General features: G+C 37.1%; 1 long non-coding RNA gene across 1 annotated transcript; it reads left to right on the plus strand.

Moving 5' to 3' along the window:
- Positions 1-32,652: 32,652 nt before the first annotated feature.
- Positions 32,653-39,258, plus strand: LOC106005122. The gene is made up of 3 exons (XR_001178288.2): positions 32,653-32,858; positions 33,652-33,765; positions 38,357-39,258. It is a non-coding gene; the product is annotated as an uncharacterized LOC106005122 (long non-coding RNA).
- The last annotated feature ends 32,831 nt before the right edge of the window (positions 39,259-72,089 follow it).

Here is a 72,089-nt window from a genome sequence, read left to right on the forward strand (position 1 = left end):
AGTTATGTTCATTTGTTGTCTTTTATAGGCTCTTGATAAATATCATAACATCTGAATTTATATTTATATGAAGATATTTATCTATAGCAATATGACATCATGGATAATATTTGGTCAAAAAAAACTGTATTTGAGGGGATCCTGCACAATCTCTGTAAGATGATCAGAGCTTCATGTATTACTATATAGTCCACACTGTCTTGGCAGAATGTTCTGCGGTGAGAGTTCAAACCCCTCACTCTCAACCCCTAAGTGAATGTAGATAACCTAGATTCGTTAATAAACCTCTGGGAATTGTTGAGAAGTTTGAAAGGAAATTCGTGTTTGTTACTCTGAATTATCATTTGTATTTTTCCAATATTTTCTTATTGGGCTTTTGTGGGGTTATAAATGTGAGTTATAAATGCAAGGAAAAGCACTAGAGTAGCATTCATAAAAAGAGGAGCTCTTTCTCTTTCTGTCTGCATAATTTTGAGGACCCATCTGCCCCTCTGTGAGCCTTAGATAGCATCTCAAATAAATTATTTTCTGTTTCTACTAAGGACTTGTGGTATGGGGGACAGATGCAACTAAGTGGCAAGATTGCAGCATCGTGAGTCAGGATCTAAGCTTGCCGTTTCCTCTGGGATTTTGGGCAAGACTTTCATCCTTTCTGAATATCAGGATTTTGTTTGTTTGTTTCAATTGCATAAGGAGGGGATCTTTGTAATCATTCTAGAATACTTGGTGTTCTTATATTTTAACTAATGTAAGCATCTGTGCTGGGTAGAGGAATGGTGCCCCAGAGATATATCTGTCTTAATCCCCGGAATCTGCAACTATGTACTTTTTAGGGCATAGGTAACTTTACAGGTGTATTAAAGACTTTGAGATGGGGATATTATCTGTGTTTATCCAAATCAACTCAATCTAATCACATAGGTCCTTAAAATCAGAGCACCTTTCCCAGCTGAGTCAGAATGAAAAGGGGTGCTTATAGAAGAAAGACACAGACAAAGGACATGGATTCTCTCCTAGAGGCTCCAGAAAAGAATACCACTCTGCTGACATCTTGGTTTTTGCCCAGCGAAACCTGGGTTAGACTTCCCATCTACAGATATGTAAAATAATAAATTTATGTTTTATGCCACCTATTTTCCCATAATTTGAAAAGGCAGCTATAGAAAATGAACATAGCATATGTATCACTCATGTTATTAGCATCTATTTAGCTCCAATATGTACTAGGTGCTGTAGAGGACCTGGTGAAGGTTCAGACATGCCCAAGGATCTTTAGTTAAGCAGAAGACATGCATATTATGCAAAACTGTGATTCAAGGGTAGGGGGAAATCCAAGTGTGAAAAGATAGCAAATGAAAGCTCCTTGGAAATTTGGAGAAAGGGGAAGAGATCCCTGTCTGGGGGAGGGCAGAAGAAGAGATGATTAGAAAAACTTCCACTGAAGTCATACTTTTAGAACTCAACCTTTAAGAATACATAGAATTTGAACATGCAAAGATGGGGCTACATTTGAAGTCACAGGAATAGCACATGCAAAGATTCTGAGGCCAAAAATCACGGCCTGGGTGTAAGAAATGGTGAATAAGTACCATTTGGCTTAGTTTGAGCCTGAGAAATTGAATGTTAAGCGGCCATTTTACATTATAATGACTATAAGGCAGAATGAGAAATGTTTCCTATTATGCAATGTAAAAAAGCCAAATGTAAAATTATATCTGAGCTGCACTTCAGCTTTGTAAATTATGTCTGCACATGAGCAAAGGCTGGAAAGAAATACCAACCACACCAACATTTATTAATAGGTGATATTAGGGTAAAAATGTTCCAGTTAATTTTTCTTCTTTTTTAATTATTATTATGATTATTATGTGAGCAATACTTAGAAATGCATGCAAGTAGTTTGTGGAGGGTTATATTTTGCAAATGTAAGGGTTTGGGATGCATATACATAGCTTAAAATAGAAATAACTTCCACATTAAACTTGGTGGTCATTGTGCCATCTTTAATTTCTAGGAACTCTGCAAAACAAAGACAGTCAACAGGTCTCTTTTCCCTTCTCATAATTATTAGCATTTGAAAGGAGGCATGAAATATATATGCAAGGTGTTCTTACCCACAGAAAAAGACTTATCTAAGAGGCAACCATCTGATAGGAAGGACTGATTTTGCAGCAGGACATTGTGATGACAAAGCTTAGCTATCTGCAGAATAAGTAAAATATGGGTTATTATTTAAATTAAAGGGATGAAATGCAAAGATTAAATAACATTTCATACAAGCCAACTTGTATTCAAGGGACTCACTTATTAGGCAGTCTTGTGATAGAAAGTAAAATATATCCATCTCTCTGAAAAGCAATTTATTGCCCACCTCACTGTCTTGCCAACCTCAGCATTCTCTCAAGGTAGCTGGAAGCAGAATTAGTTACAATAATACCTATAGGTGTATCCACCTCTATCTTATTGCCAAGATGAACTAGATCTGTTTGCCTAAAAAAAAGGAGATGTTATTAGTTGGCATGATTTATTCTAAAGCTACGTACTCATTTGGAGTTTTTATTAAATTAGCTTTTCTAATCATCAAAATGTGTGTGTGTGTTTGTGTATTAATATCTACTGATATTAATTCATTCACAGATGCCACAAACATTAATTAGAGTGCCTTACTTGACTAAAACATTAAATCCTACATCAGAATGAGAAAGATACTCAAAATCATTTATCAAACCAACTTATTTTATGGACTGGGAAACTGGGGACCAGAAAGGGCAATGTTTTCATGAAATTTCATAGGAAAAGTTAGTGGTAATGCAAGACTAGCAATAAGTCTTCCAATTCCTTGTTTCATAGGATTTCTAAGTAACATACCACATTCCCTTTGGAAACATAAGATTGGGTTAAAGGAAAACGATTATAAGCATGTTCTAGAATGTTCAAATGGGAAACTAAGTTTGACTTTGGCGAGGGAAGAAATTAGGTTTACCTCCCTTTTAGGTGGGTGGTAATTAGCATCTTGCCAGATGGTGGAAACAGGGGGCACTGTTGGAGAGTGATATTTGGCTGGTGGCGTCTTCCTTTTTCTTATGGTGCTTAGAACAAACCATAGCACGTGGAAGTTACTCACTCATGTTTACTGAAATGATGGAGTCAATTAATAGTTAATACTGATATCATCTATTGCCTTTCTGAGGACACTGAGCCTGGCCAGAGGCTCTGATGGGCTATGACACCATGGGAGGTCCTTATCCTTCCAGAAATTGATATCTAGTTGGAAGAAGAGAATTTATAAATCAGCAACAGATACTGATGAGAAGAATTCATTTAATTGCAAGCTTATCTAGGATAGTTACTAAGAAAAGGGATCAGAGACCAGAATGATGGTAATGACCAAGAGTCATGATTTCAAAGAAAATGGGAGAGCTGAGCTGGATTTTAAAGACAAGAAGGCCTGGGGGGTGGGTGGGTGGGTGTTGAATCAAAGAAGATAATGAATCTCTTGGAGTTTTTTATACCATTTACTTCTGGAGTTCTTTTTACATTATTGCCTGTTTTCTTGTTTCCTTTCGGGCCCCTTAAATGTTGGTGTTAATAGGATCTCATTTCTAGAGGTTCTATAAATTCCCTTATTTCTTTAGTTTGATTTAGGTTAACTGTCATTTGTAACAGAACAATTGCTAACTCATCCATTGAGTTTGTCTTTCTCTCTCTCTCTCTTTTCTTTTCTTTTTTTTTTTTTTGTAACTTTAAACATGGTTTTCCACTGTTAAGATTTTACAATTACCTAAAAGGTGATCCCCAAATCTATTTCTTGAGTCTGTACTTTATTCCTAGACATTTGGCTCTGTCTAGAGACATTTTTGGTGAGCAGGAGAGGGGGATGCTATGGCATCTAGTGGGTTGAGGACAGAGATGCTGCTAAGCTTCCCTCAAGACACAGGATACCCCCTTATCTACCACTTCCAACACAGAATGAGGCAGTCCAAGCCATCACTAGTGATGAGGTAGGAAAACACTGTCGTAGAGCCTTTGACTGCTCCAGCTACATCATACTACACCTTGGAGATCATCAACTCACCCGTTATGTTCTATAGTTGAGAAGCTGGAAACTTGAGAGACCTGAAGTAGCTAAGCTGAAGTCACATGGGAAATTTATGCCAGGGCCAGAACAAAATCCCACATCATGAAATTCCCATTTCAGTACTGCTTTACTTGTAGAAAAAGACCCAGAACCTGGCCATGGTGTGCTGGAGTGGTCTTATACTGATTTATGAGAGTCAATTTTTAAATATTCAGAAAGTGTTCCCCTCATCAATCACAATGACTTCCTGTGCAAGCATCAAATACTGATACTATCAGGAAAATGTAGTAAAAATTTAAAATTGCATTGCTATAAATGAGTTTTCTTTTTCTATCAGTTTTTTCTATTACAGATTCAATTTTGAGTCTGCATTCTTCTCTGAAACAACTGTTAAGTTGGGTTGAAACAATTCCTCGTTTTTATTAGTTTGTTTTTTCCTTCATCATTTGTGCTTTCTCCAGTAAATAAAACATTCCTGTACCACTAATTTTTATATAATTAATCTGTTTCTAAAAATGGCCAATTTTTTCTTGATTTGATCTCTGTGGTATTTTGGCAATGCAGCATGAGTTTGATGATGTCACATCTGTGAGATTTCATGAAGTGGCAATCAGTGTAGGAAGTGAAGAATGTACTTTTTTATGCTGTTTTATCTAAATAGACATATGCTCCTATTCTTTATGCCATAAATAATTTGCTGGCATCCGTGACATTCAGATATTACCCTAAAGCCTTTTTTTTGGGTGAAGTATAATGAAGCCAAAGGAATAAGCCAACTATATGTACCCTCTTTCTGGTCAAATATAAATTTTCTGCTTAAAAGACAATTTTTCAGGAGAGACCCCGAATTGCTAAGGAAATGTTGAAAAACAAAAATAAAGCTGGGGGCACCACGTTATCGGATTTCAAGCTTTATTACAAAGCTGTGATCACCAAGACAGCATGGTACTGGCATAAAAACAGACACATAGACCAGTGGAACAGAGTAGAGAGCCCAGATATGGACCCTCAACTCTATGGTCAATTAATCTTCGACAAAACAGGAAAAAATATACAGTGGAAAAAAGTCTCTTCAATAAACGGTGCTGAGAAAACTGGACAGCTATAAGTAGAAGAATGAAACTCAACCATTCTCTTACACCGTACACAAAAATAAACTCAAAATGGATAAAAGACCTCAACATGAGACAGGAATCCATCAGAATCCTAGAGGAGAACATAGGCAGTAATCTCTTCGATATCAGCCACAGCAACTTCTTTCAAGATATGTCTCCAAAGGCAAAGGAAACAAAAGCGAAAATAAACTTTTGGGAGTTCATCAAAATCAAAAGCTTCTGCACAGCAAAGGAAACAGTCAAAAAAACAAAGAGGCAACCCATGGAATGGGAGAAGATATTTGCAAATGACAGTACAGACAAAAGGTTGATATCCAGGATCTATAATGAACTCCTCAAACTCAACACACACGAAACAGGCAAACATATCAAAAAATGGGAAGAAGGTATAAACAGACACTTCTCCCATCAAGACATACAAATGGCTATCAGACACATGAAAAAATGTTCATCATCATTAGCCATCAGGGAGATTCAAATTAAAACCACATTGAGATATCACCTTACACCAGTTAGAATGGCCGAAATTAACAAAACTGGAAACAACATGTGTTGGAGGGGATGTGGAGAAAGGGGAACCCTCTTACACTGTTGGTGGGAATGCAAGTTGGTGCAGCCTCTTTGGAGAACAGTGTGGAGATTCCTCAAGAAATTAAAAATAGAACTTCCCTATGACCCTGCAATTGCACTCCTGCCCTGCAATTGCACTCCTGGGTATTTACCCCAAAGATACAGATGTCGTGAAAAGAAGGGCCATCTGTACCCCAATGTTTACAGTAGCAATGGCCACGGTCGACAAAGTATGGAAAGAACCAAGATGCCCTTCAACAGACGAATGGATAAGGAAGATGTGGCCCATATATACTATGGAGTATTATGCCTCCATCAGAAAGGATGAATACCCAACTTTTGTAGAAACATGGACGGACTGGAAGAGATTATGCTGAGTGAAATAAGTCAAGCAGAGAGAGTCAATTATCATATGGTTTCACTTATTTGTGGAGCATAACAAATATCATGGAGGACAAGGGGTGTTGGAGAGGAGAAGGGAGTTGGGGTAAATTGGAAGGGGAGGTGAATCATAAGAGACTATGGACTCTGAAAAACAATCTGAGGGGTTTGAAGTGGCGGGGCTGTGGGAGGTTGGGGTACCAGGTGGTGGGTATTTTTGAGGGCACGGATTGCATGGAGCACTGGGTGTGGTGAAAAAATAATGAATACTGTTTTTCTGAAAATAAATAAATTTAAAAAATTAAAAAAAATAAAAGACAGATTTTCCATTATCAAAAGATGAATGAAATGGGGGCGCCTGGGTGGCTCAGTGCGTTAAGCCACTGCCTTCGGCTTGGGTCGTGATCTCAGGGTCCTGGGATCGAGCCCCGCATCGGGCTCTCTGCTCGGTGGGGAGCCTGCTTCCTCCTCTCTCTCTGCCTGCCTCTCTGCCTACTTGTGATCTCTCTCTGTCAAATAAATAAATAAAATCTTTAAAAAAAAAAAAGATGAATGAAATGGCATTGGATTTCATTTTGTTCCTTCTTTTTTAAAAGTAGGAAATACTGTAACAATATGCAGTGGGCCATTTTCCTTGATTATGAATTTGACACTCACAAAAGTTAAAATGAATTAATTTTACTAAAACTATCGGTTTCTTCTTAATTTCCTTTGTCGTGTAGCCCATGACAGAACCATACTTATGCATCCTAGAAGGCCAGAGCTGAGTCACCTTTTAGGTGTTATAATTGAATTTTTTGATTAAGTATTTGGAAAAACAAACTCAAAGCTAGCAAACGACTTGACCAAAATAGTATAGGAAGGGTCATGCTGCTCTTCCCACTCAGTCCCTGGACTTTTTCGGACTTATGGTATTCGCTTTTTTGATAACAGCAACATAAAACTAAAAAGCATTCTCATCCACCTTGCATACCCCATATGCCTTCCTTTTTTTTTTTTTTTTTTACCTGTTTATACTGAAGAGCCACCTGTCTCACCTTTTCTTTTCAGCAAACTTCATGTGAAAATTTGATCACACTCCTCTCTGTTTAGATTTAAATGACTTAAGATATAAGTGACTGGTAACAGATAAAGGAATACACCTTCTAAGCAGCATTTGGATTTTCACAGATATTTGAGAGACCTTTAGATTTTACTAATAAACTTTTTATTTTAGAAGGGTTTTAGATTTACAGATACATTATGAAGATAATAGAGAGTTCTCATACCTCCACGCCCACTCCCTTCTATAGTTAGCCCCTTCCATTGGTATAGTGCATTTATCAAAATTAATAAATCAATACCAATATGTTATTATAAACTGAAGTCTATTATTTATTTTTATTTCCTTAGTTTTTACCTAATCCCCCCCCTTTTTTTTCTGTTCCAAAATTCCATGCTGGATAATATGCTACACTTCTGTGGCATGTCTTCTTAGATTCTTATTGGTTAAGAGTTTCTCAAACTTTGTTTTTGAGGGCTATTATAGTTTTGAGGATTAGTAGTCAGGTACTTTCTAAAACATCTCTTAATTGCTGTTTGTCATGTTGTTTTTCTCAAGATTAGACTGAAGTAATGGGTTTGGGGAGGAAGAATGCAGAGGTAAAGTGTCATCCTCATCACATCATAGCAAGGATATATATTCTTAATTTGACATCACCATTGACATTAAACTTGAGCACTTGCTAAAGTAGTTTTTATCAGGTTCCTCCACTGTATTGTTACCCTTTGTTTCCACACAGTACCCTTTGCAAGGAAATCACTATGTGCAATGCACATTTAAGTAATAGGCACATGCCTCATCTCCCTTAAGATAGAGTATCAGCATAAGTCTGCACACAGATTTCTTCATTCACTCATTCATTATTCATTTATTGTGTCATATAGACTCATGGGGTATAATTGAACTTCACTAATTTTGTTGTTCAGATTATCCCAGAATTGGCCACTGGGAGTTCTGTTGGCTTCTGGGTACATTTGACATTCTCCCATTATTGTGTATTTTGAGCATTTCCTTATTTTCTAGCAAAAGTAGTTGCTCCAAGTTCATCTTATGTATCCCCCTTCCCAGTCCTAGAATCAATGATTTCTTGAAGGAACCCTGGTATCTTTTATTGGAAAATGGCATTTAAAACCTTTTAAATTTGTCATTTAAATAATATTTAAGACCATTTAAATTATTTAAAATTTTGTATTTATTTACTTATTTATGTATTCATTTATTTATTTACTTTAAAGTAGATTCTGTGCCCAACATGAGGCTTGAATTCATGACCTTAAGATCAAGAGTCACATGCTCTGTTGACTGAGCCAGCCAGACACCCATTAGACTTGATATTAAAACCAAGGTCTGTGCACTAATTGTGTTTATTGCTACGAGGCCATCATTGATTCTAGGTTCTCTTACCTGACAAAGAAAGGAAATATGTATGTGTGTGCTAACCAATATACATCTTTATAAATATTACTGTGTATAACCAGCTGTGTCTATATAAAGCTAAACATGAGTTCATAGCATTGTCTCCAACTCTATTCTACTGTCAATGGATCATTCTAGCCTCCTACTCCTGATTATCTATAACTTCCCACTCTAAGAGTAAGACACTTGGCTCTCACCATCCATTATCCATATACTTAATTGTTAAATTGCAGTATATATGTGCGATGGTTTCAGAACTGCTAATCCAACCCATGTAAGAAATGACTTTTGGAATAGAGTACAGTGCTTATGGACAGTTCCTTCTGACTTTTTCTTACAGAGCACACTCATTTCCAGAGTTACTCAGGTCAGCACCTTTCCTCCAGCCCCATCAGTGAGGTTATTTCATTAATTTGTAGCCCAGTTAGATTTTAGTCAGAGTCTGCACTCTGTCTTGTTATTCTTCAACCTCATAAATGCTTTTCTTGAAATTTCACACATTGATTCACACTTTCTAAATTTCCTTTGGTTTTGACAAATGCATAATGCCATGTATCCACCATTACAATATCCTACAGAATATTTTCATTACCTTAAAAAATTGCTTCTGCTTTACCTACTCAATCTTCTTCATCTTGCCACTCTACAAAACCCTGTCAACCACTGATCTTTTACAAACATCTTCTAGTTTTATTTTTTTTTTTCCAGAATGTCATGTAGTTAGAATCATAAAAAATGTAGACTTTTCAGACTGGCTTCTCCCACTTAGAAATAGACATTTTAAATTCATCTGTGTTTTTGCATGGCTTGATAGGTCATTTTTTTAATCACTGTATAGTATTCCATTGCATGGATGTACCACAGTTTGTTTATTCTTTTGCCTTTTGAAGGACATCTTAGTTGCTTCCAGCTCTTGGCAATTACGAATAATGCTGCTATAAACATTTGTGTGCAGGTCTTTGTATGAGCATAAGTTTTTAAATCAGTTGGGTAAATGCTTCAGAGTGAAATTGCTGAATAATATCTTAAGACTATATTTAGCTCTGTAGGAACCTGACAAACTGTCTTACAAAGTGGCTGTACCCTTTTGCATTCCTATCAGCAATGAATGAGAGTTCCTATTACTTTGTCAGCAATTGGCATTGTCATTTTTTAGGTGTTAGCTATTTTAATAGGATGTAGTTGTATCTCTTAGTTGTTTTAATTTGCATTTCCCTGAGGAGGAATTATTTATGCAGCTCTTTATATGTATAATTTCCATGTGTATATCCTCTTTGGTGAGGTATCTGCTGAAGTTTTTGCCCAGTTTTTTAATTGGGTTGTTTGTTACTGTTGAGTTTTAAGAGTTCTTTGCATGTTTTGGATAATAGCCCTTTATCAAATGTGTCTATTACAAATATTTTCTCCCAGTCAGTGACTAGTTTTCTCATTATCTTGACATTGTCTTTCACAGAGCAGGAGATTTTGTTTTAATGAAGTTCTAATTTATCAATTGTTTTCTTCATGGATCATGCCGTTGGTGCTCTATCTAAAAACTCATTGCCATAACCAAGGTCAAATAACTGTTTCCTCTATTATCTTCTAGAAGTTCCGTAGTTTTGCATTTTTACTAAGTCTATGATCCATTTTGTGCTAATTTTTGTGAAGGGTATAATATCTAGATTTATTTTTTTACATGTGATTGTCCAGTTGTTCTGGCACCTTTGTCAAAGAAAGTCTGTGCTTCATTGGTGCCTTTGGTGCCTCTGTCAAAGATCAGTCAACTGTATTTATGGGGGTCTATTTCTGGGCTCTCTATTCTCTTCCCTCATTTTCTATTCTTTTGCCAGTACTACATTGTCTTGATTACGGTAGCTTTATAGTAAGCCTTAAAATCCAGGATGGAGAGCCTGGGTGGCTCAGTGGGTTAAGCCTCTGTCTTTAGCTCAGGTCATGATCTCAGGGTCCTGGAATCGAGGCCTGCATCAGACTCTCTGCTCAGCAGGGAGTCTGCTTTTCCCCTCTCTCTCTGCCTGCCTCTTGCCTACTTGTTATCTCTTTCTCTGTCAAATAAATAAATAGAGTCTTAAAAAAAAAAAAATCCAGGAGTGTCAGTCCTCCAGCTTTGTTCTCTAATATTGTGCTAGCTCTCCGGGTCTTTTGCTTCTTCAGAGTCAGTTTGTTGATATCTAGAACTCCATTAATCTGTGAGGATTAGTTCACATATTAGTATGAGGATTTATTTAAAACTGGCCAGGAGTTGAGCTGTGTTTAATGTTTGTTTTTGTTGTAGGTACCAGAGGTTTTAAATGCCTCATGTGTCCTTGTGTTTGTCTCTCCTCCTTACTTTGTGGTTTCCCCGTGCACTCTTCTAAAGGGACAGCTTGTGTTTCATAGGTTTTTCTGTTGTGACCACTATTATTACACAGAGCCTTGTTGGTGTGGCAGTAAGGTATGGTGGTGGGGGAGTGTCCTATAATGATCCAATTTAGATACACTTTTTTAGTTGGCCTATGCACTTGGTTATGACCTCTATAGGTGATTTTTCAGTTGGGCTTTTCTTTTCCTCCAACTTCAACTCCTTTCCTTGGCTGCAGAGTTTACAATCTATTCCTTTGAAGCCTGTCATTACTGACTGATTTCTGCCCCCCCTTGGATTGGGTAGGAATTCTAGAGAGGATTTGAGTGGAGAGAAAGTCCATTTCCCCAGCTTGGATATGGTTTCAGAACTGTGCTTAGGCAAAATAAATTCTCCTGACATGTAGGACTTTGTTACAGAGATAACTATGGGTATGGTTCCTAATGGTTCTTCTCCCTTTCCCTTACCAAGACCCAATATTTTCTGGAATCCTCACTGTTAGAATTTTCTGGCTTTCCTGGAGGAAAAGCCCAAGACAGCATGGAGCTCCCATAGGACTGCATTCCTCAGATTTCCTCACTGTCATGTTGGTTCACAGTCAGCTTCCAGTCGTTTATCAACATGACCATTTAGGGCTTTCTACCAGCTTAGGGTCCAGTGGCTTTGGTTCCAAGTAATCAGAATTGGTTGCTATTACTTTATGGATTTGCCATCTCTCCAGATTTTAGGGGTAGCAATTTGCTCTATAACGTCAGTTATCTGGTAAATTTCAAGAGAAGTCTTTTTTTTTTTTTTTTTTCAGTTTGTCCAGCTTTTTTCTTATTGACAGCTTCTAAAGGCTTAGCATGTCAAAGCTGATCCCAGATGATCTCTCTAGTATATTTTTGGAACTCTTGGTCATCAACTAATAGAGTTGCTATTTGAGAGTGAGCAGGGCTTTAGGGTATGCCAATGATTAATGTTACTGATCCATTCGTGTTTAAATTATTCTCAGAGGGAAAACAATGTCTCTAAGTCCTCATTTCCACAAGTTAGAATGAGAGTTGCAATTTTCTACCATTAAGGGGGCTCTTGTCTTACATATTAAATCCTCAGATTCAGAATTCTCCTCTGAAGACTCAAAGTCATATGATAATTCATTGTTTCTCTCTAATGTTTGGTTCTGCCCAGAATTTTCAGGTATAAACAGGCCCTATACTGGTCCTTCACCATCAGGCTTTTTACTGGCCAGGAACAACATCCAGTCCAGCTTCAAGGGACAGGTTTCTATTGCTTTGGAGTCAGACAATGGTATTATATCCCACTGAGCTGGAGGAAGCCTGAACAATATTCCAGTCCATATTCCTTTGGGAGACTCAAGAACCCTGTCCTTCAAGGATACCACTTGGAAAAGAATCAGCTGCTTTTCCAATCTGGCTCTTATAAATGTTTTATGGCTTTACTACCATGACCGTTACAAGCTATTATTTCTTGAGCTCATGCCATGTATAAAGCAGCATTATATGCTTTACTTACATTAACTCATTTATTCTGCATATCAACCCTCTAAGTTAGATGGATATTTAGTTTATTCATGGGCTGGTTATCATTTTGAGAGAATAACTGGCTCACCTTTCTACTGATTGTATTTACGTGACCTGGGATTTAGACTCAGGTCTGTGTCACTACCAGGCTTGGGTTCTTTCTCTTTAGTAAGTCATATGTGTTTTTCTTGTAGGCTTAAATTTGCATGTTTGATTATTTCCTAACTTCAACCAGACCATTTCTTTTCGTGATCTTGCATTCACATTTCACAACTCGGAGGGTTTGTTTGGTGGAAATATCATCCTTTATAACTAAATAAATAGAATGTCCTTCTGCTGGGTATTGCATAATGATACTGAAATAAAGTGTCAAGAGATATGAGTTGTGATTTAGATCTTCTAATTACCTGTGTGACCTTGAGAAAGTCACTTTTTTGTATTACCCACCACTTGCCAGATATTGTTCTAAGTGCTTTATATATTTTAGCTAATTTCCTTCTGTCTCAACAACCCTGTAAGACATATAGTGTTCCTAATGCAATTTTACAGTTGAGAAAACTGAGGTACAGAGAAGTTAAACAACTTGCCCAAGGCACATCACTTGGTGGCATTGCCAGGATGTCACCCTGGCTAGGATGGTTCCAGGATCCAAATTTCTAACCATTGTGTAATGCTGTCTTATTTATGGACCAATTCATTATTTCCACAAAACTTTATTAAAAACCTACTGCACTGATGTTGTGTTAAATGCTGGGAACATAGCAAAAAAATGAGTCTTGGTCTGCCCTAATGGAGCTGATGGTCTTCTAGACCCTTGCTACTGGAAATGCTGATAACCACCAGCAGCCCAGCTGCACTTGGGAACTTTTCAGAAATGCATACGCTTGGGCCCCACCTCAGACCTACTGAATCTCGTGCTCATTAAAATTGAAAAAACACTGAGGTAGAATCTTTGGACACTCTATAGTAGGCTGTGGCCTTCTGTGTCTTCTTCTGGGCTTTGGTTTCTTCACTTATAAAAGGAGGATGGGCCTGGGCTCTCATATTCCTTCATGACACCCTCCAGGTCATAGGACAGACTGCTGCAAAGAGACAGTGACCTGGGAGAGGGATGCCAGTTGAGTATCACTCTGTGTGTGTGGGCTTCTACCTGGGCGATGGAGTGGGTGCCTTTTGCAATAGAGATCAAATATTGATCCTGGGTTTCCATCTTTCTCCTTGTTTCTGTAGGCGGATGAGGAGATTAGATTGTGTCCCAGCAAGCTGGGTATGGCCTCCAGACCCATTTATATGGCTTTCCTATTTATTTAGAGAGCAGGAAGCCTCGCCCAGCTCCTGCTGTATGAGGCAGTGACATGAGAATTTAGAATGGCTGTTTCATTAATTTTGGAGGGAATTTATTGCCGACAAAAGACTGCATTATTGATGGTGGGAGGACAGCACCGCCTGGTCTCCAGCGAGCTGCGGGAAAGCCGCCCCCTCTCCCTCCCGCAGCCTCCCCGGCGCTGCAGCCGGCGAGGGAAGCCCTGCGCGGGAGGAGGGAGTCCTGCTGGCGCCCAGCCCACCGGGCTGCGAGGGCACAGCCTCCCTCGGGCTGCACTGCTGCTGTCGCTGAACGGGAAGGACAGTTAGAGGTCGCCCAGCTTCATCCCCACCCTGCACAGCCCGGGGGACGACACCCAGAGAGGGCAAGCTGATTGCCCCACATACCAAGTCAGAACTCAGGTAGAAATCAGGTACAGCTGCATAGCTTTGTCTCTTTGCATTATTTTGTGGAATTAAAACTGCTTCCTAAATGACAGGGACAGGATGTGCGTGGGCAGCTTCCTATGTATTCTTTGCACAGTGCTTAACTTTGTTTCTAAAAGAATGACAATAACATTATATTTTTACATACTTCAAATCATGTAAAATGGGATTTATCTCTCACCCATCTCTTTGAAATTTGAGGAATGGAAAGGGCCTCCTGGACATTTTAAGAATATCTTGGCACTTGTGATAGTCCATGCTCTGGGGTAGATACTTGGTACCTCATCATCTTTGATAAGGACCCTGCCCACATATGTGTGGGGTGGACCTTACAGTCTTCCTTTACAGAGGCTCAGTAAGATTGGGGAGCTTCCTCAAGAGCTTAAAGATGGGAGGTTTGGGAGGGAGAGACTTCAACCAGCTGTATTTTTGTTTGTTTGTTTCTTTCTTTCTTTTTTAAGATTTTATTTATTGGGAGAAAGAGAGAGGGTAAGAGCATGAAGAAGCAGGGGGATGGGCAGCAGAAGGAAAGGGAGAAGCAGACTCCCCACTGAGCAAGGAGCCTGATGGGGGACTGGGTCCCAGGACCTTGGGATCATGACCTGAGCTGAAGGCAGATGCTGAACCAAATGAGGGACTGACAGGTGCCCCCAACTGTATCTTTTTAACAGACTCATGAGCCTTTGGCAGTTCACCTTCAAGGATGGCAGAATGAGGTGTTGTAATAGGTGTCCATGCTGAGTTCTTGAAGGTGGGATGGTGGGTCTCTGTTGGGAACAGAGCAGGTATGGTAGCAACTGCCGTGACACCAAGGGATGCCCCCCGTGTGTGTGGGAACTAGATCAGCTCTGGAAACATCCAAGCAGTCTTCACTGATCTGGCATCTCGGGCTGAGAATGAGTGTGGGAGATGAGAGGAATAGGCTTGGCTGAGTGAGTAATGACAGAAGCCACCGCCTCCTTCCAACTTTCCGCTGCCAGGACAGAACCTGTCAGGGCTGACTAGCAGTGGTCTGGCAGTAGAATTGTGGTTTCATCTTTCCTTGGGTGCAAATCACTTCCTAGCTTTAAGATTTTCTGATTAAATCATTTAGAAAGTGAGTGATTTGCCTACTCTGGGACTTAAGCTCTCTAAGATATTGTGTCTGGAGGGAATCTTAGACCTCCAAATTCAAACATTTGATTTGGAAGATGAGGACTGAGCCCAGAGAAGGAAGGGAACACTGCAAAAGTTAATGGCAGAGTCAAGACCTAGATTCATGTTGCCAAAAACTATTGTAAAGTTCTGGGTACCACAACATGAGTTTTCCTTTTCATATTTTATATGTGTGTATGTATATTGTATATTTATGTACACTTACAATGTATACATACATCGTACATATACATGTGTGTATACACACACACACACACACACACTTATTCCCCTCACCACCCGCACATTTATTTCACAAACTATGGTGATTTTACACCTACCTTGAATGCTTGAATGTGGTAAAAACAAAATTACCACACATACTCTGCAAACGCTCTACTGTAGAAACTTTAATTAGAAAAGCTATAATGATTGTAGTCAATAAAGCTGTACTTAGAGTGCAGCTGTGCCTGTTTTTTCCCCATTAAGGATTTTACCCAAGGAGATTTTGAAGTTGGAGATAATTAGATTTTGGAGGTTGAAGGTCAGCGAAGAGGAGAGGAGAGATATCAACCCTCAGAACTCCTAAGCATTTTAGGAAAAGCAGTCTGGTTGGAACTGAACATTAGTTACCAACAACAACTAAATTACCACGAGGTTGTTTTGAGAAGACACCAGGATAATCTGCTTTAGTAGTAGGGGGATAATTTCACTGGGAGTCAGAAGACTTGGGTCTTATTTCCTTAAGTGACTTGTTGGAGGCAGATGCCTTAGAAGGTCTTCTGTGTACCCATCTGTAAAATGAGGAAGTTGGCATCAATGATTTTATGGGCCAATGTCAAGAACTAACTACTAGTATAGTCATTTCAAGCTGAATTTTTTTTTCACTGTGTTTATTTGTTTAATAAATATTTATTGACTGTCTAATATGTGGGAGATACTATGCTAGGTCATGGGAATACTGTGGAGGATAGAACATAAAATTCCATTAGGAACTCAAAAGTCTTGTCAGGATATTCTTAATTGTTATGCTTTTAAGTGTTCCTTTTGTTCTAGACACTAACACACTGTCCTCTCATCTAAAGTCAGACAGTGGGTAATAAATGAATATTGTACTGAGGTATTCAGAAGACTGAGCAACATACAAATAAAAGAACAGCAGATCCAGGGCCAAGATGTTACAGGGAAAATATGATAAAAGAGGAAAATTAACTGATTAAATGGAGCTGGGTATAAGCACACATCAAAGGTCTCATGAAGGCCAAAATACTTAAATGGTAAAATGAAATGGTACAGTCAGGCCAGTGTTCTCAGAGTGTGGCCATAGATTAGCTACTTTAGAATTATCGAGGGGCTGGTTGAAATGCATGTTGCAAGAATCTAGCTTTTCTCTGGAATCAGAATCTGGGGTTGGGAAAGATAATCTGGTTGGTAACAAATAGCAAATACTTAGATGTTTCTCATGCACACTACACTCTGAAAACTGCTGGAGTAGGTAATTGTACATATTACAAATAATTAGAACAAGAAATGACATTTGGCAGAATATAATTAGCATTGATGAGTCTTACTCCTAAAATTCAGAAAACCAACTTCAAAATAAGTAACACAACATCCGTAAATTTTCCACTTTCAATTTGTAGAACAAGTATTGATTGGGATACTAGATAATACACGAACAATTTATGTTGCTCTGATTTATGCCTGACTATGGGAGACTATTAGAAATGAATTCCCTGACCTTCATTTTCTCCATTCATTTGCAGAAAAAAATACTATCCTTGTATCTTAGAAGAGGCAAGACAAGAGCTTAAAAGAATACTGAGAGATAGAAAAAGAAGATAAATATTTTGTCTGAATATAAAATTATATTTAAGTATAATACATAGATTTCTGTTTCACGTGGCCTTCATGATTAATATCAAGATGATTTAATTATGCTGAGAGGAAAATATTGAAAATGAGAAGAAAAATTCTCCAAATTGAGTTGCCTATAAACATACATATATATTGTGAAGGAATGATCTACTAAAAAGAGATTAATTTTTAAAACAATTTTCTTTAACGAGCTTAGAAAAGCTGGTTTTATGCTTGTTACTTTGGCAAGCCAGTTCCCTATTCTCTCACAAGATGGTGCTGTAAAATGTGACTTCCCTTTACTGCTTGAAATACAAGGTGCCTTTGGTAAATTTTGGAATAATTGCAAATTTAGCTGCCAAACCCTCTGGTTACTTGCCAATTAACAATAAAGTATTTGTCGGTGACTTTCTGATCACTTGTTATTGACCACAACAGAATGTGTAGGAAATGAGAAAAATATGACATCTATTTTACTCAAAAGACAGGGAGTGAAATCCTTACTGTTGATGTCTGTGTATCCTGAAGTGACAACTCTCTAGTTACAATTCCCGCAAGCACAACAGTGTGGCACAAACATGAGGACAGAAATCCTCACTGTGCTTGACTCATCAGGACCAAAGCCAGATTGTTTCTTGTCTTTTTTTCTTCTCCTTTCTATAGTTTTGAATATTATAATAAAAATATATAAAATCTCTCAGAACCAAAGGCTAATATTGTGTTAGATTTGTAAAAATCTAGCTTAATGTGGTGCTTTGGGAATTTGTGTTTGTAGCTGTGACTAAATTGTTGTGATAGTATATCATTATATACTTTTTGCTCATGAATATGTATATATATTTCTGATTGTTTAATTACCTTCAATGCATTTTTGTTAGTCCTCTCAAAAAATATGTTTATTCTATTTATTTGAATTACCCATGGGAAAACATTTGCTATTATTTGCACTTTAAGATAGAGTAAAGTCTACAGAGAAGTCAGAATTAATGAGATTTATAGTTATTTTTGTTTCTATTTCTCTTTCTTTCTACCTAATCTTGGGAAATTGCATTAACATTGAGAATCTTTTCTTTTTGTGATAATGGTAAGGAATGGAGCCTAACCATTTTTATGCCATTTTTGTGTTGAGATTCATATAGCCCTCAAACATCTATACCAAAGTAGTTTTGTATTCAGTGGTACAGAACTTGACTTTAAAAACTGAAGTATAAAGGGTGCCTGGGTAGCTCAGTTGTTAAGCATCTGCCTTTGGCTCAGGTCATGGTCCCAGGGTCCTGGGACGGAGCCCCAGCATTGGGCTCTGTGCTCAGCAGGAAACACCTCCCGCTTGTGTTCCCTCTCTCACTATCTTTGTCTCAGTTAAATAAATAAATAAATTCTTCTTTAAAAAGATACAGAAACTGAAGTATAAATAAAACTTAAGCAATAGCAGAATGTTTAGAACTAAAAGGAACATAGAGATAATCAAATTGATTGCCCTTTCTGATACAACAAAAATACATGTATTTATATTTTGTCCCTGGGTCCTGGCACAGAGCTCCTAAAACACTTGGAATTCCCTAGTGATAGGAGTTTCTTATTATGTATAGGAACAGCTTCTGACCATATCTGAGTTTATGCTGATGAAGTGAGTCTTGGGAGGCACTCACAGAGCTTCAGGATGGGGCTGGTTGCTGAAAGAAAAGCCAACCACTAGAATAGAGGATTAGAACTTTGAGGTCCACCTCCAACCTCTCAGGAGGGAAGAGGGGCTAGAGATTGAGATGAATCATCATTGGCCAATGATTTGATCAATCATGTCTACATAATGAAACTTGGATAAAAACTTTGAAACAACGAGGCTACGGGAACTTCCTAGAGAACACACGGATGTGCTGGAAGGCTGGTATGTTGGAGACAACATGGAAACTCTGCATACCCCTACTTTACTAATACTTTCCCCTTTGCACCTCTTCCTTGTGGCTGGTTCCTGAATTGTAGCCTGCAGTGACTCTTGAAAAATTGCAGGGGTTTGCGGGACCAACCCCCTGCACAGCTAAGAATTGGCATACAACTTTTGATTCCTCCAAAACTGAACTACTAATAGCCTACTCTGGATAGGAAACCTTACCAATAACATAGTCAATCAATCTACCATATTTTCTATGGTAGATGTATTATATACTGTATTTTTCTAATAATATAAGCTAGAGAAAAGAATAGGGTGAGAAAATCATAAGGAAAAGGAAAAACATTTATAGTACTGTACTGTTAAAAAAAAAAAAATATCTGTGTTCAGATCCACACAGGCCAAACCCATGTTGTTCAATGACCAAACATATAGTGTTTTCCTAAATTTTGTTGAGTCATTCTAGGAAATTTTTGAACTCTGATGAGTGCATTATAGGAACCCTCCTGAATTTATAGTTAGCTATGGTGAAATGCAGGTAATCTAGGGACCCTCTCTGTAGCTAGCATCTGAAGTGCAGGCAGTCTTTGGGACCAAGCCCTTTACCTGTGGGGTCAGCACTAGCTCCAGGTAGTCAGTTCCAACACTGAACTGGACTGTGGGGCATACAGTTGGTATCAGAGAAATATTTGTTGTTGGAAAACCAAGCACCTTTTTTCTAGTCTCATCAATGATAGTGGAATGCTTCAAACCAAGACATGGTGGGTGGCACCTGAATTCATGCTGCAGACTGCACTGGGAAGTGGCAAAACCAACAGGAGCCTCTAGGTCTGCCACCTGTGGGTGCAGTGATCTTTTCTGTACATCAAACTACCTCTCTCTCCTACACACTTATTTCTGTATCTACTTTGATACATCAGTAGTGCCCAGGCTTCTACAGGAGGTAAGAGTTAAGATAATTGGGAAATTTATAAGGCGGAAGGAATTATCTCTACTTTTTAAACCACCTATGACAACAGAGGGTTGAAAGAATCAAATGATTATTCTGGATCCCCAAATTATCAGCAGATCTCCTAGGATTCTCAAAGAAACTTCTAGTGAGTTCTAATTTGGGAGGGGAGGATGCTCTCTTATAAAAAAAAGGCAAGTGTTTAAGAAAAGAGAGGAACTGGGTGCCTGGGTGGCTCAGTGGGTTAAGCCGCTGCCTTCGGCCTCAGGTCATGATCTCAGGGTACTGGGATCGAGTCCCGCATCGGGCTCTCTGCTCGGCGGGGAGCCTGCTTCCCTCTCTCTCTCTCTCTGCCTGCCTCTCCATCTACTTGTGATCTCTCTCTGTCAAATAAATAAATAAAATCTTTAAAAAAAAAAGAGAGAGAGAGAGAAGATAGGAACTGACAAAAATGCCTAATGATTCAAGAAATGTAATTTTATGAGGCTCTATGTTATCCATTACCTACTTTGTTATTAAGAAAACCATGAGATGAATGAGTGGCATCTACTTTGAGGAAACTGAGGCCTGGGGGATGTTTAGTGAAACAGTCTACCCAAGGTGAAGAGCTTTGAGTCCTCCACCGTAGTATTATATTTCATACCATCAGCATTTCCTGAGTCAGCTCTGCACTGGATGGTGGGGGCTAGGGAGATGAGTAAGATGTAGTCTCATTCTTCAAATGGTTTGTTGTTCAGTGTAGGTCACTGACCCGTATAATAGTAGAATCTCATACAGTGTGATAATTCTGTGGTAGAGGTTCATTCAGAGGGCTGCAGGAACAACGTGACAGTGGCTCTGTTTCAGTTTGATTCAAGCCCCCAGGAGCTGGTACCTGAGCTACTAGCCTAACTTTCTGTCTCTTTCCCCTTCTTTGCTGTGGCTCTGCCACTCTCCATTCTCCTTACAGAAATTGGAGTCATCCTCTAAAATGTAAATTAGATTGTGTCAGTCCTCTATTTAAAATCCTTAAAAGGCTTCCCATTACTGAATTTGGAATAAAATTCAACCCCCTTTCTGGAACCTACAATATCCTGTAATATCTGACCTCTGCTTCTCATTCCAGCTTTCTATATTAGCACTTTCTACTCTGTTCACTATGATCCAGCCACATTGGCTTTCTTTGCACTTGTCAAATATAACAAGCTTATTCCAACTAATTTCCATCTTAGAGCCTCTGTGCCAGAAATATTCTGGGCCATTTGCTTTGGAATGCTCTGGGTTCATATTTTTGCCCAATTGTGTTCTCTCTCTTACTCTGTCTCTCTTCTCTCAATTTATTTTTGTCATTCAGGTCACAATTCAAAAATCCTTTTTTCAGAGAACTCCTCCCCAATGACCTTAATTACAGTACCCTGCAAACCTGAAAGTCTTCTATTGCATCACTTTATTTTCTTTATATCACTTAGCATTCTCTAAAATTATCTGCATTATTTATGTTTATTCATTTCTTTCCTCCCCACACTTTACCAACTGGTCCTTGCTCCCTTTACTGAAATAAAAGCTCCACAGGATTTGAGGACAAAACATCTTATATTGACAGTTGTATCCCCAGTGTTTCAAGTTCTGCCTGGCACATAGTAAGTGCTTGATGTGTATTTTATAAATACATATTTTTCCTAGGAGGGTTGGGGGAAAGTTTTAATTAGGAGGTAACATTTTGAAAACATGTTCCAGCCAGAGAGGCTTCCAAGAAGAAAAAGAGTTCGCCTTGTATATTGAATTTAAAATTAGATATTCTTAGGACATTATTCATCTAATCCCCAAATCTGGGACGGAAATCCCCTTTTCCGGTAAACAAGCCACCTAAGTATAAAGTAAGTTTTCCACTTTGGCTTCTCATTATTTTACTTTCTTCTGCTTGAGATGTAAACGAGAGTCTGTTCAAATAGGACATCTTTTAAACCTTTGAAGGAATTGTTGCTGATTTCACAACTAAGTGTTCAGTGGAGGAGTGGGCTTGCTGTACTCTGTTCTACCTCTGGGTTGCTTTCTCCCAGCTTCCTGATTCTCCTTCCATTCATCTCATCCTGCCCACCCCTCCCACCACAGCTCAGGTTGGCCAGAGACACCTAGAGGCTATCACTCCTGGAAGCTTTCAAGGACTATGCCTTTGTTGCTGTTACTGAAGGAGCCCACACACTGCAATTGTACCTGCCGGGTCACCTAAGTTAAAGCTAAACAGAGGGTAGAGGCTATTATTCAGGCAATTCAAATGAAATAAAGTGTTTTATTGCCAGGCAATTTTGTTTCTTTCACTGCTTTGTTCTGGCTATGGGGACAGTTTGAACTGAGCTTCTGAGAGAGCCCAAGGTACCACTGTGGAACTACCAGCTGTTCTTCCATTTTCTCTCCTATGCCATCTGTGACTTGGTAAAAAGAAAATAAAAAAAAAAAGTCCCTAGGTATATGATGGGGTGGGAATGAGGGTGATGTGAATGAAAGTATTCACTGCACCAAGCTGGCCCATATTTCTGACCTTGCATTAATGAAGTCAGGCAGTTTTATTACTGTAGAAAAGCACTGTAGCATATGCTCCTAAGTGTATTGGTATGAAAATACTGAGGCATCTTTTTAAGGTTTTATAGAGGTTTTGAAGCAACACTTATTGAGTACTTGTTATTATTAAAACCCCATGCTATGAGGAATGTGGAAATGAGTAATTGAATCTAGAAGAGATATGCAGAGCGTGTGTGTGTGTGTGTGTGTGTGTGTGTGAGAGAGAGAGAGAGAGAGAGAAAGAGAGAGAGAGAGAGATACATAATATGGCAATATTTTAAGTAATCTCCTATAAGGAATTTAAAAGAGATAAAGATCTCAATATGGTAGTTGTTGCAAAATAAGAAATCAGCAGCTTCGGGACTGAAGATTCACTTGAGGTCGGTCTTATGTGATTCACTGAAGTTAAATAGGATAACCCTGGATTGGGAAAATCATTGTAGCCTTATGGTAATGGCCTGAAGGTGAGAAAATTTGGGGCATGTTCCAAAAATTGATTGTGGTACCAGTTCAGAATTGTGTGAAACGAGAATGAGATATTGCTGAGTTCTGTAAAATACAAGGAAATGACTATCTTATAGATAATGGGGAATCCAAGAGTTTTTGAGTAGGCAGTTGACATATTCAGAGGGAATGCTAAATAGATTAGTTTAGTACACTCTGCAGGCTGCCCTAGAAATGGAGAAGCCAGAATAAGACAGTGAAACCACAGAGGGTGTTTTACTTATGTAAAAGTAAAGTATTTACTTAGGTAATAATACTTTGGCTCTGGACCGGACATGAGAAAGAGAGTGGATCAGGAGGACCCAATCTTACAGAGACACTGCCTACGCAGGCTGCCCAATTTATGGTATTTAGAGAGGGAGGGGCCTCTCTGGAATCTCTGGATGGTGATAGCAACCAGAGAAAGGCAGAAATCATGACAAGGTGCTCATCTGAGGGTAAAATGGCAAATCCACTAAAAACAAAGACCCCTGGTAACTTGCTGATGTTCCATCTTGTCCTGAGACCCTTTCTACTGAGTAAGTAATTTTAAAAAGACTGTAACCAGTTTTTGAGACACGACCTTGTGCTCTGGGTTGCATAATTAGATCATACTGCAACCCAAATGGTAAATTTAGTGAGAAAATTCATTGACTTGGGATGGAATTCATTGTTTGTTCTACCTCTCAGGCAGATCTTAGTACTAATGAAACTAATAAAAAGTGCATGTGCTTTCGAGTCATGGACCTGAGTTTGAATCTTGGACCTGCTACTCAGTTGTGGTGTGACCATGAGAAAATCAAAGAAAGTATGTGAGCCAAGGCTCTTAAGAGTTTACTGCATATGATGTCTTTCTCCATTTATTTCACAAGATATTGATAATCTTCAGTTTTAAGTATAGTAGACTTTAGGTAGAATGTTTTATTTTTGTTTTTAGTCAGGCTTTTATTGCATGTGGGCTTTTTTTCCTGCATTTTGTTTCCAAAGGATATGTTCTTGAGATGCCAAGATGGTCTTGCTATAAGACTATCTTCCCTGGAGCAGCCTTATAGCTGATAACTACTTTTACCAAAAGTGACCCATGTGAGAAAACATTGTCTAATCATGGCACCTAAAGAAATCAGAGTTAATGAAAATCAGGCTGATGGTTTGATACATTTACTAAAATGCTGAAATACTTCATTGAAGCCTTTGTTGTTGGAACCTGGAGATAATGTGTGTGTTGGAGGAATTGGAATGTGGTGCAAAGTTATCACTGACTCATAGACTGCTCTTACGAAATATGGATACTAGGTTTACAATTTAAGAAGGAACCTGGTATTTATAGAGAGCTGGGTATTTGTTCATATGGGTATTTGTTCAAATGAACATTGTTCAGGTACTTGGGACTGATGTAATAGCTTTATCACATGAGTGTCACAATTTAAGACTAATAGCAAGAGTTCTATCTAACAAATGATGCCTTGATTGAACAAAAATATCTAACTATGGCAGCTTCCCAGACTTAGAATGAAATGTCTAAAAAGATGCTGACTCACATTTAGTTCATTTGCTGGTTTGGTTGTAAAAGAAAGTGTGTATTTAGTAAAAGAAGGACTAATAGACTTCTAAGGACCTTTTCATGAATCGCTTGAGGAAACTGAGTTGCTAGTAAGACTTGAATGATAGGAAAAGGCTGGTCCTTATCCTTAATCATCTGTTTGTGCTTAAATTTACCTTTAAACTTCAACTAAAAAAAGTTGTTAGGTCTTATGGTTTAACAACTTTAGGAGATAGTCAATAAAATTATCTACTGTTAGGTTAATAAATGCCAATACATCTATTTGAAGTTAATCAGTTCACATTTACTTAATATTCCCTGTCTCATTAGATATAAATTAAATGCAGAGTTGGGAAACTAAGCTGAAAACATTTTCCAGAATTTATACAAAGCATGAATACAAAATATGTTAATGGCAGCTGGAGGCAGAGCAACTTCAATACTGTGATGTTTAGTAAAAAACATGTTTCTATGTTGGTGAGCAAAAACCAGAGTGAAAGACAATTAGACAACTCTATTAAATGTACATTTTGTTATTCTGTGAAGAAAACATCAAAGGCATGTGTGGCATTGTCATGGCAACGATGGGATTTTTTTCCATCTATAATCACTACATGCAGATTTAGTAACATTGATTTCATTTTGCCTATTTCTGGGGCTATAGTTCAGGATATTTCTGCCTGGTTAGTTCAGAGATCATTAATGTAAGTAATTGAAGATACAATATTCAGAACTGAATTGTGGCTAAAAAAAATCCTAAAGCTAAGAAAATATGGTGGCTAATTTTCAGAAAAGGAAAGAACAATCAACACATGTATACCATTTATTTCTAAACTTGGAATTTGAATTTAAGTGATATGTTTTGTCATGAACATGGCATTTTTGTGACCATAAATAAGTGCAGTCTGTTGGAAATTTATTAGGGTTCTTATTTCATACTAAGTACCTCTGCAAAACAGTCAAGTATGACTTCTTCAACACATGTAAAGATTTTCTTCTAAATTTTCTTTTTAAATAAAGAAACAGTTTAGCAAAATGGTTCCTCCTTACTTGGTCTATAAGATTTACCCAGTAATTCCCTATGTTTTCGCTACCATGATTCTCTTTTTCTCCCTCCTGGTTTTCCAGGATTCCCAGAGGAGTGGGCGGCAAAACTGATAGCAGGATATTTCCTGCTTTCCTCATAGACATGCTCATCCTTTGTATAAAGGAGTTTTCCTTAGAAATTTTGAGAATTCTTCATTTGAAGAATTGAAGAACACAAAAGATTTAATTTGTCATCAACCTCCCATGTTGAACTCATTATTCAGTAGGTTTTCTTTTTTTTTTTTTTTTTACATTCTATTTACTTATTTTAGAGAGAGAGAGAAAGAAAGCACGCGAGCGAGCTGGGGGCGGGGGAAGTAGCAGAGAGAGAGCGAAGATCAGACTCCTCACTGAGCACAAAGCCCGAAGTGGGGCTCAATCCTATGACCCTGAGATCATGAAATCAAGAGTCAGATGGTTAACCTACTGAGCCACTCAGGTGCCCCTATTCAGTATGTTTTATATTAGTTTATTTTTTAAAGATTCATGCTATTTATTTTTAGAGAGACAGAGCATGTGAGCATGGGGGCGGAAGGGGACAGAGTGAGAGAGAAGCCCCAAGCAGGCTCTGTGTTGAGCATAGAGCACAACTTGGGACTCCATCCCATGACCCTGAGATCATGAACTGAGACAAAACCAAGAGTCTGATACTCAACTGACTGTACCACCTAGCACCCCTATTCAGCAACTTTTAGAAACATGCTGGGACAACAGGTAAGAAACAGAATAATTTTAATATTGAAGGATTAATTTCACTTGGGGTTCTTATTTTAAGAATATTGCAGTCACGAATAGGCTACAGAGTCATCGTGAACTAATACAATTTCTGGGACTAAAAATAGGTCCCCAGTAAATTTGACTTAGCATTTATAAATATGATAAAGATTCTGGATTTTAGATCAACAAGAATCATCAGGTGATAATGATCATACCAGTTTCAATGATTAGATGGCATGCCCTTGGTCTTATCACATGAGAAGATTGTTGCTTATCTATTTTCTAGATTAAAGTCATGACCTGGATTCAAAAAGGAAAACCAAACGAGGGATCAGGATAGAATAATAATAGAGTTCAGAGACTGGGCTTCTCTTCTGAGGGTACAGTCAATATTTTTTAAAAATATTCCTATATGTAGAATTATTGTGGATGTAGGTATTGACTTATGTGAGTAAAGAGTAGTAGATAAGAAATGGCGATAATTTGAAGCATTGAAATCTTTCCCTCATTTTTCCCCTCCTTTATTCCAGTTTAGAGGTCATTTGAAAGTACAAAAGAAGATGAACCAATGTTAGTAAGTATGCACAATGGGGGTTTATGAAGGCAGCTTGGGAAAAAAAAGTATTTTGTCAGTAAGTTAGCAATTTGATTTTTAAAAATATTTTATTTATTTATTTTACAAAGGGAAAGAGAGAGATAACACAAGCACAGGTGAGCTGCAGTCAGAAGGAGAGGAAGAAGCAGGCTCCCTACTGTGCAGGGAGCCTGATGTGGGGTTGGATCTGAGGATTCTGGGATCATGACCCAAGCTGAAGGCAGATGCCTAACTGACTGAGCCACCAAGGTGTCCCAGCATTTTGATTTTATCTACCATTTTTATAACAAGAAACTCATTCAAGACCATCTTTTAGCATCAGCTTCTCTGAAGGGAAGAGTAGAGCACAGAGACTAAAGCAGCCACCTGGGGGATGTAATACAAATCTCCAAAGTCCTCAGATAGAAGTGTGAACACCTGAGTTTTTGTCCCTTATCTGTTCAAGTTGAGTTATATGAACTTGGGTAAGATCTCTTTACATCTCTCTCTTTCTTTTTAATATTTTATTTATTTATTAGAGTGAGAGAGGGAGAGAGAGAGCACAAGCAGGAGGAGCTGCAAATAGAGGGAGAGGGAGAAGCAGGCTCCCCGCCCTGACACAGGGGCTCAATCCCAGGGCCCTGGGATCATGACCTGAGCAGAAGGCATGATTCTTAACCCACTAAGTCACCCAGGTTCCCCAAATCTCTTTACATTTCTGGTTCTTGGGCTTCATGTGTATGAAATGGTTTAGTTGGAAATGTCAGATGATTTGGTTGGAAGTGTCACCCACTCTGGAAACACAGATGACTATAGTACATAGGTTTTGATGTGTCTTTGCTTTCTTTCATTTCAAGGGAACTCGTTTGTATTACATTTTATAAAAGTATCAATCTTTGATTCTTGAGAAACCCTTACAAATGCTGGCTTTACTGTAGATTCATTGAGAAGCATTATTCTAGATGATAATGAACCAGCATTATTTTGAGTTCATGCACATTTAAACAAATGATGTTTCTTCTTAGTAGAGCCTTTCAGGCTTCCCCAAGTCTGGAATGTCAGAGGACACCTGCCATATTTGACTAACGTAATTTATCTTTTTTGTACTCACCAGTCCCTGCTACTGGACCCCAGGTTCCTCAAGGGCAGGATCATCTCTAAATGTCCCCCTTTCAGTAGTGTCGATCATTAAAGAGACATATAATTTGATGCATAAATCTCTTCTTAGTGATTTATTAGACACTTGCCTTACCTAGAAAAGAATAGGAACGATGAAGATCTGGGATATCTAGTACTAGATGAATTGGCAAAGACAATGAGTCATTTAAATTTTCAAATTCCCTCACCAGGGGAAGGCAGCTCCCTTCCACATCCACTTAGCAGATGCTCAGTTGCCCTTCTTTGTGCTCTGACTTTGATGAGGGTTGCATGGTGTCTAAATTTAAATCTCCAATGTGTCAGTTATTTAACTTACAAGGTGGGGGGAAGTATCACTCCCATGACAGAAATATTTTGAGGAGCAGCATTTATAAGTGCAAGATTCTGAAGTACTTAACTTGGAAATGCCCTTATTTTGAATGTTTATTCTTGTATTTTCTTGTTTATTCTTGAATAACTTGTTTATTCTTGTTTATTCTTGTATTTTCTCCCCATTGTGTGGGGGCAGAAGAGACAAACAGGAGAGAATTGGAATAGTTAGTATTGTAGATAGAGAAGATGAGAAGACCCAGAGAGAGCCAGTAATTTGCGTGAGGTCATCCACAAAATCAATCATAGAACTGACACCGGCCATAAGTCAGTCTCCTTCCAGTTGTGAAGTTCTTTGCTCTATGCTACCCTATTTATCTGAAGTAGTTTCAAGCCTCTACTTAGCATGCTGTGTCTAGTGTTCACATGATCCTTTTCTTAGAAATAGCTGGGAATAAAAAATTATTTGATCTATTATCAGAATTGGAACAGTTTGTTTGTGATACAGGGACTGAAGATCACCATATAGATGAGAGCACTGTGTCACGCTCTGGGTAAGCAGCATCAGAACTGAAGATGCATCTTTGAAAGATAATCACTATCTGTTATAAAGTGATGCATTTATGCCAGCATTGTTTTAATTCCTTTACCTACTTTACCTTATACTCACAACCATCTTATGGCAATTACTATTATTGTCATCATCCCTACTTTGCAAATGAGGAAACTTACAGGGGGTAAGTAATCTGGGTAAGGTCACACAGCTGGCAGCAGCTTAAACTAGAGTTAGAACCAGGTGGTCTGGCCCCAGTAGCTCTGCTCCTTCCCACTATGCCCTGCTGTCTCTCAATAGAAATGTTTTCTCTCTCTTTCTTTCTTTCTTTCTTTCCTTCCTTCCTTCCTTCCTTCCTTCCTTCCTTCCTTCCTTCTTCTCTTTCTGTTGTTAGGAAATATTTAAAATACAAAAAAAGTACAAAGAAAATAAAGTTCATTCTATCCTACCCCCCAGATGTAATTGCTGTTAACAATACTCCACAGCAAATCAAGGGACAGGAAGATATGAGGTAATACATTTCAGCAGCCCTATAATTGAATGCTTGAAGCTCCTTTTGAGTTCTTGTCATTGAATTGTTAATATATCCCGGAGCAAGGCTGCCTCAGATGGGTTTGGGCACTGTAAGGAGCTTCAGTTTGAAGGCTTACTTCCTCTTACCTTAGCCCCACACCGAAGTGCTTCTGGCCCCTTTGGTGTGCTGACAGTACAGATGGAAGTGGGCCTCCTAAATGAAGTCCTTACCACTAGATACATGGAAGCTTCCTATTACCTGGTCCCCCTTCAACCATTATTTAGGATAAAGGCAGGTGGGGATTGATGCGTCAGAGCTGGGGACACCCTAAATTAATGTGTCTGATGTTGACAAACATAAAGTTCTCTAGAATTTGTAATCAAAGTGGCTTTCCGTACATTAGCAGTAATGTCATTGTTAACTAATATCATGGTGATAGTAAGTCCAAAAGGAAGCATTTAAAACATAGACAGCCTTTTCTAATAATATAACACAAGCAGCTTCAAACACGTTAGGCTCACTCTTCTGAGTTAGCTCAGTAAGGTATCTGTTGATGGGAATCAAAGGAGCTCAGAATAACATCAATTCTTAGTTATGCAGGAAACAGGCATTTCTAGGATCTGGCTTGAGCATCTGAATGTTAAGTGTGGGCTTCCTTACCAATATTCAGTGGCCTTGCGTCGTTGTGTCACTAAGGAGAAAGTTTTGGGGCACACAAACAAAATTTATTGTGCTTTTTTTTCTTTTTGTCTCAGGAAAGAATGTAATATAAATATGTATAATCTCATGAGGAAGTAAAAAGGGGAAAGAGAGTTCTGATTTCAAATGCCAAAATCTTTTGGAGTCCAAGAAAATACACGTGGCCTAAACATTACAAATCAAATTTCTTTGCTGAAATTGTGATATTTGTGATTCACACATTGTCTTTTACTAGTTTATTATACAACCTGTTTTTGAGGAGATACTACTGAATTCTGTGGAATAAATTCAGTGTGTGTAGAGTGTATGTATGTGTAGAATCCTAATATAATCCTTTTCACTTTAGCTTTCTGTAAATTTCTAAATAATCTGAGAGGTAGAATTTTTTTTTTTTTAATTATATGCAAGTAGACAAACTTCTGGCATTTATTCTCTAATTAAATCATAATTCTTACAGCCAAGTGATGATGCAGTCATTGTGAGTTACATAAGAAAAAAGGAAAACGAAGTAAACTAACCACAAATTTAATAAGATATTTCTAAATGGTAATTCTGGCAAGTTAAAAATGCCAAAAAAGGGACGCCTGGGTGGCTCAGTTGGTTAAGCAGCTGCCTTCGGCTCAGGTCATGATCCCGGCATCCTGGGATCGAGTCCCACATCGGGCTCCTTGCTCGGCAGGGAGCCTGCTTCTCCCTCTGCCTCTGCCTGCCATTCTGTCTTCCTGTGCTCGCTCTCTCCCCCTCTCTCTCTCTGATAAATAAATAAAATCTTTAAAAAAAAAATGCCAAAAAAAAAATCTATTAAAATGTTTTTGGAGAAGGCCAGAGCTTGTGCTGGAAGTGGAGAGGAAACAGACTTCCATGAGGTAACGACATGGAACTCCTGCCCTGTTTGGATAATGAAAAATAAACACATAAGAGAGAAGGCTAAACTCATAAATTACAGTTCTCATAAAATATAATTTTATGCATACAAGGTAAATTTCCTTGCTATATGATTTTAATTTTTATTATTGCCTTCAGTTATGAAAGGATCTCAAAGAATTTTATAATTTGAAACTAGTATTCCCATTTTGGGGACTGGGAAATTTCAGGTGTTAACAAATTGAATAACTTGCCTTATCAATGATGAAGAGAATAAATTTCCTGAGATTTAGGCCTCAAGTTTTCATTTACTTTCCCATCATTTGCCAGTCTAAATAGCACACTTTATTTATCACAAAATCACAAGGCCACAGTCCACCCTACTTGACACCTGTGGAGTCACCTGACCCTTCTTGATAGAGGGAAAGCATTAATGCATGACTCTAAATTAAGGCAATAAAATCATTTCCATACTCGAAAATGAAGGAATATATGATGTAGAGATACTGTAGAACATATTTTCCTGTGGGGAGCTATACAAAGAAAGAGACTATGTAGACTTTTAATGTAGATACAAAATTCACTGGAAGATGGGGAAATGGAACTGGCTGGAAGACATTCAAACCACTTTTCAACCTTTCATGTTTGTGGTTTCTTTAAGTCTCCTCTATAGTTCCACGAGTCTGTGAGCTAATAGAATACTACTATGTGGATAGAAACAGAATTTTTTTCCTTGGCAAATCTTTATGAAGGTGAGCCTTTTGAAAATGATATGATTTGTTCACAATATTCTTTGCCAGTGGTTATGACATGTAATGCTGTCTTGCAACAAAGGCCGGATTTCAACCCTGGAAAGGACACAGCTAGAATAGAACTTCAGCTGACATTGTTTGATAGTCCTGTCCCAAGAGGAATGGTTACCAGTGAGGCCCTGAGTTGGAGGAAGAGGAGAAATATAAAAATAAAAGTCTTTAGCTATCTTTTTGAAGGCTTATTGTCTACCCACTTTGGTGTAGATGCCCAGTGCTTGAACCAAACTCTTACTTACAGATCTATGCCATCTTCCTTCTTCACCCCCATAATATGTATTCTTATCAAATTCTTTTTTTTTAATTAATATAATTTTTTATTTTTTATAAACATATATTTTATCCCCAGGGGTACAGGTCTGTGAATCACCAGGTTTACACACTTCACAGCACTCACCAAAGCACATACCCTCCCCAATGTCCATAACCCCACCCCCTTCTCCCAAACCCCCTCCCCCTAGCAACCCTCAGTTTGTTTTGTGAGATTAAGAGTCACTTATGGTTTGTCTCCCTCCCAATCCCATCTTCTTTCATTGATTCTTCTCGTACCCACTTAAGGATTCTTATCAAATTCTTAACTTCTTATCAAAATCTTATCTATTTTAAAGACATTTTCCAAATGTCATCTCCTTTTAAAGTCCATTCTGATTAGGATCCAATCTCCCTTCAGTTGAGCCTGTAAAGCACTCAGCATTTTCTGTATACCTTGCATTTCTCTGACTTGCATTAAAGTCACTTATGTTTGGCTTTCTTCATTCTTCTAGGCCCTGAACTTTATGTGCAGAAGCTATCTCCTACTTCTTCTATGTCTTTCTGTATCTTCTCAGTTGCCTAGCAGAATACCTGGATCCTGGCAGATGCTCAGAAGTGAAAAGTGAAGATTTTTTTTTGCATTGAATTAAGTATAATTCTAATGAAATCTATCTCCATTTTGAACTTAAGGGATGGTTCACTTAACAGGCTAATAAATATAAGTAAGTATATATTATTTACCACAAAACATAGTGTTGTAGGTTATTAAGAACTCAGGCTTTGGAATTAGACAAAATACAATAAAAATCTTACCTCTACAACTCAAATTACTTGAATCAATCATGCAGTCTCTCTTTTCCTTAATTTTCTCATTTGTAAAAATGGGATAACGATTGTACCTCTCTCAAAGGTGGTTGTCAGATAATCCTGGTAATATTTAAGGTATAATTTTAAACAAGATAATTCATGGAACAGATTTTATTTTCATTGTGTCACATGCCAGGGATATATTGGTATAAAAATAGCAATTAGTGTCCTCCAGGATCTTGCAGTTTGGTTGAGAGGACAGAGAAGACCAGAGACAGTTGGGTTCCATTGCGATAGGTCTGTGTTTAAGTGGTTTGCTGACAACAAGCATTTTCTCTTTAGCTGCCAGTCTCATATATGCTTGCCAATATAAGCTGATCAGTCGGATAAGGAAGATACCTGGTTTTCTGCCCATCAGTTTAACAGCAGTCTAAACTTTCAAAGAGGAGCTCTGTAGAGGCTCTGAATTTATATTAGCACTAAATGAGTGTAACATATAATCCCATGGTCAGAGAAAACCATTTCCCCTAGACTTTTAATGTATTTTATGAGCAAGGGGAGTCATAAAAGTGTTTTACTTAGCAGTTCAAGAGTCAAACTTCTGTTAAAAATTTTCCTTAAATAAAGCAATCTGAAGGAAAGTGATAGTCATAGAACCATAACAACTTTAAAGCTTAGGGTTAATATTATCCATGTCTCACTCTGCAGATGATGACAGCATAACCTTTAGAAGGAAAGTAACTTGCCCCAAATTCTACAGTTCCTAGCTGGGAGAGCTGAGGCTCTGAGGACAACTTATATGGACTTTTACAATGTCTTAAGGTAAAATCTATACCTTTAGTTTGTTAAACTTAAGAAAATTGCATTTGTTTAACTTCTTATACAAGAATAAATTGCTTCAGGCACCTGCAGTGGATAGCACCTATCTTATGATTTATCATGTACAGTGGAGGGGAACTTACTACTTTTCTAGACCACTTTCACGATTAGACAGCTTTAAATGGTAAAAGTTATTTTTTACTTGTTCAACCCCTTCCCACCTCCACGTACTTAGAAGCAATAAAAATAAAATATTGTACTGTTCAAAATGACACTGGGAGCCTGGCAAGAAAGGGAAATTTTCAAGTGTCAGGGAGGAAGATTGAATGCATAGCTCTAAAATGAGTCGGGATAGTAACTTCATTTCACGAAGTATACAGGATCACAACCACGTGACTAGTAGCATATTAAAGTCCGCACAGAGACCACAGCCATGCCCATTAGAAAGTTTCAAACTGGGCTCCCTTCATATATCAGGAATCTATAAAAGATGCCTATAATAATAATAATTATTATTATATTGAATTATATTATTATAATTTATATATAATTAAATTATTATAGTAAACATAATAACAATTATTATTATTATTATTACTACTACAATTGTTACTAGTAGTATATCATTATTATTTACTGGTACTAGAAAAACTGAGCCAAATGGGCTAAAGATAGATTCCTGGCCTGTCAAATAATCAAAAATAATTATTTGAGGGGTATTTGGAGCCTCAAGCTTGCATTGAATGAAGATATAGGGCAAGAATTCCACTAACTATACATGATGAGAACAACAGAGAGAAAAATAGAAATTGAAAATTTAAAAGATGTTATAGAACTAGGGATGGTTAGAAACAATTACAAACCACCCTTCAATGTGGAAAATTTAAAAGATGTTATAGAACTAGGGATGGTTAGAAACAATTACAAACCACCCTTCAATGTGGAAGATCACTACAAATAACATTATAGGCAAACATTTTAACATAAAGAGACCATACATAGTTGTGAAAAGCAGCCAGTGTATATAACAGGTATATTAATATGCAAAGGACCAGAGAATATGGATTGATCTGACAGGAATTTTAATTAAGTAGGTTTAAATACTGAAAAATTAAAGAAAAAAAGAAGGGAATCCATGAATCATAAAGATTTCAAGGAGTGAATGGACTTACGAAATAAATTTGAGTAAGCCTAATAGGAATCCTAGGAATGACAAATGTAACTGTCAAAGTAAAGATAAATGGAACAAAGCAAAAAATCCTTATTAATAATTTGATAATAAAATTACCAAAAGTTAAATAAGCAATAAGAAAAATCCCTTCTATGTAATTCCTGATTATAATAATTCTTGATATATTTGGGCCAAAAGATATAGTACATTCATAATTCAAACCTCCTGGGCTCCAAACATTTAGCAACAGAATTGTATATAATAGGTAGATAGATAGATAGGTAGATAGATAAGTGATAGGGACAGAAAGACATGAGAGAGAGAGACATAGAGATAGAGACGGAGATAGAAGAAAGAAAATAAGACACACAGAACAATGAATAACATCACTATCTCATGGATCAGACTCAGAGATATGCAAAATTAACGGTAGAGCAGCTATAGCAAATATTATCTTATATAAAAGCAAACAGTAACTGAGGGCGTGGTTCCTGAATGGTAAAAAGGAATAAGTCTTCCATGCAAATTGGGAATTTGGAGCCATCTTGCTATTTGTAACCCAGAGATGGGGTGTGATATTCTTTCCTTATCTAAGTATGTTGTATCTAACAATTGTCCATGGCTGCCTGGGTCCATATCTTATATGGAATCCAAACTTGGGTGGTGAAGGGTGGATTACATATATCACTGTGAGAATAGGAACTGAATCAAGCCACTTTGTGTCTGAATGTTCTGCAGAGTGCCTATATCCTTGCAGGCTTGGATCTGGGACATGCTATCATAATGTGGTTCTAGACTGATGTGATAGAAGATACAAGAAGAAATTGCTGGATAGTGAGATGTGAGTTCAGAGGGATAATAGGGAAGTCAGAGAAAAATAAACCAACCATTTCCCTTAAAATGAACCTGGAGTTTCTAATTGCATTAAGTTATTTAATGCTAAGAATTACAGCAAGGAAATTTTAAAAATTTGATTATTAATTTGCTCTACATGAAATTAATTTTATCAAGCATTTTTGACAAAGGCTAACATAAGCATCCTATTTAGTTCTAAAAATTCATTATGATAGTACTAATACATTCATTCAAAATAGAGCTGATTAAGAAAGAGGTAAAAAAAAAAAAGAGTGATTGATGATAGATTGAGAGGATCCAATATATATTTAATCAAAGTTCCAAAAGAATAAAGAAAATATTACTGAAGCCACTTTAAAGAGAGATTGAGATTCTGGCTGAGAATTTCTGAGGATTGAAGAAACCTATGATTCATGAGGTTTAAAGGACAATAACAGCCAAATAAGATAAATAGAAATACAAATAAATATACAAACTAGGTTTTCTGCTCAGGGTCTTATTAGATTGAAATTAAAATATTGACCCGAGCTGAGATTTCATCTGATGCTGAGTTCTCTTCCAAACTCAACAGTCATTGGTAGAATTCAGTTCTTCATAATTATAGGGCCAAGAATTTCCATCTTTTTCTGGTTGTCAACTGAGAGTTGTTGCTCTTTGAAGCCACCATTTAATACCCTGACAGTTGGCCTTCTCTACAGCTTGGCAGTTTGCTGTTTCCAGGTCAGCATTAAAGTCTCTCATCCTTCCCGTCTCTTTGTTCAGGAAGGGCCCAGTCCCTTTTAAGGATTAGGTCAGGAGAGTCTCAAGTCAGGATAATCCCCCTTTTGATTAACTCAAAATCAGCTGATTTGGGAACTTAATTACAGCAGTAAAATTCCTTAACCTCTGCATATAACAACCTAATTCTGGACTTGAAATCATCATTCACATAGTCTTGCCCGGATTCTGTTGGTGGTCTAACTCTTAAAAATAATGCTTCTATATATTAAGGACAACCAATTAGAAACCTTCACAGAAAATAAAAGTTACTATTCACCATACCTATAGAAAATATGAAATGCTGTGTTGGTCAGGATTCTAAGACATCCCCCCGTATTTTCCTACTCCAGTATACATGCCCAGATCATGAAAATTTAAAATTTTACTTTTGTAATTAGATAAGGTAATATGGCACAGCTGATCTGGTCTGGGTGGGCTTGATCTAATCCTATGAGCCCCGTAAAAGTAGAGTTTTCTCCAGGTGGTAGGGGAAGAGAAAGTTAGAGAATCACACTCTACATGACCTGAAATAATATAAACAAACACACATGCTATGGACTGTCAGTAGAGAGGGGCAGCCTTAAGGAGCTGCAAACTGTCCAGCACCAACAACCAGCAGGAGAATGGAAATATAAGGCCTAAAACCCCAAGGAAATGAATTCTACCAACAACCTGTATAATCTTGAAACAATCACAGGTGACTTAATTTAGAGAGTCAGAATTAGAGCAGTCTTTCCAAACTTGAAATAACCTGCTTGTTTAACAGAAGACAATCAGGGCACGAGGCTGTAAAGCCACCATTTGCTGGCAGGCTATAGGAGAATCAGGCTATGCATCCCACAATGTTGGCCATTTATTATTTTGAACTTTTGCTATTGATATAGCGTAGAAGCTTGTTTCCATACTTGCAAAACAGAGACAGGGATGTGCAGTCTCTCAGAGCACCTCTACTTTAATATGGGAGTTTATAAGGAGTACAAACAAATTATCTGACTTTTCTATAACCCACCAAATCAGTCTGCCTTTTAATATCTGAATCTACAAAGCAGCACTTAGGCTAGGTAGAGGACAAAAAGTGATGTCTAGAAGTAAACAAATAAGATGCACTGTGTAAACAATTCCAGATGGATCTCAGGAAAACAGCTTGAAGGGCAGCCTTATAGAATCACACCTCTGCAGCAGGAACAAGCACTTGATAATGGGACAGGCTTTATTTGCCTGCACACTCTGCATTTGCTTTCAATCAGATGAGAAGGTGAAGTTTCTGTCAGCCCAACAGAACAAAACTCTGCCTCTGTTTATGTTTTAGTCCCCTAGGTAGAAGCTTAACTTTGGGGATGACAGATGAAATGCTTTGGTTTGTCATTTATACCACTGTGCACAGATGGCTCTCAGGCATCTATATGATCTTTCTCCATACTATTTACTGCTCCTCCATCCGGTCCCAGGAGACCAGGTGTGAAATCCAGCACTAAGCAGTTTTTGCTAGCTGTGAATTGCATTGAGCCAAAGAGGCCATGTGGCTGGACTTTGGAATGTAAAATAACGTCATTACTTATACCATGAAATTAAACTGCATGTTAACCAAACTCCTAAAATATGCTCCAGGGAGAAATTTTGCTCTTTTTTAAAGATGATATCACCAACTTGGCTTATCATATAAAAAATATGACAACTTACACATTTTAATTCTCTTGGTAGAAATATGAATATTTTTAAAATTTCTTTTTCTTATTTGCTAATGTAATTCTCGAGTAATGTGTTTTATTTCAACCCATTAGATATTTGTGGATATCTTACTATATATAGGTAATGCTTAAAGAACTACTAAGGATTCTGTGATGGAAAGTTACAGTTACCATTTCCAAGCATCCCACAGTTCTTGGGAAGGAATATGGCATGAATGGAAAAAACTGTATAAGAAATGCATGAAGTGCCTCTTTGGAAGGTAAGAGGATGGAGAGATGGTTAGTTGAGTGATATCAGGAATAGTTTTGGGTGAATTGTATTAAGTCTGCTCAGCCTTAAAAGATGGTAAGAATTTCAACAAATAGAGATGGGAGAGAAGGTCATTTCATATTCATGAAAGTCAGCTTGACTGGGGAAGGTATAATGTACAGAGCAAGACATGGCATATAGTTCTATATAGCTGAAACCTTCAAATTGGAAGAGTTTAAAAAAAATTGTTGCATGGAAACCATTCATCTTTCAAATAGAACTATATTCCCCATTTCACAGAAAGTGGAACTGACAATGCAGATATTAAAAACTGTAATTAACACTTTGCTGGGGCATCATGTGCCAGACACTGTTCTCAGATGCTTTCCAAGGGTTCCTTCACTTAATCTGTAAAACAGCCTTATGAGGTAGTGCTCTAGTAACTTCACTTTACTGCTGGGGAGCTTAGATACAGAGAAGTTAAAACATTTTTCCAGAGTTACAGACCTACTCATCATAAACTGAGCACTGGCTTTCCCAGTCTGTATTTACTGTTTACTTCTTACCATTTCTGAGGGGAGAAAGTGGAAAAAAAAAAAAAGTTAGGCTCAGAAACTGGAAATTAATCAGACCATGAATGAGGCATTAAAATTTTTGAACAGAAAGATGCTCAAAGCTAGGTTCAGGCAAAATTGGAAAAAAGAGAGAAATAATAGAAGAAATGATTTAGAAAGCCATTACAAAAGTCAAGGTTTTTGTGGATGAGGTCTGTATTCGAGCTGTTCTAGAAAAACCTCTAGCATGGCCAGGCTATGGATGGCTGACTCCTGAAAGAATCTGAAGGTACTCTCAGAAGTTTGCTCTTTATTCATCAGGTCAAAGTTGGGCACAGATCCAAGGTTCTTCATGTGATTGATAGACTTGTGGCATTTTCTGAGTATTTTAATTTGTTTCTATTATTAGTTTTAAAGAGATTTATTGGCATGATTTTGCTTCTGTGGCCAACTGAGTGCATTAACAGATTTACTTTGCCAGAGATAGCAACTACAAAATCTGGAAAAAAAATACAAAAATGTAACAACTTAAAGGAGAGTGAGAATGAGGAGAATCAAAACTTGGAGGAAGGGGTTTGCACTTGGTGAGTTTTTGCTAGTTTAACTTGAGAACAGGGCAGCTGACATTTGGTGTCACACATCAGAAATAAAGCTCTAATAATTTGCAGACTTTCTGACCTGAAGAATTAGAGAAGAGAGTTCAAGGTGATTGATTACTGGTTCAAAACGGTAAGGACTGAACCTTGAAACAGATACAGCCAGAGAAGAGGACCCCAAATCTTTGTATAAACTTTTCTCAAATCTCTGGCTGGCCCTGAACTGTTTACATGTGGGAAAACTCTAAGCAACCTTATCTAGATAGGACAAAATAAATAAACAAAAAACCAAACTGAAATTTGACCTACTGCCTAGGAGACAAGGTTGCTGTTTGTAGTCAACAAATTATTGCCTATTAACCAAAACTATTGCCTACTCACCATTCTTTGGAAGAACAAATGTGACCCATTGTCAAGAGAAAAAGCAATGGAGGCCAAATCTGAGAAGACCCGAATGTTATAAGTAGATAAGTCCTCTGTCAATTAATAAACTATGCTCAATGAAATGTAGGAAAATATACTCACAATAAATGAAAAGATAGGATATCTCAGTGGAGAAAAAGAAGTTCTAAGAAAGGACCAATGGAGATTCTTGAACTAGTCATTATGCACTTCATCCTATAGTGGGGGACAGACCCAAAATACGATGAGAACAGAGTAGACTAGATGAGGACAGAGCAGAGTAGACTTGAGAATTATGTTTTCAGAAATGCCTAGAAGACCTAGTAACTATAAAACCTCTCAGACTTACTCCAGTATGCCTACAAAACAGTGCGGACAAAGTTGTAGCCCAATTTCAATGGTAGAAGAAATTCTCGAGTGTTTCCTAATGAAATCTACTGTTGGAAATTTCACCATTAGCAAAATAATTCTAGGGGCTCCTTTGCCTCAGGTCATAATCTCAGGGTCTTGGGATCTGCCCGCATCTGGCTCTCTGCTCAGCAGGGAGCCTGCTTCCCTCTCTCTCTCTGCCTGCCTCTCTACTTGTGATCTCTCTCTCTCTGTGTCAAATAAATAATAAAATAAAATCTTAAAAAAAAAAGAAAGTAACTCTAAAAAGCTGTTGTCTTTTGTACCATATTTTGAAAGCAAAGCACATGTCACTAGAATAAAATGAGAATAAGGTAGAACAGGATGGTGTACCACCAAAGACCATGCATATTTTGAGAGCAAAGCACATGTCACTAGAATAAAATGAAAGTATGGGAGAACAGGAAGGTGTACCACCGTCAGATAAGGACAATAGAATGAATAATGATTCACTCATTTCTGCCTGTCACCGCCTTTGTCCCTCACCTAGAACAAACTCCAAGCATGTGATCTTTAGGATATGTCCATTTGCTTGCTTATCTCATTTAATTATATGCATCCTCCATACTTTCAGGGATAATACTTAATTATCTTAATACTTAAATTAGCACATATTAATAAGAATGAGGTATAGATATCAATATAGTTTTCAGAATTCATGCAGAGAAATAAAACAAAATAGTAAATACTCCCATAATCTGTGGTACAGTGGTTTTAAAATTGTATATTATATTTTCTTTTGATTAAAATTTAAGGGCAAGCTTCATGGGTAATAATAAATGGTAATAATAAATAATTATTTTTGTCATTAAAATCCTAATTATGAAGACTTTGAAGTAATATGGAAAATGCTTTTGCTATGACTGACATGCAAATTACAAAACAGTTTGTGTACTTTAATTATAACTAAGTTAAGATCATCCTTGTTAGGCAAGATATAGAAAACAAAGAAAAAAAGAGGAATTTCAGAACTGAGGAAATAAAATTAGAATAGGTTTTTCCCAATTTCTGTCATAACTATGTATATGTAATAAATAAACTTCAGCTTTGCCCTCTAGAAACTAAGAATATACAGGAAACAGCTCTGGTTTTATTTTAATCATTAGGTAAGTGGCAATCTCTGAATAAAAGAAGCTATTAAAATCATAAGAGTTAAAACAGCAACAACAACAAAAATATAAGGGTTTTAGAATTCTTCTGGACCGAGAGGATCCTTGAGATTCACAGTGTGTGGATGAAGCTACCCTGAGGTGCTCTGATGACACACATGGGTTTGGAAGCCCCACATGCCCCTATCCCTTCAGCTTCTGGAGAACTAAAGACCTCAAGATGGATGTAGAATACTTGAACTGTTGTGTTGTTGGATGAAGCTAATGAGACCTGGAACTTTTGTTTTGTTTCTTTCAAGATGTTCTTAAAAAAAGATTTCTCATGAAATCATCTCTTGTGAGATGATTCTCATCTCACAAACCACTTCAGCACAAAGGCAATTTAAATTGCATTTTTAATCAATAATGCAAATCAAGTGTTCCTTTTCAAGCTCGAGAGTAGGAAGATAGCACACTATAAATGACGTCTCAAGTCTCCGCTGGAATCTGCAGATTTTTGCAGTTCTTGGAGAATATGAGAGGATGGCAATTCCCACAGTAACTTCTTTTCTTCTCACTAAGTGTGTGTAAGTCCCAAAGGCAGTGCCACACTCATAATTCAATTGGTAATTTGACTAGCATAAGAGAGAGCTTGAGGAGATTGAACAAAAAACCCCTAAGACACAGGAACTTGATGGTACTTTTATAATAGTTTGGTTTACATCGTCTGAGATACTACTTGTTTTTTAAAGACTTCTATGAATCTGTACCAAAGAGGTCTCTCTCATCTTGTGATCCAACAGTTCTTAATTTTCCACATTCTTATGGTGCTTATCATGTTCTGAATGCCATTATTCTTGTGCAAGGCAATAGGGAAGACATCAACTTTGCTAATAGTTGGATATCATATGGCCTCAATCCTCTGATTAATATTTATATGATGTGAAATCATATAAAATCAGAATATTTCTCATTAATAAAATAGAGATACCAGAACTCCTATGTTTTCATGAGGATTACATAAAACAATATACGGAAAGTGTTTAGCGGAGACCTGAAAAGGAGTACATGCTCAATGAAATGTAAGCATACACTTTTCTTATTTCTTTTACTGACTTTTAGCTTCTTGAGAGTCAATCTTTTTCTGCACAATAATATTGGAGAAAGTGAAGAAATAATACTGACACAGTTTCGTAAAAGAACATTCCTGAATCATAAGCACACATTATAAAAAGAACTTGTTAACTGCCCTCTATGACATCTAATCTCTCTGTCTCCATGAGTATTATGGTTAAAGATTTTATTTATTTATTTGAGAGAGTGAGCAAGTGAGCACAAGTTGGGGGGGTGGGGAGCATAGAGAGTAGAAGACTTCCCACTAAGCAGGGAGCCTGACAAGAGGTTTGATCCCAGGTCCGTAGGATCAGGACCTGAGCTGAAGGCAGATGTTTAACCAGCTGAGCCACCCAGGCACCCTCTATCTCCATGCATGTTGATCATGGAAAAGTTCTTCATCTTTTCTGTTGGATCATTGGTTTGTTTGCTTCCTGGGTTTTGCTCTGGTACATCTGATAGATGAGCCTGTGTGACTCCTAGGAAGCAATTTGTCTCCTACACAACAGAATAAGCAGAAAGGCTAGAAAGTGTGACTGGGTTATTGAAAGGAGCACTTGATATCTGTTCCAATTTGTATATATATAAAAAAAGAAGCACATCATTAAAGACTACTCATACTTTATTATTGTGCCTAAATTATTTGTAATGTACTTCACAACTGATCAAAAATCAGGAATGTGTCAAGACTCAGTGGTTGAAAGCTGCTTTAATGGTTTCCTCACTTCCCTCTATTATTCTTTTTAGAACATTCTAGTAATTACTTTGATTATCCAGTAAGATCTCTTTCCTTTTCTAATTCTTATAATCATATTTGAGGATGTTTCCTCCATGGTTAACACACTCGCATTAATTGTGAACTTTTAAAAATTTCCGTATTTTAAATGTTTTGTTTTTTCTACATGTTATTACAACTGCTTAGGTCAACCACCTCTTCTTTATATTCATTCTCCTTATAGGAAGAACCTATTTATTTTATCACTTTTCCTCTTATAGTCTCCTACATAGTAACCTTTATTTCATAGTATTCAAAAGTTGATAGATGGAAGATTATCCAGGAAGGTCAATCAGGCATTGAGAATTTACCAGAGACTCACATCCAGTCAAAGGTATTGTTCCTTACACAAAAGCTGAAACCTTTCTCTTTAGTACAGCGGAATGATTCAAAACTCCAGAAAAATTAAAAATTTCATAAATTGGATAGTTTCCATCATTTTGTTAACTTATCTAGCTGTTAAGTTGCCTGTGTATTTACTCACAGTGGAAATTTGGCTCATTCATCCTTCAAGGATAGATCTAGTAGCCCGAATTTCAAGATGTAAAACAATGCAAGAACTGAGCCAGAAAATAATGTCTTTTTCTGTAGTCAGTGCATTCTTCTTCAGGGGCGACAAAACAGTATACATCGCTGAGAAGGTGACTTTGAAATCCAACTCTGAAGGAAAAAAAAAAAACAAAACTGCTTTAACAGGAAATATATCTAGAGACTGCAGGAACTGCAGCGTCAAAACCCGGCCCACATCCTTTGCCTAACAACTCCAGCCCACGGACAAACTCTGATAACCACACAGGGGGATTTAATGATCCACACTCTGTGTCCATCTATAGTGTTTCCAAGGAACAGACTCTCTGCTGAGAGAGAAATCTACCCAGTCCAGATGATGGACAAAACTGTGGGAGGTACAATTAGCTTCACAAATTGTCAGGGGCTTTTAAGACTTATTCACTCTTAAAATACTTTAATGATTAGGTATCTCAGGATTCAGAGCCTTTATGGAGGCAAAAATAAATGTCAGTTTTAATCTCCCAATCAGTGATTTCTCAAAATGAGTCTGGCAAACCACCTCCCATCTATCTTCCGCCTTGCCTGTGAGGAAGAAACTGGAGCAAATAAGATGGAAATCCCAGCAAGGTAGATGAGTAATGATGATTGCCTCTTTCCCATTTATCTTTTCTCTCACAAAATAAGTGCCTGGAATTTGAGATTACCATGGAGCTGTTTGTTAGTGGTGACAGCTGTATGGTCTTGGTGTAGAAAATGTGTTCTGTACTGGCTTGTTGATTCATGTAGGTCACTTGCAGTGTTTTTTCTTTAAAAAAATATGACAGAATGATCATTTAATTTCTGAAGTCTGATGGCTACCGAGAACTTAATGACCAGTTCTGCCTAGATTTTCCCTTTTGTTGGACAAAAATATCAAGTCATAATTTTTTGAGTTTTTATTTAAATTTCAGTTAGTTAATGTACAGTGTATATTACTTTCAAGTATGCAATCTAGTGATTCAACACTTCCATACAATACCCATTGGTCATCATTTAAGTTCCATCCCCTCACCTACCTGGACTTAGGTGCGACAGCCTTAGGATACTGCACAAAAAGCATCTTGCACAGCTAGAAAGAGGGGACAATTAAGCATAGGAATAGAGGATCTATATTGGCAGCAGTGATTACCATAGTTCATAATTATGTATCTATTTCAGTACAGAACCTATCCCTGATTGATGGCTTTTCTCCATTTTTGAGATGTTTTTCAACAATTGAAAGTTATTTCCTGGCAAATACAATTGTTTCTTATAAGATATTTTCCATGTAGTATATAATACAGCCAATATTTCATTGGAGAGCACATGGAGTCCAAAAGGAGAAGCTACATGAATGTCACGATGAGCAAATCAATGTTGGCATTAATTTACATTGCTTATACAGTAATTTTTATTCATAAGACTTCTAAAAAGTTTTTACAATTTGAGTCACAAGCTCATGCTCTCATTGATCATAATTTATTTAAAATCAGCTATTATTGTGACTTCCATAGAAATAAACCATGACAAAGAAAAAAGAAAATGTGAATCAGTCTTTGTATGTTATAGGACAAGTAGTAGTGTCTGCAATTAGTGGAGGGTAAAAGTGGCTATTAGAACTGTATTCGGACACCTGGGTGATTCAGTTGGTTAAACCGCTGCCTTCAGCTCAGGTCGTGATCCCAGGGTCCTGGAATCAAGTCCCACATTGGGCTCCTTGCTCAGTGGGGAGTCCACTTCTCCTTCTACCTCTGCCTGCCTCTCTGCCTGCTTGTGCTCTTTCTCTGACAAATAAAATAAAATAAAGTAAAATAATAAAATAAAATAAAATAAAATAACTATATTCACTGAGGCAGGGAACAAACAGTCAGCATTCCAGATGGCTGTAAGAGGTAATGGGGGTAGCACCTTAAGTGGTGGTAACTGTGTATTTGTTTCCTTCCCTTCTTGAAATGTTTTGTTTGTTTGTTTGTTTTAATTTGCCAGAGAGAGAGAGCAAGCATAAGCAGGGGGAGTGGCAGACAGATGGAGAAGCAGGCTCCCTCCTGAGCAGAGAACCCAATGCAGGACTCTATTTCAGGACCCTGGGATTATGACCTGAGCCAAAGGCAGATGCTTAGCTGACTGAGCCACCCAGGCATCCCTGGAATGGGCTTTTATAGGACATTTATTAACTATTATGTATCAGTGCCCTGTTAAGTAGGTCATCTGTATGCAGATTTAGTGTCTGATGTCCAGGAGAATTTCCTGAACTTGGAGAATATCTAATAGAAAAACCTGAAATAAAAAAAAAAAAAAAATGGTGAAGCAGAGATTAGGCTTTGTGACAATAGTACACCAAGGTTTAAAAGGTATATTGAAATTCATTGTTGAGCCATTTGATTGAAATTGCTATTGTTCAACCTTGTCTGCATCTTAAAAATATGTAAGAAAATTTAAAAAATTATTGATTCCCAGGTGACATACAAGACTAATTACATCTTTGACAGTGGGATCTAGGCATTGATATTTTATAAGGTAATTTCAGTGTATATCTTGAAACGCTGGTCTAAATGATAACAAAAATGTTGTTAAATCCTCTGACAGTTCAATTGGCAAAGATATTTATGAGTAATTAAAACAAATGAAAAATAAAGGCTTATGGCTAGTGAAAGTTGTATGATAGGTGAAATTTTTCAGTGTCATTGTAACCAATGATTTAGAGGTAGTGAAGTCTTATTTCAAAAACATCTGAAAAGACAAAGTAAGACAGTATGAAACATTTCTATACTAAGAATCTTTATCATTTTAGTCCATGTGTTTCTGGAATCATCAATATAAAAGCTTCCAGAAATATCTTTTTAGCCTTTCATGGGGAGCAGGAACAAAGGATATAGTCATTGGGATTGTCTGGAATATGCAGTCAATAGAGATAAATGTAGATATCAGAAAGACATAAATATATCTGACCTCTTTTTCGTAACCTTTAGCTATAGAGACTAAGCTGCTTATTCCCTCCATTCCCTTTGTCCTCCATTCTAAAGTCATCTAATAGGAAATGGAGGGACACTTTTTCAATAGCTTTGACAAAGGCCTGTCATTGCTGCGAAATAATAACAAATTAGTGTCTACATCTCTATGTCTTTTTCTTTTAGATTTTTCAACATTTATTAAAATAGTATGGAATATCCTAACATATTTATGAAAGTAGTTTTAGAACAACTGATCAGAAGTATCTTTGCAAATAGCCAGTCAACTTTGACATGGTTTCTAATGAATTCTGAGACACTAATTAGTACCATCTGTTACTGCAAGCTCTGCAGCTTTCTTTGTTGTTGTTTCTCATAAACAGAAGCTTCTAAGACTTTGGAGGTGATGAAAGTATTTTTCTAATTACTTCCTCTTTTCTCTTTTATTTCATATTTCTCAAGGAAGAAGAGTAAGATACATTACATTCAAGACCATGATGAATGCAAGTTTTTCCTAGGATAATTTAAATTCAATAAGTACTTTTTAATTTCTTTTATTTCTTTTTTATTTCTCAGATATAACTGATAGTATGCTCCTTAACTTCTTAGTTAATCCACCTGGAGCACAGGAGCCTCCTGAGTAATATGTATTCCAGCCTTTTTGTTGTTATTTTCTTGTTTTCTTCCTGTGATGATGTCTGGTCTCAAATTTTCACCCAATCATCCTGAGGTCATACTGTTGTGATATTCTGATCTTCTGGCCAGGACTTCCATGTTCTCCCTGGAAAGGAAGAGATATTGCTATGTCTACGTAAACATTGAAAGCCTGAATAGTCCTAAATTTATCTTGGATGGCACAGGATTCATTCGCTGTTATTAAAAATATCCCATAATGTACACAGACCTGTACCCCTGGGGATAAAAATACCCTATATATTTATAAAAAAAATTTAAAAATAAAAATATATCCCATAATGTGTCGTGTAGAGCAAAGAATGCTCATAAGAAGAAGTTCCTTAAAGAAGATATTTGGGTGCATATGCCTGGGTGGCTCAGTTGGTTAAGCATCTGCCTTCAGCTTGGGTCATGATCTCGGGGTCCTGGGACAGACCCAGTGCAGGGCTACTTGCTCAGCAGGAAGCCTGCTTCTCCCTCAGCCTGACTCTCTCTCTCTCTGACAAATAACTAATTTTTTTTTTTTTTTTAGAAAGGTGGTTGAGTGAATAAAATTCTCAGACCGCCCTCATACATTATCTTTCATAGAGATTCATAAATCCAAATTCACACTCTGCAAAGACCGCACTGTGAAATGCTAATCCATTCACGGCAGACCTGGTGAGCAAAGCGAAGCAAATGCTTTTTAAGTTCAGAGGGAAAGGCAGATGACACTGTCTGTACTAGAAAACTGGCCTGAATTGGTTAAGCATAAAAAAATTGTCAGGAGAAAGACAAAAAAAGTTCCTACTATACATATAGCTCTGAGAAAGGTAGTGTGAATTTTATGGAAGTGAATTATACATGCAGTCTTTCCTTACATAACTTATCATCTAATAGAAGATATAAAACATGTCTGGAAAGGGACATGAAGTGTGTAAAATGGGCCACAAGAGAGGTACAGGATACTATGGATATTCTGTGCTAGTAGAGATTATTACTACCTGGGGATAGAATGGAATTACAGAAATCTTCATGGAGCAATGGCCTTAACTGAGCATTAAAGGATGTACTTTAAAATGGAATGTGGGAATGAGTACAGAGGTAGGAGGCTAGAAGGCTTGGACCATGGTTGGGGGTGGGAATAGATGGTGAAGTGTTAGCAAGAAAGTGGTTATATTATTTTCAATTTTATGCAAAGAGTCCTAAATTTCAAGCTCAGGAGTTGGCTTAGGAGAAAGTAATTTAATGAAAATTAGGTCTAAAAAAACAAAAAATTTTTTTTTCTCTCTGTGTAACAATTAAGTATACACGGTAGGCAATTTACTCTGGTTTTATACTCTGGTGCTTTTCACGTGAAACTTGAGAGCAATGAAGAAATGAAGAATTGGGGATAGTTAACAATGCCCTCCAGTCTTTAGAAGAGCAATCTACAACCAGGCTCCTCACACTTTGGTGCACATGCTGATTACCTGGGATCTTGTTAAAATGTAGATTTTGGAATGGTATATGTATGGAGTCTGAAACTAAATTTTAGCAAACTTTCAGGTATTAGGATCTGTTCAGTTTTTGTTTTGTTTTTGTTTCTTGTGGGGAGGAGGCAACTCTATAGACCACATATCGAGTTGTGAAGATTTCAGACCAGTGAACACCCAAACTGGGCTACACAGCAAAATCACCTGTGGAGCCTTAAAAACTACCCAATGCCCGGGCCCTACTTACAGAGATTCTGATTTAATTGGGTCTTAGGTGGGGTCTTGGCTTCAGTATTGTTAAAAGTCCTCCAGGGAATTCTAATGTGAGGCCTCTATTGAGGAGTACTGCTCTAGGCTACATCTTAAGTTAGGGTTTCTCAACCCTGGCTGCACTTTAGAATCACCCAAGGAGGTTTTAAAAATCCCAGTATTCAGGCAGCGTGCCAGACCAATTAAATCTGACTCTCTGGGGGAGGGACCTGGGCATTGGTACTTTTCCAAAGCTCCCTAGGTGATTCTGAGGTGCACAAGGTTCAGAATCAATGACCTGGAGGAATATAGGAATTTCTCTCCTCTATCCCTGGCCAGAAGCCTGAGCCTCTGTTGCTGTTTATAGAGCAAAGAGCACATGATAATCTGTTGTTAAATCTATCAAGTATTTACCATCTGTATGTAGCTCATTAATGCAAATAAGACCAGTTGTCTAGAGATCTTAGTTTGGGGGTGAAGAAACAAAGCTGATTTTTTCTGAAATGAAAAATGTTGAGGAATAAATAGAACAATGAGGAGTTGAGCCCATTACTTTGTCAAGAGCCAGTGGGCTTAGTGCAGGGGTCTCTGACTGTGCAGGTCTGCATTATTAACACATGGCTCCAGATAGTCTCACTGAAAACCCAGAAGAGACACATAAAATCACTGTAAAGTGGTGAAACAAAAGTGGGTGTTTGATTAGCAGGACAGGACTAGGCAGAGAGGGGGAAGGGTAGAAATGTGCAGAAAGGGACTCAGAGGGTTTGGCCCTAGCCCTATTACTGGCTCTGTTATGAGCACCTCAGCTTCACAGTTCACCGACTAGAAAAAACTGACACCTATTTATGGGGTTATTATAAGGCCGTAATAACACAAGTATTTTGCTGTAAACTGAAATGTACAACCAAATGTCAATAATGAAAGGCACAATATCTCCAGAACCACAGGAATGAGGATGAATAACATTCGTGTTGTTCAATTCTCTTTTTTCCCCCCCTGGAATTATTGCTCTCAAGCATGCAGGTGCTCTGTATTGGCACTTAAAACTCTCGATGTTTGTTTGGGGTTTGATAAACAGTTCTCAACATGAAATGATCATTTGGGAGGAAATGAGAAACAAAAGAAAAGTTGGAAAAAAAATTCCTGTCCTGATCCAACTATATTTTTTAGACAACATAAAATGATGTTATTTTTAGGGCTATAGGACATCATTGTGTCATTAATAATAAAAAATTGAAGTTATTATTCAAACATGGGTTAGCAAGAGCAAATCTGTGCTATTTATACTGAATAGGTAGGTTAAAACTTAAATCCTAAGTTGTTTGTGAATGTCGACACAGACTGACTAGGAAATCCATCTGGACTCAGATTTAACAAACATAAGAAGTATTTAACCTTGAAATATCATTATAAAGTCTCAGAGCGACTAAGAGAAATAAAGGTATGCACTTGAATTATCCATGGTAGGTAATTATGTACTAAGTTGTCATTTCAACTGCTTAGTCAGACATAGAAAAGTCACTGATGACATTGAATTCATAGAAAAACAATATAAAATGTGGGAAAGATGCTACAGATTCATGGTGGAGAGTCTTCTTAATTTCTTTTTGCTTTTGATTCAACACTTTTCTTATTCTGCTAATTATAACATTCAAAGAATAGTCAGAATAAGAATGATATACTGTATAGCCCACATTTACTCAAATGACTGGAATCACTGAGGTGCCCAATCAGGGGTAGGAGAAAAGACTTGAATGTTAGACTTCTGATCTACAACCATTTTCTAGATAGAATCAAATGATATAATTTGTGTAAAAATCCATTGCATTGTGCTTGACACTTGTTATGCAACCCATTTTGGGATTCTTTCCCTATAGTAATAGGTCAAACATTTTTGAGCTTTTATTATGTGCCAGGTAATGCTCTTAGCTCTTCAGAGATATTGGTTTGTGTGATAGTTATAAAAACTACATGAAGAACATATAATCATTTCCATTTATTTTATGGGGAAATTCAAGTACAGTGTTTAAGCATTTGCCTATAGTCACATAGCTAACAGGTGACAGAGCTAGGACTTGAGCCCAGGCAGTTGGTCTCTAGAGTCCAGATGCTTTCCAGTAAACACACTATCCTTTCTTGATTCACATATTTTGCTGACAATCCCTCACCCCATCCCTAGTCCACATGTTACTAATGAGGAAAATAAGGTCCAGAGAAAGAAATGTACCAAACTATAAATTAAACAGAGCTCTCGGAGCTTCTATTAGCTTAAAGTGTTACAGCCACTCACAGAGTCAAGTGTCCTTTGCTCCAAGATCACATCCATGTTCTGTGTTTTAGTGAACTTATCTGAAATCCCACCTCTTTTGCTCTTTGGATCTCTGAGAATTCCAGATTTCAGAAACTCAAAAGGATTTCGGAACTTCTACTTTTGATAGTGTTGTTTTTTTTTTTTTTTTTTTTTTTTTTTTTTTTTTTTTTTTCAATTTCTTATTCACTTGACTTTTTCTTTAGTCTTGTTTCTGGAAAACCACATATCCTTGGCATCTCTCCTGGTTAGCGTTTGGCACCACATATCTATTTCTTGCTTTTATTATCTATATTTTGTAAACCAAACCTTGTTAACTATTTTCTGAATTACTACTTGGTTAGGTTTAGTGCAAGTTACTGGGGATGAGTGTAGCAGACTGTCATAGTTAACATCCTCACAGGGCTTGTAGTTTAACAAGACACTCAAGCAATTAAACAGGAAGCTATCACTTAGGGAGATAAGTCTATGATGGGGGATGTAGACCCAGGTGAACTGGATCCAGAGAAGTCTTCATAAGGGAGATCTCTGAGATGAAACATAAGGGAGGAGTAGCAGTCATCCAAGTTCCATAATGTCAGGGACAGACATGTCTAATTGATCTTAACAGAGTGTCTGCCATATATTTAGAATTCTGTAAATATTTTTGAATGAAGAGATGAATGCAAAGTGAAGAAGTTGAGAGAGACTCCTTCTTTGATCAAACTTGATTCAGGTTCCCTTGAGCCCTCTCTTTTTGGCTAGGCTTCATCCATGGGCCTAGCACTTGGCCTACTGAGTGCAGTTTTAGCAAGAAAAAGCCAGTTTATTGAGAATACCCCTATCCTTGGTATCTAATGACCTTAACTTGTCTTTATCAGGAATCCAATTTAGCAGGAATCCTCCTATCCTTGATAAATAATCAAATTCCTCTTAATTTTTCCTTCACTGACCTCTCCTCCTCCCCCTTCTCTGCTCATTGGATATAAATCCCCAGCTGTCTTTGCTGGGTTTGGGATTAAATTTAACCTCTGTCCCTCACTGCAACAGTCTCAAGTAAAATGGTTAACATTTGAACAAGTGTCAGAATAATTTGTCTTTAACAAGAGTAAATATACTATGAAGGCTGAGATACAAGCACACTTAGTTCATTTACTTTCCTCCTGTTCTTTGGCAGTTTTTCTGCAAAAGAAGACATTTTTTAATAACACGGATTATTATGGAGATTAAAGGAAATACTGTATGAAAGTGATTATGCAAAATATTAAAATAATGCTAGGCATATAATAGATGTGAAATAAGTAGTAGATACCATCTTTTTTTTTAAAAGATTTTATTTATTGATTTGACAGAGAGAGATCACAAGGAGGAAGAGAGGCAGGCAGAGAGAGAAGGGGAAGCAGGCTCCCTGTTGAGCAGAGAACCCGATGTGGGGCTCGATCCCAGGACCCTAAGATCATGACATGAGCCGAAGGCAGAGGCTTTAAGCCATTGAGCCACCCAGGCCTTTTTTCTACTGGCATTTCTTCATGCCATTAGTTATCCAAAGTAAGTTTTGCTTCCCTCAGTTTACATAGAATCAATCAAGTCTGAGCATCTCCTAAAATTATGTGCAATATGGTGTATACACTCTCCCCCTTATGTAATACCCCTAATCCTTTCATATCTCCTGTCTCAACACCTGCCCCCAATTGGCTTCTCTTTCTCTGTGGTATTATTTTCCCCTTAGTCTTTCAAGGTACACACCTTGTAATAAACTTTGATGGTTCTCTCTACTTTACCCTTTTCCAGTAGTTCTGCAATTAAATGTCAACAGTGTTTCTCTTAAAATGCTATGTTTAGTCATTTTTTTCCTACTCTCACTTTGGACCATCTTCACTTTGTGCTGGGATTTCTGTAAGATCCTTCTAGCTGGTCTCCTGGCTTCTAGCTCTTCTTCACAGGGAGTCCAGCCTTCATAGCATTGCCATATTTTACAATTAATGGATTATTCCTGTACTCCTAACTCCATATTGTTTCTTGGGTGAAGCCCCTTACGCACTATGATGGCCCTTCTGACACATGCTTTATTGTTCAGTGCATTTGCTATACTCTGTCATCAAGAGTAAAATTAATTTTCCTGATGGATCCTCTTCCCAGTAATTAATAATTATTAATAAGTACTTAATCCAGGCAACAAATGATCCGAGCATATTCTGCTTGTTTTTCCCAAGAACGTCCTTCCACTTTCTCTTCTGCCTCTCCAAATCCTAGCCATCTTTCAGGCTTTAGTTCAAGTCTTGCCTATTTCACAGAAGAAGTCCCTAATTTTCAATATTTTTCTGTTCTAACCTCTGACTGCATAGATTGTTAGTTTCATACCATTTAGCCCTTTGTACTTACTGTATAATGTCTGTGCACTTGAGCACGCAGACATATGCACCACTTTCTCTTCCTGTGCTCATGACTGGAACAGGACTTGTTTTATATTTCTCAGTGTTGCCACCACCAGACTACTTTAAAATGGTAAAATGTACCAAATAATTGTAGTTGATAAGCAATTTTAACCATATACATAGATAAAATTTTAAACCTAATTTCTTAAATATTTTCAAAAGTAGAAAAAATGTAACCATATAAATTTTAGTTCTTTAGAGTAACAGTGTACTCTGAACCATTGCTTAACAAGTAGTCAATTCTCCTAAGTATGGAAAAAGATACATAAATCAATAAGGAATCTGTTATTTTCAAGCTATGTGCTCCTGTAAGACATTGTTTATGAATAAGTTTCACATTAAATCAGAAGTCACATCACTCCTTTTGATTATGTCACAAGTTATTATCTGACTCTGCAGTCTTGGCTGTTATTTCTCCAAAGGCAAGGATCTGAGCTTAGTGCTTTGCAAGGGTCTTTGCCATCTGAAAATTTCTTTATTTTTTTTAAAGATTTTATATATTTATTTGACAGAAAGAGACACAAGAGAGGGAACACAAGCAGGGGGAGTGAGAGAGGGAGAAGCAGGCTTTGTGCTGAGCAGCAAGCCTGATGCGGGGCTCCATCCCAGGACACTGGGATCATGCCCTGAGCTGAAGGCAGACGCTTAATGACTGAGCCACTCAGGCACCCCTGAAAATTTCTTTAAATAGTTCTACAGAGATACACTTTCACACATGCATTGAAGGTCTTGAAGGTTATTTTCCTTCCTGAAATTTATATGCAAAGTGTACTGTAGGCTAAATGAAACATAGACAAAAATGCACACACTATTTTTCCATTTCCTAATTCAGAGAAATGACTGAGTAAATTTAATTTTAATCTTTAACAACATCTTACCTAAGAGAAATGACAGACAAATAGCTAAAGCAGTGATCATTTTAGACTGTTTGAGAGAAAGAAAGCAATGAGCCAAAGTGAAATAATAATAATAATAATAATAATAATAATATAATAAATATTTATTTATTGCTTACTATGTTCCCAGCTTTGGTACACAATTGATATCAACTTTTTGTTCTTCAATTCCAAAGTGAAAGATCTTCTGAGCCCATATAAATAATAAAATGTGAAACTTTATGGGACCTTAGAGATCACCTAGTCTACCTTCTAATTTTATGGATAAGGACACTGAAGTGAGGAAAAGGGAGTTAAATTGTCCAAGGTCACAGGGCAGTTTAAAGATAGTCTTACTAGAATTAAAAATACAGTTTTCATGACCTTCTCCCACCTGATAATTTTATCTTAATCCTTCCTGATGTAAAGGGATGAATTTTACAAATATAGACTTACCTCACATTGAAGTCTGATCTCATATCGATAAGGATTCACTATACAGCCTTGCATCCGCTCTACAATATAGTGTAGGATGCAATGTTGTGTACTTAAGAACTTTTTAAGAGGGTAGATCTCAGGTTAAGTATTCTTTAGAAGAAAAAAAAAAAGGAAAAGGAAAAATAAGCAAGGAGACATAAATCCTTTGGAGATGATGGATGCATTTATAACCTTGAGTGTGGTGATGGTATCACAGGTATATGAATACATCCAAACCCATCAAAATGCATATACAGTAAAAAGGTATGATTTTTTGCATATGAAGTATACTTCCATAAAGCTAGGAAATGTCTTGCTCAAAAAATAAAAAAAAAAACATATATATTTGTATTAAATGTTAAACAAGTATTAATTCATTCAAATTATTAAATAAAAAAAATTGGGAGTTTTTACATAAGACCTTGTTTTCTGGGTGCTTGTTTCCTGTGTCTGAACAGAAGCAGTAGCTGAAGTTTTGCTGAGGTATGTGCTCTGCAGTTCAACCTGCCAATCTCACATTATGTGACCTTTCTGTTACCAGTGGGTCTTTGAATTTCAGATATTCATTCTCAAGCTTTTTTTTGTATGTACGTACCCAGGATTCTTCAATCCTACTTTTTTCTTCCCTTTTGTCTCTGCCATCCTTCAGGCCTTCAGCACTTGTTCTTTGGACTAGTTAGAAAACTGGTTTTCTTGTCTCTCCTGACATTTATTTGATAGTTAGCTTTCAAGGCTCATTAATCGACCTCCTGCCTTCAGAAGTAGCAACGAGTGGAGCCACAGAGAAGTAAGAAACAATCGCTCACTTTCTTGTTAAGGGATCATTTAAAATTCTTTTTCTAGGTAATGTGATGTGATACCCATTCAGTTGGTGAGACACAGAGAAGGCTCACACTGGCCAAAAGCATGGCTGCCCACCTGCCTCTCCGGGGCTTACTCTGGCTCCTGTTCTCTGTCTCTGTCCTGCAACCCAGTTACACATCACAGTACCGGGCTTTTCTTCTCACTGTCTTTTCTAGTCAGTAGGTCTGCAATTACGTTTTCCCTGTGCCTCTAATGCCTTTCCCTTCCTATCCCCCCCCCATTATTTATATCTGTACCTTGAGCTTGGGAAGATCAATAAAAAGATGTTTCAGGTTTTTAAATGTTTTTCTTATCAATGAATTTATCCTGGGCATAGTATTTCAATTTCAATTTCACAAATGATCTAGGAGTATCTCTCCATGGAAATGATCTCAGGCATTGAACTGAAAGTATAAAATATATGCTAATGATGAAAAGAAAGGGCAAAAGGGACATTACAGGCAGAAATATTTTATGACCAATATAATGGCATAGCAAACCATTTTTAGAGTAACTAAGCATTTCTGTTAAAAACATATAAGGTCAAATAGCATATTTTAAATTGCTGAAGAAATTCATTCAATTTTAAAGTTGTTCTTGCATTACCCAAAGTTACTTAGAGGACAAAATAACTGAGGTTAATAGACTTTAATATATCACCAGCCTAAGTGGCTCATCAAAATATAAATTTAAAGGAACAAGGCAGATATTTCAAGCCTATAAAGAATGTCATCAATCTCCAAAATGATTTTTGTTTCCAGTTAGTCCTAATACGATGACAGTTTTAATCCTGCATATTTTCCCATCAAAGGTGCAACTTTCAGTTTCTTTATTATTTTAACTTTGCCATCATCCTCGTAAATAGTGAAACCCTATTCAGCACTGACTTCTTTAAAATCAGTAATTTCGGATGCCGCTTGCTGGAGTTTGAGGCAGGCAGGAGTTTGATTCTGAGGGACAGCTACTGGCCTGACTCCATTAACTAGTTTCATCCCTCACTTAAGGGAGGATTTGCTCACTTGGAACTGGCAAATAATCAGTGTTCTGGGCCACTATTAACTCTCTCATCATATAGCACTTGGTTCTTTTTTATTTTATTATTTCATTTTTCTACAATTTCACATTAGATTGCTATATTGTTTTTTAATTTTTATTTATTTATTTTTATTTATTTTATTTTTTTTAATCTTTTTTTTTAAATTTTTATTTTTTATAAACATATATTTTTATCCCCAGGGGTACAGGTCTGTGAATCACCAGGTTTACACACTTCACAGCACTCACCAAAGCACATACCCTCCCCAATGTCCATAATCCCACCCCCTTCTCCCAACCCCCCTCCCCCCAGCAACCCTCAGTTTGTTTTGTGAGATTAAGAGTCACTTATGGTTTGTCTCCCTCCCAGTTTTGTTTAAGAGGAAGATAGCTAACAGTGAGTGAGCAAGATACCTAAAAGGAAGTTTACTCTTTTCAAAGCTCTTACTAACAGTACAGTATTACTGGTCTAAACAAATGTCTTCTTGGAGACTTTCAGAACAACAGCAACAACCAACAAACAAACAAAAAAAAGAAAAAAAGAAAAAAGAAAGGGTTTCTTTCATGATGAAAACATGGAGATTCTGATTACTTGAGACAGAAGCTGTTATTGTGCACCAACTCTTTTGACAATTTTTCCCCATCAGGTGAATTGAGGTAATTTGTAGGGAATTTCTGGTAAAACAGTATAAAAGTCTTCACATGTGCTATTCCCTTTGCCAGGAAAGCTCTTCCCCAGATGTTCCTCCTCTGCTCTTGTGTTACCTCATCAGAGACATTTTTCTTTTGGCTAACTGATCTAAAGTAGCACAGTAGTTCTCTTTCTTCCCTTGCATTGATCTATTTTTCATCATAATCATTGTCACCTACATATAAGTCATACATTTCTTTGTAGATTATCTACTTAGCACATTAATTAAATGAGGGCAAGGATGTCATCCCTTTTGTTCATGGCTCTATTCTCAGAGCCTAAGACAGAGGTCTGGCACAAAGCAGGTTCTCAGTAATTATTTGTTGAAATTATTAATTAGTAAAATATGGGTCCTGTACAAAAGATTATTTTATTTTAGGACTATGCACTGTGTGATTACACCATCATGATGAATATCCAATCTTCCGTCTTTCTTGAAGTTCCAACACATTTGTACAAATATATACTCTAGTTCATCAGATATATTTGCACAAGTAACAAGTTATAAAAAAACAAACAATACAACATGGTTAAGCCAAGAAGTCAATTGGAAAACAACAACATCCTTTATCTAACTTTATTTCAATTCAATTAATTTAATTTATTATATTTAAATTTAATTAATAAATTTAATAAATTTAAAATCTGTTGTTTGTTTTGTTTTGGTTTGGTTTTAGTGACAAAGAAATGGAGACAGGAGGGCAACAGTATTCAGGGAAGTGGTTTTAGAGCAAGAGATGGTCAGTTGCCATTAGCATAACATGCTCCTCTTATTTTTACCCTTTTTCTCTAGCATGAGAACTTAAAATATATTTGATATATAGAATACCTGCAGTTGGTCTATTTGATGACACTGAGAAGAACCTTGAGAAATGTTCTTGTTTATCTGTATAGTCAGAATAACATTTTATTGATATTGAAATGCATATAAATTTTCTTTTCAATAAGTGTTTCAGTTAAGATGGAAATGCCAATTTAGTTGTGTCAGAGTGTCCAAAAGTACGCTGAAAGAAAAGTTACAGTTTGATTTTTAAACTGAGCTGGATCGAGCACTTGCCATATGCCATCTCTTCTGCTACCTTCTGGGATAGCAGAGGTCACCCCATGATGGGGGCTCTCTCAAGGATTGCACAGAACAACGTGAGAGATTATTTCTTTGTTTATTCACACATTTATTGATTTATATATACTTCATCTTGCTATGAAAATGATTTACGCTAATCTATAAAAGGTTAAATGCTGGGATGCCTGGGTAGATCAGTTGGTTAAGGTCTGCCTTCAGCTCAGGTCATAAACCCAGGGTCTTGGAACCGAGTCCTACATCAGGCTCCTTGCTCAGCAGGGAGCTTCTTTTCCTTGTCCCTCTGCCTTATATCCCCCATGCTTGTGCTTGTTCTCTCTTTCTGACAAATAAATAAATAAAATCTTATAAAAAAATGGTTATATGCTACGAAACAATAGGAGTTGGAAGCATGACAGAAATATAAGATGAAGAATAAATAAGGAGAGGACAATAAAATATGGCTATGGAATATTATATCCTTGTGAGGGATGTATATGAATGGATAATTATGTCTCAGTGTGTGAATAAGTGTACACTGTAAGTATGTACATGGTACAGTTTTAACAGATAAGGGAATGAACAACTGTCTAAATATTTCTCAGGAGATTTTGATGAATCAGAGAAGATGCCCTAGAATTAATGGAAAGCCTGAATTCCTGAGGAGGAATAATAATTGTTCAGACAGATTGAGTGGGGCGTTACAGTACTCTAGGCAAAGAGAAGAGCATGTGGCATGTGCAAAATTATAGAAGCATGCATAATTAAAACAGCATGGGACGTTTGGGAAATTATAAGGATAAAAATGAAATGGGAGAAGCCAGCGATGAGGGTAAAATGGAAGGATGGCTTCCAGCCAGTTCTTATGCTGCATTAATTTGGTGTCAGAAAAACACAGGTTATGGAGCACCTCAGTGAACACAGTTTTGGATGGTGGTTCCGTTGTTTTTTGAGGAGGAGATGTTGTTACTCATTCAATTTTTAAGTATGCTGTCATGTTGACTGTTGGCCAGAGAGGTGAGCTGATGGTTCAGCTGTGCTCACCTGTGGATAAAATGAAGGTATTCCCAGCAGAGCTGTGTGTACTCTGTGTGAGGATCAGGAAGTGATCCTCCAAATGCAAATCCTTTGGAGCCGAAATGATGGGGCTAAGGCTCAAAGGGTACTTACAGAATCCCATTTCTTTTGTGGTTGCCTTAAACATTTTTTCTCAGCAGCAATATTTCAAAAAGATGCTGCCACACAAATATTCCTGACACCTTACTTCTTTTTTTGGGGGGGGGGCAGGGGAACATACTTCCTGTCAGATGGGAACCAGTAATGATTTAAGAAGGACAGAGGCCCGACAACACAGTGTCTTTATTTTATTCTATGTTGTCTGCATCTCACATCCATTCCTTTATTGGGCCATGGTTTCCACCCAAGGTGAGTCTTTTCCCCTTGTATGGCATTACCACAAGCCAGGTGTCTTCCTCTGGCCCCATGGTTGACAGAACAATCCTTTAAGCTCTACTCTGTATCATTAGTCCTGGTCACATGACTCACTTTTGCTCATTAGGTAAGTTTTAACTGAGTAGGTGGACATTGATAGCCTTGCACTACCTGGGAGGTCCACAAGCCAAGTTCTAAAGCTATCCTGGTCCCTAATCTCAGGGTTCTTTCAGACATAATCTCTCTCCTCTGCCCTGTGTCACATCTTTAACACACATATCTCACTCCTACTTAATGAAATTCTGAACATTTTTCAAGGTCCAGGTAAAGCATATCTTTCTTCATCATGCCTTTCATCCTCATTGCCCTGGAACCAAAATCCTCATTATTTTGGCTTCAATAACAATTTTTATTTGTTTGTTTGTTTGTTTTGTTTTTTCAGTGCTCCAAGATCCATTTTTTATGCACCATACCCCGTGCTCCATTCAGTACATGCCCTCCTTAGTACCCACCACCAGGCTTACCCAACCTCCCGTCCCCACCCCTCCAAAACCCTGTTTGTTTCTGAGTCTCTCATGGTTCATCTCCTCCTCCAATTTTCCCCAACTCACTTCTCTCCAACTCCCAATGTCCTCTGCGTTATTTCCTTATGCTCCACAAGTAAGTGAAACCATATGATAATTGACTCTCTCTGCTTGACTTATTTCACTCAGTATAATCTCCTTTAGTCTCATCCATTTTGATACAAAAGTTGGGTATTCATTCTTTCTGACAGAGGCATAATATTCCATTGTATATATGGACCATATCTTATCTATTCGTCTCTTGAAGAGCATCTTGGTTCTTTCCACAGTTTGGCAACTTGCTGCTATGAACATTGGGGTACAGATGGCCCTTCCTTTCACTACATCTGTATCTTTGGGGCAAATACTCAGTAGTGCAATTGCAGGGTCATAGGGTACCTCTATTTTTAATTTCTTAAGGAATCTCCACACTGTTGGCTGCACCAACTTGCATTCCTAAAATTTGGATGGAACCAGAAGAGACCCTGAATTGCTAAGGAAATGTTAAAAAGAAAAACAAAATTGGGGCCATCACATTGCCTGATTTCAAGCTTTACTATAAAGCTGTGATCACCAAGACAGCATGGTATAGGCTCTAGTAACAATTTATTTCTCTTATCTCATTTGTGGTATTGTGTGTTTTTTTCTTACTAGACTCTGAGTTTTATAGACAGCAAATTATGTGGCCCTCTTTGTTTCTTCTCATTTCAACAGTCACCTTCACTTCAGACTTCATCCACAGTGGTTGGCCTAGTGCCTGGTGTGTGTGTGTATGCTTTCAAATTTGTGAAAGAATTCCCTCCACACCCTCAACTAGTTAATTAATATCTATCACCTCATATATATATATATTAAGATTTTATTTATTTATTTGATAGACAGAGATCACAAGTAGGCAGAGAGGCAGGCAGAGAGAGAGGGGGAAGCAGGCTCCCCGTCAAGCAGAGAGCCTGATGAGGGGCTCGATCCCAGGACCCTGGGATCATGACCTGAGCTGAAGGCAGAGGCTTAACCCACTGAGCCACCCAGGTGCCCCTCATATATATTTTTAGTAAGTATATTTAAGTTTTACTCTTTTAGCAAATTTCAATTATATAATAAAATATTGTCAACTATAGTCACCACATTATAAATTAGATTCTCAGACTTCATTAATCTTAAAGCTGAAAGTTTTTAACTTTTGCTAACCTCTCCCTTGCACCCCCCGCCTCCCTGGCAACCCATTTTTTCTATTCCCTTTCTATGAGCTTGACTTCTTTTTTTTTTTTTTTTTTTTTTAAAGATTCCACATGCTAGTGACACAAGACAGTATTTGTCTTTCTCTGACTTATTTCACTTAGCATAATGCCTTCAAGGTCCACTCCTATTGTCTTAAAGAGCAGTATTTTCTTCTTTCTCAAGGATGAATACTCTCCCTGTCTCTGTCCCTGTCTCTCTCTCTCTCTCTCTCCACACACACACACACACACACACACACACTGAATCTTCTTTATCCATTCACCTGTTGACAGATACTCAGGTTGTTTCCATGTCTTGGCTATTGAACATGAGAGTGCTCCAAAAGTGGGATTGCTAGATCACATGGTAGTTCTTTTTTTAATATTTTGAGGAACCTGCATACTGTTTTCCATAGTGGCCACCAATTTACATTCCTACCAGCAGTGCCTGAGAGTTCTTTCTTCTACATCCTCACCAACACTGGGTTGTCTCTTGTCTTTTTGATGATAGCTATCCTGAAGTGATATCTCACTGTGGTTTTGATTTGCATTTCCTTGATGATTAATGATGTCAAACATCTTTTCGTGTACCTGTTGACCACATGTCTTCTTTGTGGAAGTGTCTATTTGGTTCCTCTGCCCATTTTTTAACATTTTTTGTATTTCTTTTTTTGTTTGTTTGTTTTGCTATTGAGTTATGTATTTTTTATACATTTTGGATATTAACTTCTTTTCAGATTTTTGATTTACAAATCAAAAATTATAGGTTGCTTTTTCACTTTGTTGAGGCTTTCCTTTGTTGCATGGATGATTTTTAGTTTGATGTAGTCCCACTTGTTTGTTTTTGCTATTGTTGTCTTTGCTTTTGGTATAAATCCAAAAAATCATTGCCAAGATTGATATCAAGGAGTTTACCTCCTGTATGTTTTTTCCTAGGATTTTTCTTTATTTTATGATTTTTTTCATTAAAGTATAGGAGGATACTAATCAATAAAATAAAAGCAAATAGCCTCTTTGGAAACAGCTGCTTTGGTAACAGGTAACATGCAAGAGTCACACTGCATTGCACCAGGGAGATCATTAAGAGGGTAGCAAAGGCCCAGCTAAATGACAGTTCAAACAAATTAGCCCCCTACATGGGGCTATAATGGACTTCATTTCCTCCTGCTTGTCACATGGAAAGAAAGTGCCTCACAAGTAAAGCCAACAGCTTGTTGAAATGTTGGAAAAATGTTGTAAGGACATGGGTTGAGGCTACATAGGAATTAAGAACAATTATATAATCTGCAGTTCTGATGACATCATCTGTCTTTATTCACAAAAAAGAAAACATAGCTAAGAATTTTTTTCTGTGTATGTTACTCTTTATAAATTAGAGAATATTTCAACATCTGTTATCTCATTAGAGATATCTGATTATCTCACTTCTATCAACAAATCAGTGAATGAAGAGAGATTACATTTACTTGTCCCAATTACAGGTAGAGAAGCAGAACCTTAGAGTTCTGAAGTAAGTTACTAAATTTCACAAATTCACTGACTTGCAAAGCTAAGTCCAGAGTGCCAAATTTTCACTTCTAAGATAGTGTCCTTCCTTTCTAAATAGGAAGAATATCTCTGATTTGGGAGGAAAAAACAACACTGGGATAGAATTCTAGAAGATAAGAAATCTCTTACATTCTAATCCAGAATGAATTTTTCTTTTTCTGCTTGCCTTAGAATATGTGGTGAATTCATATGTACCAATTTAGTTAAGCCCAGAGTATGTTTTCCAGAATTCCCTTCTATGCATAGTTCTCAGCTAGCACAGCTCACCTGGATCATCCTTTGGTTTCTTTAACTCCTCAGTCAGGTGTATATTTAGCTCCAGTTTGAAGGGCATCTGCATGTCTTGGAGAAGACCTGCAGTGTCAACGTTGGTGGCTAGGAGATGGTGAGGGGCTAATTTGAGTTCCCCTTTATCCTCATGGGATCTAGCTTGTGTTCGTGGGTTCCACTTTGTCGCTGTTTGCACTAACCTCACATCCACCTGCCCTTCCTTGCTGCCTGTTGTATAAACAGCCCTTTCATTGACTATTTAACCAGCTCCCACAAATTCTTATACCTAATCCTTTGTTTGATGGCATGGATGTATGTATGCATGTGTATTCATTATATATGATAAAATTATATATACACATATATGATTTTATATGCTGCTACTACACCATGGGGATGAGAAGAATATGTCTATAATAATCTAGAGCAATCTGCTGGGATGCCTCTCTATACTTGCATATCCTGTGATCAAATTCTGAAAAACATTGATGTCCTGACACAGGCAGTTCTGCTAATGGTTCAGACCCTTTGAGAATGAAGGTATGGGACCTATCCAGCAAGTAACTTACCAGCTGACATGCTTGCTGAGGATAAAGGGAACATGGAACAGGTAGTGGAAAAAGGCAGTTGTAGATACCAGTTAGGATGATGTGACCAGTTATAGAAATGGTCACTGTATTACCCATGCACATTTCTTCTTTACTTTGATACAGATTTGTATACATAGTAACTGTTTTTTATCTTCACTTGCTCCATTTCCCTACTGTCTATGGTAAAATGTATTAGTAGTAGTAAATTTTATATCTCAGTGTTTATATTTCAGAATATCAAAGGGGGAATGTGACTCAGCTAGAAAAGTTATGGATAAGCATCACTCCAAAATAGATTAAGGCAATTTATAGTCTATTTTAAGGAGATAGTTAGCATGTTTTTGGCTTTGTGTGGAATTGTTGCATTATGTTAGGTGGAAGCATGATTGTCTTTGTTTGTAAGTTCAGTTCAGTATGGCTAAAAGAACTGTAAACGGATGCCAACTTGACCAGGGGTGGACTATGGCAGATTTGTGTATTCTTTCAATTTAGCAAAGCTGAAATTTCATTTCCAAGAATCCCCTTCACTATAGAATTCCAAGTTAGTGGGACAAAAAAGTTATTTGTATTAAACTTAGTGAATCAACAGGCAGTTGGCAATGGAAGATGGATGGGAAATGGTGACAGTGAGGGCAAACCATGAGTAGTGACTGGATCTAGGATGGACTGAGTCTGCACTGGTCTGGTCTCTTACTACCTTCCAATTTCCAAGCCGAGTGATACGGCTGTTCTTTCCCAGGTAAGTAAACAGTACCTGAGACAGAAATCAGAAAAACTGCAGGAGGACCTGGTGAGAACGATGGCAGCCATTGGCCAGCTCCTGACCTATATTAACAAGGTAGGACTGGCCATCAGCAGCAGTGTGAACCAGCTACAAACCTACATGGGGGCCCTGTGCCAACCTTCCCAGTCTAACAAATATGTCTCTTGCATCACTTCCCTTTCCCAGCTTAGGCTCTGGCCCCAACACAAAGGTGACAGCCTTCCATGCACATTGAATCAGCTCCCACAAGTTTATATACTATGAAATACTTATATACTTACCATCAGTCAATTTGCACATGTGCATGTGTGCGTGTGTGTGAATGAGATCCCTGGTGGTACAGTTTCTTCTTCAAACTACACTGATTTATTACTCAAACACTGTTAGATTCATACAAACAGATACTGTACTTTAATGGGCAGAAGTCTTTTCGTTGAGGTTATGGCTAATAATGGTGATCATAACAATAGCTAAAATTTACTATGTCCTTACAGTGTGATAAGACTAGCTTTTTTTTTTTTTTTAATGATATCACAATAGCCTTGGAGATAGGTACTTTCCCTATCATCATTCTTTTTATACAAATCAGACAACTGAGATATATGGCATCTGCATTGTGTGATCAGAAACCCGGAGTAGGGCATAAAGGACCTGCTCTAACTATTGTGGTATGGGGCCATTTGTCCAACTCTCTAAATGATGCTCATTATGAATGATCTGATCTGATTCACCTGTGTGTCTGATAGTGGGATAGAGGATGGGGAAGTAAGATAATGGAATTATCTGTCTAGTTAACTGGGTTTAGGGATTCTGGTAAAAGGAAAGGAAAAGATGTAAAAGAGGAGGAAGTGGGAGCAACTCTTGTACTGTGAACACACAGCTGTTTTGAACCACTTTGATAGTCATCTACTGTCTTGGGGCAAATCAAACCTTTCCTCCAGTGTGCATAGTATTTTATCAAATAACACTCCTGTTTAGTGTGCCAGACATCTGGCAAAAGATGCTATGTTCTAACTTTCGTTGTCCTTGATCTTGCCAGAATTTCAGAGTCATCAATTTTCATTCCATATTTAGTATAATAAAATGATCATAACCTATATTTAAACTTATAATCAAATTGTTTTCTGCTTTTATGGTAGAATTTAACTTAAGTGAACAATAGTTTCAGTGATCAAATTAACAGGATTTTTTCATCTAGTATATTTGAATTTTTTATTGAGGAACATTTTATATAACATAAAATTAACTATTTAGAAAATTTATTATTTGAGAGAGAGAGCATGAATGAGAGAGCTGAGCAGGGGAAGGAGAGGGGAAGAGAGAGAGGGAGAAGCAGACTCCCCGCTAAGCTGGGAGCTCCATGAAGGACTGGATCCCAGGACTCCAGGATCATGACTTGAGCCAAAGGCAGATGCTTAGCTGAGCCACCCAGGTGCCCCCAAATTAACCATTTTAAAGTGAACAATTCATTGGCATTTAGTACATTTACAATGATATACCACAACTATTCTTATGTAGTTCTGAAACAGTTTTATCACCACAAAAAGAAACCTCATATTTATTAAGCAGAGTAACTATTTTCTTAATTAAAAAAAAAAAATTTGTGTGGATGTTGTTGTTGTTGTTGTTATTGTCATTGTTTTTAAGTAGCTCCATGCCCAGAGTGGAGCCCAACTCAGGGCTACTCTGAGCATAAGACCTGAGCTGAGATCAAGAGTCATACACTTAGCTAACTAAGCCAACCAGACACCCCAAATCCTAGTTGTTTTTTGAAATCTATCAAAAATGTCTCTCATTCTGCATTGGTTTTTGTCTTTTATTTATTGACACTAGTCTATTCTCTTAATCTCTGACATTTTAAAAATTTGTTGTGTGTGTGTATAATATGTATGCCATGGATACCTATTAATATATTTACATATTTATATTCTATTTAATTTAAGATACTTTAATGTTTTATATATTTATATCTGAATATCTGAATATATTATGTTTTCAATTGTAATTTTAGACAAATCCACCTGTCTTTTTTTAAGTTCTAGATTTCTCCAATTTCCATTTTAAAAAATCTCTTCTCTTATTGAGATAATAGAAAACATTTTCTTCTAAAATGTTAAGCCTGGGGCTCCTGGATGGCTCAGTGGGTTAAAGTCTCTGCCTTTGGCTCAGGTCATGATCCCAGGATCCTGGGATCGAGCCCCACATCGGGCTTTCTGCTCAGTGGGGAGCCTGCTTCCCCTTCTCTCTCTGCCTGCCTCTCTGCCTACTTGTGATCTCTCTCTGTCAAATAAATAAATAAAATCTTTAAAAAAACTATAAAATGTTAAGGCTTCCTTTTCAAGGCTTTACTCTTGAATTAATGTTGTGTATAGTGTAAAATAGGAATTACTGTTTTATATGTGGAGAGCCATTTGACTGAGGATCAGTTTCCGATAGCCAGTTCCTTTCTATCTGATGTGTTGTGCCACCTCTTTCCTTTATAAGCTGCTGTCCAAGTGTAAGTTTAGAGAGATATGTAAATTATCTAGCCTACCCCTCTTATTTTATAGGATAAACTAATAGGACTAAAGCCAGAGCACGTAGTACAGAAATAGAAAACTCATTCTTGTCCATGGAAAGAGGTTAGGCAAATGCCCGAGTAACAGCCTAGATTGTGTTACTGTACTTGCTACATGTATTTTGTACATAAAAATTATGTCTATGTTTCTAAAAAGTTTTGAAAAAATATGTAAGACCTCATTAATGCTGTAAAATATTGTGAAGTATATTAAAAAGAATATCTATGATTTGCTGTACTTTATAGGTAAGGCAACCCTGTAATGCTCTATATTTTCTCTTATGTTTTAAATAATCTATGAAGTGATGAATAGCAATGGTTGGTTACCTTTTATATTTGACCTTGAATCTAAGAGACCTATGTTTGAATTCTACTCTTCACACTTATTAGCCAAATGACCATTGAGAATTCCTTAAATTGCTGAATCACATTCTACTCATCTGCCTTACTACATAAATAAGATTGTTTTGAGTATTACTTAAGATGATACATATAAAATACTCAGCTCAGAATATAAGTCAAACTAATGCCTATTCAATGATATTCGTTGTTATTATTATTATTAGTGTTCAAACACCCCAAATTTCAGAAATATATTTAGATGAATCTCAGTGTGGCACATGACCGGAGTGGCACAAGAACTACAGAATTAGATACTAAACAAGTAACACTAGTACATGTAACAATCTATTACATGATAAATGCTCCATTATCTACCAATGTAGAGACATAAATCTAATAAGTTGTTAGCCAATTATTTCATCTAAAATATTTTGGAGCCTTACTCTCCACAGTGTTAAATATATATATATATATATATATATATATTTTTTTTTTTTTTTTTTTGAAAGTCAGATGAAAAATACCCAGAATACAATTCAGGTGAGTGTGTAAACCAAACCCAAATAAATAAATAAAATCTTTAAAAAACTATAATCTATAAAATCTATATTTATTCATATATATATATCACTTATATAACATTACTTTTGATGATGAGTTTCTCACAGCATTTCTTTTAAAGTCAGGAGGAGGTCAAATAGAATGACATGTCTACATTTAATTAACTTTGCTCTGGCAATTATAAATAATGCAAGAAAAAGCCAAAGGAAAAGGAGAGATCTACATATTGGAAAAGAGGTGGCAAAATCAGCATCTTTTCCAAATGTTGATTTTTCACATGAAAAGTTTGTGGGACTATATGATAAAACAATTAGAACTAAGCATTCAAAATTTAAAACTTTCTATCCAATCAATAAAAGGTTGGAGAATAGACAATGGAAGATTTAATTCACTCTAAGAATCAAATATATAAACTATTTGAATAAACTCAAGAACAAATCATTTGAAATCAATATGACTTTAACTATAAGTCATTTTTTTCTTAAAATAAACATAAAAGCTGATTAAAATTTGAAAGTGTTAACTCTCTCCAACTTTGTTTATTAAGTACAAGTCCAAACAGGATCAATCAAATAAGCCCAAAATGGATTTGAGAAAATAACCCAGTAAGAATAATAAATATTATATATTTTGTATATATAGATGTTACAAGCACATGAAAAGTTCCTATCCAATATCAAAACATGTTAAAGCTACAGTGACTTGTGTGGCATTGTTCAGGAGTAGGTAAATAGCATTGCAAAAGAAAGTTTTGCAACAAAAAAACATATTTGACAAAGAAGAAGTCACCACCCTGGAGTCAAAGAGAAGTGACCAGTCCCTACACTTAACCCACTATGATAATTCTTACTAAAAAAAAATTAGTTCTTTGAGAAGAAGGAAATTGGTCTCAGAAAAGGGAAAAGCAAGAGACATTAGGGAGAAAAGAAACTGGTAACCATGTAAATAAATATAAATCAATGTGTGTGTGAGTGTGTGTGCACATTCACTTTAGAAATATAAAAATAGGTTGTACTGAATACAAGAAAACAAAAAGTACTAAGATGGTAGAGACAATTAGATTTATGGTTTACTAAGGTCTTTTATTGTAGGATAAAGTAAGAGATACTGATATTGACTTAAAATTCATCAAATAAAATGTGCTCCAAAAACTTTTTTAAATTTTTATTTATTTTTTTAAATTTCTTTTTAGTGTTCCAGAATTCATGGTTTATGCACCACACCCAGTGCTCCATGCAATAATGCCCTCCTTAATACCAACCACCAGGCTCACACAACCTCCCACACCCCTGCCCCTCCAAAACCCCCAGATTGTTGTGCTCAGTAAATTTTAAGTAAAAATCCTAGTTATGTATAACATATATTTTATATATCTAATATATAACTTCCAGAAAGTTATATTGATGGAGAGAAACAAAATAAATGAAACTTGATCATTCCAATCAAATGTAAGAATATTTATTTCAATATAGGCAAGGTTATCACTCTTTTCTTTTAGGGTTTGCATTTGTGTGTGTGTGTGTGTGTGTGTGTGTGTGTGAATTCTACTTTTTTTTTTTAATTTAAAATTTTAAATTTTTTATAAACATATAATATATTTTTATCCCCAAGAGTACAGGTCTGTGAATTGCCAGGTTTACACACTTCACAGCACTCACCAAAGCACATACCCTCCCTAATGTCCATAACCCCACCCCTCTTCTCCAAACCCCCTCCCCCCAGCAACCCTTAGTTTGTTTTGTGAGATTAAGAGTCACTTATGATTTGTCTCCCTCCCAATCCCATCTTTTTCATTTATTCTTCTCCTACCCCCTTAAGCCCCCATGTTGCATCATCACTTCCTCATAACCACATGATACTCTCAATAGATGCTGAAAAAGCATTCGACAAAGTACAGCATCCCTTCCTGATTAAAACTCTTCAAAGTGTAGGGATAGAGGGCACATACCTCAATATTATCAAAGCCATCTATGAAAAACGCACCGCAAATATTATTCTCAATGGAGAAAAACTGAAAGGTTTTCCGCTAAGGTCAGGAACACGGCAGGGATGTCCATTATCACCCCTGCTATTCAACATAGTACTAGACATACTAGCCTCAGCAATCAGACAACAAAAGGAAATTAAAGGTATCCAAATTGGCAAAGAAGAAGTCAAATTATCACTCTTCACAGATGATATGATACTATATGTGGAAAACCCAAAAAACTCCACTCCAAAACTGCTAGAACTTGTACAGGAATTCAGTAAAGTGTCAGGATATAAAATCAATGCACAGAAATCAGTTTCATTTCTCTACACCAACAGCAAGACAGAAGAAAGAGAAATTAAGGAGTCAATCCCATTTACAATTGCACCCAAAACCATAAGATACCTAGGAATAAACCTAACCAAAGAGGCACAGAATCTATACTCAGAAAACTATAAAGTACTCATGAAAGAAATTGAGGAAGACACAAAGAAATGGAAAAATGTTCCATGCTCCTGGATTGGAAGAATAAATATTGTGAAAACGTCTATGCTACCTAAAGCAATCTACACACTTAATGCAATTCCTATCAAAGTACCATCCATTTTTTTCAAAGAATGGAACAAATAATCCTCAAATTTATATGGAATCAGAAAAGACCTCGAATAGCCAAAGGAATATTGAAAAAGAAAGCAAAAGTAGATGGCATCACAATTCGGACTTCAAGCTCTATTACAAAGCTGTCATCATCAAGACAGCATGGCACTGGCACAAAAACAGACACTTAGATCAATGGAACAGAATAGAAAGCCCAGAAATAGACCCTGAACTCCATGGTCAACTAATCTTCGACAAAGCAGGAAAGAATGTCCAATAGAAAAAAGACAGCGTCTTCAATAAATGGTGTTGGGAAAATTGGACAGCCACATGCAGAAAAATGAAATTGGACCATTTCCTTACACCACACACGAAAATAGACTCAAAATGGATGAAGGACCTCAATGTGAGAAAGGAATCCATCAAAATCCTTGAGGAGAACACAGGCAGCAACCTCTTCCACCTCAGCAATAGCAACATCTTCCTAGGAACATCGCCAAAGGCAAGGGAAGCAAGGGCAAAAATGAACTATTGAGATTTCATCAAGATCAAAAGCTTTTGTACAGCAAAGGAAACAGTTAACAAAACCAAAAGACAACTGACAGAATGGGAGAAGATATTTGCAAACGACATATCAGATAAAGGACTAGTGTCCAAAATCTATAAAGAACTTAGCAAACTCAACACCCAAAGAGCAAATAAT

The sequence above is a fragment of the Mustela putorius genome, unplaced genomic scaffold (assembly GCF_011764305.1).
Source record: "Mustela putorius furo isolate JIRA1106 unplaced genomic scaffold, ASM1176430v1.1 tig00003834_pilon_pilon_pilon, whole genome shotgun sequence".
In the NCBI taxonomy this organism is placed as follows: Eukaryota; Metazoa; Chordata; class Mammalia; order Carnivora; family Mustelidae; genus Mustela; species Mustela putorius.